General features: G+C 38.2%; 1 long non-coding RNA gene across 1 annotated transcript; it reads left to right on the forward strand.

Moving 5' to 3' along the window:
• The first annotated feature begins 11,852 nt into the window (after positions 1-11,852).
• On the forward strand, positions 11,853-23,916 carry LOC135783742 (uncharacterized). Its single transcript, XR_010545757.2, has 5 exons — positions 11,853-11,910; positions 15,004-15,047; positions 15,125-15,168; positions 15,264-15,315; positions 23,651-23,916. It is a non-coding gene; the product is annotated as an uncharacterized lncRNA (long non-coding RNA).
• Positions 23,917-72,089: the final 48,173 nt, after the last annotated feature.

Raw genomic sequence — 72,089 nt, forward strand, 5'->3', positions numbered from 1 at the left:
AGAATAACCTGGGCCGGTGGATGATTCGGGGTTCTTATAATCTTTTTCAACTTGCCTAAATAATCCTTGAATGGATGTACCAATATCTAGTGTGGCCCACGGGCAAAAAAACGAATTATAAAGGTAAAAACATTTTACCTGATGCCCTGACAGAATTGAACAAAAACCCCTAGTGATCCTGACTGAAGAGGTATGTGACAGATTTAGCAGCAGCAATACATGCTTTACTCCAATAAAGTCCCTAAATGGTAAATGATTTAAGTGTAGTACAATGGGGTGCCATTATTCATCACCAAACTGAGCAGGTATTCCCTGCCTTTCAACAAGAGCTCTACTCTCTCTGTCCAATTTAAAGCACGCAGCGTAGATATGGATCCCTTGGCAAATGGATTGTGGCTGTTCGGGATGTCAAACAACCTGTCAATCATCTAAAAAACAGTGGTTTCTTATTTTGGAGATCAAATTATAATCTAATTTTAATATATAAAACAAGTAAGTATTAAGGTTCAAAGCTCAGTATTGTCACTCGCCAATCGTTCGGTTGTCCCTAGTGGTTCGTGGGGGTAGGGGTCATTCATATGCACATTATAAGAATGCTTAGCATTAGAAAATCCAGGTTTTTTGTCATTAGGGAAATCATCTTAGTTTCAGTTACAAATTTGACTGATAAATTATAAAGAATGATTTGCCCTTTTGTATTTATTGCATTGCAACAGATTGACAGAATGATAAGATAAGCAGATACTATTTATGACAGGATGTAACTTTTTATAGTTTTCGTTAAAAATTTCTATCCTATTGACTCTGACCTATCAGTGCCACTTTAATGAAAAAAGTGTGTAGACCACTGTTCTACAGGTAAGTATAAGCAGAGTTGGATTTCATGCAGAATATGCAATCTTATATAACAATGTTTGCATGTTATATTACCTCAATGAATTCTTCTTTTGCTTCAGTTTTTAAACTGAATTACTAAGGTCCCTCAGTGTGCAAAATGCTACCACTACAAAGTGACTCAGTGACTGCAGCCAGGGAAACCTTCATCTTCTGGCCATCAAAGTGGATATGCTTGTTTGTTATCTTTTTGGCTGTATGCAGTCCATTTTTTGTTTGGACATTGTTGAGTTCAATAATGTATGACCAGCTGATTTCTCCAGTGGCGCTGGTTATCAGGCTGTAAGCCTGCAACATGTTGCATGCCAGGTTCAACATGTGACAAGCTTCCATCAACACAAAAACCCTGTCAGCGGTCGCAGAATGTTCAAAGAAGGGTTTAACGGCAATATGGGTTTCCCTTTAGCTGACACCGAAGCTGGTTGCATATGTTGACATTGGAGGCATCCCCATTCATTGTCATGCAGACCTTAAGCCACGTGCATGCAATTCCTCCAGAGCATGGACAACCATGATGTCACCAGGTGACTATGGGAGGGCGGGAACCAAAAGTGACGGAGAAAGGTTCCGCGAAGATGGTTTCCGCCCGGGCCCGATTTTTAACTGCACCAGTTTACTTCCTGGTCTCCCTGACGACGAAAATGATGAGGAAACGAGCAACAGGTGTGGTGACTCAGTGAAGCAGCACATGATTGGAGGAGAGAGTAAAGACAAGATATAAAAAGGTCCAAGAAGCACAAAGGCAGGTGAGCTGTTTTCGGGCGTGAGTCCCTTTATGCCTTGGGCAAACCGAACCACATGCCCCGTCCCTGGAGGAGCCACAGGGCGCCGTTGATCCGTGAGTCACCTATGGTGGAAGGAAAGAGTGCGGCCGCCAGAAGAGGCGAAAAGGACGGGGCTGTGACGAAATTAAAGGGACACCACACCGGGGGTGCTTGTGGTGTACTTTGTCTACGCTGTGTTGCTGCTTTGCAGACGGACCAGGCTGGTTGGATCGTGCTATTGGGGAAGAGAGAAGAAAGGGACAGTCAGTTGACGAAGGAACATTGAGGAGTTTCATCAGAGAAGGAGTGAACACAGAGCCATCAAGAGTGTAGCGAATAACAGTTGTTGACAACTAAGCGTGAGTGACAGATGCGGTACTTATCTGAGCAATACTTGTACGAAGAATTGTTTTGGTGTGTTCCTTTGTGTTTTAGAGGTCCCTGGCCCCACTGGAGAGGACAGCGTGGGTGAGCCGCGGGTTGACCGGAAGTACGGACGGAGCACTTGGTAGGAAGCACCGTTCGCCAATAGAACAGTGGCCCTGTGGGGAAACGGAAGTACAGGTGAGCCAGGGGAGAGAAATCAACACGCCGGGCCTGTGAATACCCACCTCTTACTCTCATTGGCGGTCCAGTTACTGCCCAACCATCCTCTCGAGGTCGTCGTGGCCAGGCGGCAAGGGCGATTTAAAAACCACGTGAAGTTTATAAGAGTGCTGTGGGTGAGTTTCACTGATTGATGGTGTTTACGCTTTACTTGCTGTGTGTATGCTGTGCTTATAGCGTTCAAACTGCCTAGCCTCCGACGAGTCGCGAGACGACGACATCCGTTGTGGCCTGGGTCCTAAGGAGAGCGAGAATATTTAGCCCTGTGCCCGGGGTGTGTCCACGAGAGCTTCGTTCATCCATAGAGCAGACAGTGGTGAAGCCCAGTGAGTATTACCAAGAGTGTACTGTGCGGACTGTGGGTTGTAGCAGTGGATGTATTGACCTTTCCACCAGAAGCTCGTGGTGAGCGGAGCCCCGACGAAAGTTCGCCCCAACTCGTGACCCCGGTTGGGGAAGAAGGAGGGGGAGTTCGGGAAGCGTTCGGCTCCGTGTCATCAGCCCCACTAGTCCCTACGACGCCCGGACAGTCTGAGTGGATGGGCGAAGGAATACGGTGTACCAGCACTGTAGCGAAAGCCCACTGTTTGCAAGAAAAGCTCTGTGTACGAAGATCCCCAGTACTGTGAGTAACGTGATCTGTAAAGTAAACCTGTTCTGTGCTTATAGCAAATATCTACCTGTACAAGTGAAGCTCTGTGTGTGTACGAAGATCCCCAGTGCTGTGAGTAACGTGACCTGTGAAGTAAACCTGTTCTGTGCTTATAGCAAATATCTACCTGTACAAGTGAAGCTCTGTGTGTGTACGAAGATCCCCAGTGCTGTGAGTAACGTGACCTGTGAAGTAAACCTGTTCTGTGCTTATAGTAAATACCTACCTGTACAAGTGAAGCTCTGTGTGTGTACGAAGATCCCCAGTGCTGTGAGTAACGTGACCTGTAAAGTAAACCTGTTCTGTGCTTATAGCAAATACCTACCTGTACAAGTGAAGCTCTGTGTGTGTACGAAGATCCCCAGTGCTCAAATACCTACCTGCACAAGTGAAGCTCTGTGTGTGTGAAGATCCCCCGTGCTGTGAGTAACGTGACCTGTGAAAATAACCTGTTCGGTGCTTAGAGCAATTACCTACCTGTACCTGTGATGTCCTGTGTACACGAAGATCCCCCAGCGCTGTGAGTAACATAACCTGCGAAGTAAAACTGTTCTGTGCTCCCAGCAGATACCTACCTGTACAAGTGAACCCCTGCGGGGAGGAAGGGTCTTCAGCACCGGGGATAACGTAACCTGTGGAGTAAACTTGACCTGTGTATAAACCCTTACTTACCTGTTCTGCCGAAGGTCCCGGGTGGACGAACAGCGTTTGACATCGAAGTACTTTACCTTGTCTGACTTTTGTTTGATTCTGCCTCCAGGAGAAGCGGAGCGCGCCACGGATTGTTGGGCCAGAGCCCCTACGGAGCCCCTGTCCCCAGTCTTTCCCTCAAGTGGCCCTGAAGGCGAAGAAGAGACACATTAGTTTTAAATTGCCCTTCCCCCTTTCCCCCCTTTCCTTTTAAATATTTAATAAAGTTTATTTTAATTATAGTATACTCGTCTGTCTGGTCATTGGGGTGGTCTTGGGAAACTCCTCGAGGTGGAAGAGTTGAGAGGGGTGTGACCCTTAGCATAGTTGGGTCCGCCCTCGGGGTGTGACAATGACCTTCTGTGCATCTGGTGACAGAGACTTTGTGAGGTAGTAGGCAACAGGAGCTTTCCAATGACCCTGTATGCCTACTACCATAAAAACAAGCACCTCCGTGGCTACATTAGTCTTGTCCATGCCATTCCACATATCCAGACATTTTCTGGGTATAGGGATTGTACTGAACAGGGGCGGTTCTAGGATTTTATTCTTAAGGGGGCTATACCCTCAATGAGAATGTAAAGAGAGCATCACAATGCCTTTTGGCAAACAGGGACTAGTATTATTATAATAATAACATTTATATACATATTTTACTCTCAAATACAGTTCCAAATCCTTATGACCTGTCATTTATATTCAGTCAAAACATTAAACAACAAAACAACTGCAGTAATGGTGGGAAATCTACAAAACATGACATGAAAGTTATTCATGTGACAAACTTTACTGTAAGAATACTAACAATTTGAATGAAAACAGACTTTACTTTTCATTATAAATTATATAAATAACATTATTACTTTCCAGTCATAACATAGCATGTATAGCCCAATTCATAAACTAGCACTAACCTGCACTAATTCTAAACATGACTGACATAAATCAAACATGACCCCTTTAGTCCCTTTAGTTATTTTTGAAAAATAAGGTAGAGTAAGTAATGGCATGGTGTTTAATTTGGGGTTAGTTACCTGTATAATGTCTATTGTCTTCTCTTAACCCTTCAGTCTTTCTAAGGGTGTTTTCACACATGTTGGTGCGCACCGTGGTGCGGCCTCGGAGCGCACAAAATGACATTGTAAATTTTCAGTTAGTGCGGTTCGTGTTCACCTATTTTATTAGGGATGTCCCGTTCCGATCACGTGATTGGAAATCGGGCCCGATCACGTGGTTTCAGACTCGATCGGAATCGGACATTACCTTCCAATTAGGACTCGTGTACATATGTACTATATATTCTCATTATTTTTTAACACATCTATAGTTATGCACAGGCACAGAGTTAGACCCTTTTGACTCCACACAGAAACAGCAACGCGTGCGGCATGACATAAGGAACATCCTGGATCTGTTTTTTGCTCTTCTTTATTCTTTTTTCATGTATTATAGAAGTATTGGACCGGGACTTGTATAGGTAGATACTCAAAATCCAATCGGACTCAAGGGCAAAAAAAAAATAGATTGGGACATCCCTAGTTTTTATCGTACTCGAAATGCCGCACCGTACACCATGTGACAACTGTCAGCCATGTCATTGGTCTATGTCAGCTCTCACCATCTCATGACCACCCCCCCCATATTTCCATGACAACCAGCCTGACAGAAAGAGCGAAGCTAGCAAGATATGGAGATAAACGAAGCACATCTTTGCAAAGTTTCTTTGCTTTATCATGAAATTGCGCAACTGTTATATTAAAAGCCCTTCTCACGGAGCATCAATATTTTTGTGTGTGGAGGACAGCTATGCATTTATAAAATCATCAGCTCAAATGTCCAGGAGACAGCGAATCTCTGCAACGGACCAAGATTGCCTTGTTTGTTGTTAATCCACGATATAACACCCGGGTCACATCACGATGGAAGCCCAGTTGCTCAAACATGTGAAGAATCTACAAAACAAAGCACCCTAACTCTTTCTCCACCTGTTTGCTCTCCATGTACTCTCCAGCATTTAAAATGTTTAATATCCATCTATAAAAAGCAAACATATAACTAAATGCTGCTTTCTTACACATTATCTGTTTCATATACCCTGTGTGTGTGTGTGTGTGTGTGTGTGTGTGTGCGCGCGCACGCACGCACGCACATTCAGACCATTCAGAAGCACTGGTTTGTATGCATCAGGAATCCATTAAGAGTCTGCTATTTGCAAGAAAACATGTTAGACAAAAAAGAGGGTTTCGCCATAGGCTTTATGCCCAGCTGCACTACTTCCTGAACTTCAGCCAGCTCCTTGTTTCCTGTCTGCCATTATTGTACAAACTGATTAATCCAGGTGTGTCTGATTATTGTTGTTGTGACTACTGAGGTCAGGCACACCTGGATTAATCAGTTTGTTTTTTGACTACTGAGGTCAGGCACACCTGGATAATCAGTTTGTCTAATAATGGCAGACAGAAAACAAGGAGCTGGCTGAAGTTCCAGAAGTAGTAAAGCTGGGCATAAGACCTATTAAGCTCCTTAAAGGAGCATTTCACCCATAGAAACATTAATCTTTATTGAAAGTGTGTCATGATTGTAGTCGAAATGTAACCTACATTAAGAATTTGGTGCCTATTTGACCGAGAAAAGGGGTGTTTGTAGTCTCACTCCCTCAACAAAGATATTGGACTTCCTTCTTTAAATGATGCAAAATGAAGGAAGTGCAACACTGAAATCTATATTTTTACTGTCTCAGCGGCAACTGAGAAAATGATGCATGACCATTCAAAAAAATTACTGGGGTTCTAACTTTACAAAGCTTTATGCAAATGAGTAAAGTGTCCCTTTAAACATATATAGCCTATGTATGTAAAGACCTACAGCAAACAGATGATGGTCCATGCATGTTAATATTACTACTGTTATTTACATAATTTTGTAACAACATAATAAAAACGGTTACCTCAGAATTCTTTTTCCACACATCCTGTTATCCGTTATGTCCATTAAACGTTGAAACCGCACAGTGGTAATTAAGACCTGAATTTTTTTACAGCATAAACAGAGCAAAATCAAACAAGAATAGCTTGGGTGAACTTGAATCATGGAGGCGCCTAAGTGACGTCATCACGTTAATTCAATGTCAAATATTATAAATACTGAGGCAGCACAAACAAAATTTTTACCTGCACAAAACAGTTACAAACATGGCATGGCACACAAACGTTTAAGACTATTTTGGGTGAATTTGAAGCATGTGGGGGGGCTGAGTGATTTCGGTATGACCTATAACCTTTAAATGTTATTTTAATATCTAAAAAACTAAAGCTGCACAAACAAATTTGTTTACAGCACAAACTGTACCTTTAATTCATGCCAACTTAATTTTCATTTCTGTGCATTCAACCCCCCCCCCACTGGTGAAAGTGTCAAAGTGGCCGGAAGTTATTGATTTTCAATAAAAGCCAGTGGCGAGCTCCGAGGAGTTTGAGCATCAAGGAGAGTTGAAATCAGCTCAACTTTATAGTAATGAGCTTTGATGTGATTTGCTTACAGGGACAAAACAATAAAATGATGTGTGGACCAAGGTGCGTGAGATTGTTGGTGTTCCTGGTGAGATGCTGATGTGTATTAACATAATATTTTCTGAAAATACGCAGGAATTTTATGCTAACTTTAGCGCCAGAGCATGTAAAACAATGTAGCTGCTGCAAAATATTTGTAACATAATGACACATTGTATTAAATGATTGAAATGAATAATTTTAAACCTACCCTTACAGAAAAAGCACATGCATTTCACATGTTTTTCACATGTTGTTCACATGTGGTCACATGTGACCACATGTTATCACATGTGGAAAACATGTGCTCACATGTGGACAATTTATGGTCACATGTGGACAATATGTGCTCACATGTGGACAATATGTGCTCACATGTGGACAATTTATGCTCACATGTGGAAAATATGTGCTCACATGTGGACAATATTACCACGTGTGAACAACATCTCACCACATGCTGCAACATAATAGCGCACATGTGGAACATGGTATAACATAAAGCACATGTAAGAAATGTCTTATATAATGCAATAGTTTCAACATGTGGATCACATGTTACCAAACCACAAGTAGGCTAATGTTTGCGTAAACATCAACTTTCGGCTTTACTGTGCATCAAAAGTGTGATAATGTGTACTTTGGTTCCAATGATAAATTATATAAATACATTTGAAATCTGCATAAAGGCAATATACACACAAATGTGGTGGCAGATTTTTTTAATCTTTATTTTGACAAAATGATCTATTTACAAAAATTGACAACATATTTTTAAACAGATATTTGGTTGCTGGCAGGTGGCAATGTTGTTATAGAATAAGACTTAATATTTGGAGAAGGGTTTGCAGACATTATTGTCAGTCCTAGTTGCAATAAAGGCAATGGAAGCTCCTTTGTGTCATCACCTTGTCATCATCAACCTGGAAAAAAGCCACCCTGTTAGTTACAGTGCATTATCATGAAAAAAATATGCATTAATTGCAATCTTGCATATCCAATGAACACAGAATTATTTAATGGCTCTGCTGTGCAAATAAGGGGTATATTGATCCGCATTTAACCAATCCCAGTGAGCATGCGCAAGCACACACGCACGCAGGCACACACGCGCACACACTCCTCTTTTTTCTAGGCGGTTCCAATCTGTTCTGTGTATTCATCTTTTTTTTACAGTCTGTCGTATTCATTCATCCAGATCATCCAGTCAAAAGGCTTTTTCGACTTCATACGGCGCCAAAAGAACTGACAGGCTGACGATGACGTCAAAGTATCGCGAAAGCGATTCGAGGAGTCTGCTTTCAAATCGCTCTCGCGGAACTTTGACGTTGTACGTCTGTCAGTTGATCTGGTTTAATGTGATTCGCGCTCTTTATCCGTTGCAACTTGCTGTCTGAGGTAAATAAGACGAGAAAGTTGAACCTTGCTCATTAAATGGATAAAAGAAAACCATGTAAGAGTTGGTTTGGATAAATATGCGAAGGACAATAAATGTTAAGTGACCCAAAGACGGTTGGTCTTGTGGACAACAAGGAACAAACCGCCTAAAGGCGGTTGGAAAGTGTTTCCAGCACAAATACTCAACGTGAACAGTAAGTGAATTTCATTTAATTCGTTTATTTAACTTTTATAGGTTTTAAGTCGCCTCATGGTAAACATGTTTATTTGATAAGTCATGTTTAACATGCTACGCAGACTGCTATTTTTAAATGTTGAGCTAACATAAATGGGAAATATAACAAAACGCGCCTCGCGCCTTATGCTGAGTTTACACCAAACGCGGTTTGGGCGTCAAAATCGCGTCTACGCGCGTGGTTTGCCGCTTGAACAATTTGGATGCATTCGCGCGTGTAGAGCGGAGTAGACGCGCAGAAAAAGCAAGCATTTGACGCGCGTCAGAGGCAAACTCCGCTTCTTGTGGGAGGGGCAAGTGCTATGCGGTTGTCTGTTTGCAAAATGACTGACGTTGATTGTGCATTTATCGAGAGAGTTACCAGTTTGTATTTGGTAACCTTACTATGGGGAAAATAAACGACACGGGTCGATAAACGTCACGTGACTCAAAAGTGAAGTGTGTATTACAATTACCAGGTTGCCCAATGTCCTCACTGACACTCTTCCAAGCGAGGTCCTTTTTATTCCTGTCTCCTCTATAGAAATAAGAACTTGTGTCATATAGCTCCGGGTGTCTGCTTATGGACAATATCAAGCCTTGGTTGAGTGAGTGACTCCGTGCGGGGCTGCCACCACAGCAGCAAGCAGGCTCCTGATTGGTTAACGCGGCGCGAAATTCCGCCAAAGTTCAAATTTTTTCAACTCGGGCGTCAGCCGCAAATTCGCGTGAACCGCTAGATGCACAAAAAGCACCATTCGCGCTTACCGCGCGTACCGCGCACAACGCTCAATTCGCGCCTTTCGCCCGAGCTTCACGCGCGAAAGAGGCGGAAACGCGTCTGCCGCGCCGAACGCCTCTTCCGCGCCGCGGGACCTCCTGACGCGCGACAACGCGTCTTCACATTGACTTAACATTGAAATCACTCGCGCTTCACGCCCTTACTGCGGTTGGTGTAAATGCAGCATTAAACTGAACTCAGACCAGCGCTTGCACAGCAGTCTGATAGGACCGATCTCCGAATTGATACACGTTATAAAACCACAATCTGTGAGTAAAGTTGTAAAAAAACACTGTTAAACTGAACTCAGACCAGCGCTTGCACAGCAGTCTGATAGGACCGATCTCCGAATTGATACACGTTATAAAACCACAATCTGTGAGTAAAGTTGTAAAAAAAACAATGTCGTTTGATAGCAAAAATATCTACAACAATGTATTTTTGAGGTGATTCCTTACTGACAGGAAAGTTCATCTGACAGAAATAGGTTTAAGTTAATCAGCTAACTTATTTTTAACAAATAAATTTCCTTTATTAAAAAGTAAAGTCTATAAATATTTTGATGCTTTCATTTATGTTATTATTTTATACTCTGCAAGATACTGTTGTATAATCACTTTTGCTTTACTTCAATACAGAGAGCCTTGGGTAAAAAAAGGCAGAGTACCAGTCAGTGGTTAAAGACACACAAAATGTGGACATCAAAACAAATGGTATGTTATGCTATAATTGAGAGATATTGTCCTTCAAATCAAATATTTAATACATTTCCTTTGTCATGCTCTCATTTTGTATCTTTTCTTATATCTTTTCATATATTACTCTCATGTGTCCTCTGTCCTTTTAAATGTGCTTTGGTGTTTTGTAAGGCTACATTTGCTCGTGAGGAAGATGATAACGAAGAGGATGAGACTCCTTCAAACCATAAGGTGAATATGCAACCCGGTATCACCCCAAATTAGGTACGTTTACATGCAAACATGCGAAAAACCAATACTATAGTGTAATATATGCAGATAGCATATATTACACTATAGTATTGGTTTTTCGCATATATGTACAACATTAATTATAAATATGTGACATGCATATTTGTTTTCCACATATCTATACATATATTTGACTTATCTGAGAACACAATATATGCCTGCAACATATATGAACATTTATATGTCCAAACATGTGAAAAAAATATTTGGTGTCATCAATATACCATATATCTGCATATATTACACTGTAGTATTGGTTTTTCGCATATATGGACAACATTAATTATAAATATGTGACATACATATTTGTTTTCCACATATGTATACATATATTTGACTTATCTGAGAACACAATATATGCCTGCAACATATATGAACATTTATATGTCCAAACATGTGAAAAAAATATTTGGTGTCATCAATATATGATACCATATATCTGCATATATTACAGTATAGTATTGGTTTCTCGCATATATGGACAACATTAATTATAAATATGTGACATACATATTTGTTTTCCACATATTTAATAAATGTATGTAAACATACATGCCTGTGATACTGATGCATTTTTAAAGCTGTGGCATATGGTTATGGTACTTTGTGGATGTATTTGTCAAAAATGACAAAGAAAATGCTGCATTATTGTATTAAAAATACTATATTATGAAGTCCTGTTAGTTTTGTGACCTAAAGACCCCCCCCCCAGGATCACCATCAGACAGGTTTTTGCTTTTACAGCAAGTAAAAATTATCTGGTCAGATCATCTTTAAATATGTAAGTGAGTGTTCAAGAAGATTTGAAATGTATGATCATTATGGGGAATCAACAGCTATTTTAATTACTTTTAACAAAAATTACTTCTTTAGTTTACCATCATCAGAAAACTGCCAACTAAGTCTGTGTATATTAACAAACAGAGATAAGTTGATACTGATTATTACTAATAATCACAAATCAATTACATTATTATTTTATTTTATTATTTTAGTTTAGTTTAGTTTTTTTATTTTATTTGTGCAGGGATTGTTAAAGTTAATAAATAAATAAATAAATAACCTAATATTATTTTTTGGTTGCTTTTATATCTTTTAGTATAGTGTTTGTTTAGCGAATTTACATATTATTATTATTAAACCGTGTTAAATGTATTGCTTAATTAATAATAAATAGTCAAAAGAACATAGCATATAATAAAAATTTCCTCCACTGCCTATTGAATGCGGTACACCCAGTCCAGTAGGAGGCGCTAATGACCCTTCAGTTGCCAACCGCCACGCACTCAGGCCAAAAGCGCAGAAGAACAAAATGACCGGGAAAAGCTGACAGGACTGAGAAGATGATGACAACAACACAGCGGGGTTTTAGAAGTAAGTTTTAAATATTTAATATATTTTGCATAAGTTTCTTGCTGTCTAGATTGTTACAGCCTAATTAGTCATTACTGTTAGGGGAGGTTTGCAAGTTTTTGTCGTAGTAATCGTGTAGCTTGCGGTTTACTATGGTTTGATGCTTAATTTTTCTTGGGTGTTTTTGTAAGTATGTCTTAATTTAATGTTTATTTAACCCATAGGCCCTATCCTATTCTCGTTATATATGTTACCTCTAGGAGACATTATCAGGAAACATAACATAAGTTTTCACTGCTATGCGGATGATACCCAGCTTTACATCTCGTCACATCCTAGCGAAACCCACCAGTTTGCTAAGCTAACAGACTGCATTAGTGATATTAGGGACTGGATGGCACATAACTTTCTTATGCTAAACTCCAATAAGACAGAGATACTTATTATTGAACCAAATCGCTCCAAACATAATATGTCAGATTACAAGTTGCCCATAGATGGCTGCACGGTGGTGCCATCTTCCACGGTTAAGAATTTAGGCGTAATGTTTGACAGCAATCTATCTTTCGATAGTCATATCTCCAACGTCTGCCGCACAGCATTTTTCCATCTTAGAAATATCTCAAAAATACGCCATATGCTGTCTGCATCAGATGCAGAAAAGCTTATCCATGCTTTTATGACCTCTAGATTAGACTATTGTAACTCGTTACTCGGGGGATGCCATGCAAATCAGGTAAACAAGCTACAGCTGGTTCAAAACGCCGCCGCAAGAGTGCTTACTCGATCTAAAAAGTATGACCACATTAGTCCAATTCTGGCATCTTTACACTGGCTACCAGTTAAATATCGCATACAATTTAAAATATTACTAATCACCTACAAAGCCTTAAATGGCCTAGCGCCCTCGTATATAAAAGAACTACTATCAGAATACAATCCACCACGTAAACTGCGATCACAAAATTCGGGTTACTTAATTATCCCTAGAATATCAAAAGTGTCTAAAGGTGGTAGATCCTTTTCCTATTTAGCCCCTAAGCTCTGGAATGATTTACCAAATAATGTTCGAGTATCAGACACAGTCGATCAATTTAAATCTAAACTTAAGACATTCTTCTTTAACAAAGCATTCACATAGAATGTCCAGTAAATGTACTTTTCCCGCAGTAGTTATTTTGTCTAGAACAAAGCACTCACATACCTCATACGGGTAATTTACTCTTGCCGCAATAGTTAGCCTGTCCGGAACCGAGCTGAATTAAACCACTATAATGTATGACACTTGCATTACATGCGAACGGCCCCTACGCTAATAGAATTCTGTTTTTGTCTCCCTGTCTCGTCCTCGACTCTGAGGACAATGAGACAAACAGACCCAGTTCCTGTTGCTGTGAAGGTCATCGCACCACTAATCAACTGGCTGTCCTTCAACGTGACGCCCAACCGATGCGCGACCAACGGCCACCGGCTGAACCAGTTTAATCCGCTTACACGCTTCCTATCCCTACCGTGTCTATATATTATAAATACTAATCTCTCCCTAGGGTTTTTTGTCCTTCTAGGATTTTTTCCCATTGGGTTTTCTCCTAGGGGGTTTTTTAGTCCCAGGGAGAGTCAGCCAACTTTGGCTTAACTTAGCACTTTACTGTATACGTTACATTATTAATATGCTCGCTTACACGGTTTTTTATCCTTAGCCGCTATATTCTACTTCTTATACTATGTATTGATTTTCAATGTTCTCCTCTACATCTACTCATGTAAAGCTGCTTTGCAACAATTAACAATTGTGAAAAGCGCTATATAAATAAAATTGAATTGAATTGAATTGAAATGTTATTGCACAATGCACAAAACTGTTCAGAATCTTTCAGTTTATTTTATTCTGGTTAACCTTATGAAGCATTTACTTAAAGGAACAGTGATTATTAAGGCACTTATTTATGCAGTTAATTCATAATTTACAAAATACGATTTGTTTAAAAAAGGCAATACATTTATGTTGCCTAACAGTCACTTGAGAGATAATTCTAGAAAAATAACGTGTACAGACATTTTCACAGACATTGTAATGTAACTGTTACATCTGCATGTAAATTATATAGGTAAAAGCAGCTTTCTGGCAACAGGTGGTGTGCTTTATTAATATATTTAAAATGTTCATATCTAATGCATTTTGACATCACTTATATTCAGTGTTGGGTGTAACTAGTTACAAAGTAACTAGTTACTGTAATAATATTACTTTTTTCAGTAACTAGTAGTGTAAGGCATTACCCGTCTGAAAATGGTAATATTATTACAGTTTTCCCGAGCTAGTTACTTTAGTTACATTCGCCAGTAGCACCTTCATCACACAAGGCACAAAACACAGAGAACAAAAGGGAAGGGGAGGAGGGCGTGAATGGAACAGTGATTGGTCTAAGTTTGGCACGAGGTATCATTTACCATCACCGATTGGTCGACACCCGGCAGCCAGCAGCACAGAGCGGCAGCGGCACACTCAAAGACAGATCGGGAAAATGGAAGCGTCAACAATGGCAAGCTCTTTTTCAGAGGAAGGTTCCCAGCAACAGAAAGCTACTTTCGACGGGTGGAGATTCAGTCATATTTTATTATGTTCAACAGAAGGAAAATAACTTGACGGTGAAGTGCACACTCTTTAATGTTTCTCCGAACGCTGTGCCCTGCGTCCGGTAGCGGGTAAGGAAGCCAGCATTTTCTTGGCCGTGGCTTGCCCAAATAAACATTCTTGTCCAGAAAAAAAATGTAACTAGTAATATAACTAGTAATATAACTAGTTACTTTCTCCAGGGAGTAATAAAGTAAAGTAAGGCATTACTATTTTTGAGAGTAATATGTAATACGTAATATATTACTTTTTTGAGTAACTAGCCCCAACACTGCTTATATTTATCTTTATGTAAGAGTTATACTTTTATTTTAGTGAGAGGGTTATGTTTGTGTTTAAGCAGACATTGCTAGCAGGCCAAGCACTTATAGCTTGACATGGCTGGAGTCAATACTACCTCACCAAAATTACAACTAATGTTTGGCTTAAACCTTGCCTAATCGCAGTGTTTTTCCCTTTTATTATTTCTCTTTTTGTAGGCCAATCAGAGTGATTTTCTGAGTTCTTTCACATATGCTGTATGGTAAGATTGAATTTCTGCTAGTTGATACCAGTGACATGTGTTAATTATTAAGTTTATCTTTGTATTTTTTATTAAAGGTCAGCGAATGGATGGATTATCCATTCACGGTACATAATGAAAGGTAAATGGCAAGTAATTAAGTAATGTACTAAATGTATAAGCTGTAGTGTATTCAGTAGCTACTAATCACACTACCTCTATCACTCTCTCTAAAAGAGTTGACTGAGTTAGAAGAAACTGAGCGACTCTTCAGAGTGAAGATGTTATGGTAATGTAAATCTTACGTTTTTATATTGTAGTTGTATATAATATATCAGAGACAGCACGTAATTTTAACCCTGGTTTTGCACCCTAAAGGCGCTTTTCCATTGCATAGTACCCAACAGGTAAGGTTGAGTCAGCTCACTTTACTTTGGCTTGGTTAGCTTTTCCATTGAGTTTAGCAACACTAAGAGTGGGAGGGATTATAGGGGTGTCAAATGTATATAGCACGACATTCGTTGCTCGACTTATCGAGGCTGTTTTCTAAGATGGCTCCTGTCTGTATGTACTGTCTTTATAAAGGATCTTCTTATTAGGGCTTTCACTTTTGAGAAAAAATCAAGCACACATATCCCGCGCTTGAGCGTGTTTCTGAAAAGTAATCGTCACTGAAAACAAGCACACATACATAGCCTATGTATTAGGGCTGGGTATCGATTCAGATTTTCCAGATCGATTCGATTTCGATTCACAAGCTATCAAATCGATTCGGTTTCGATTCTCGGTTCATTTTTCGATTCCGGTTCTTGGGCCGGTTTTTATACTCGATTCTCGATTTAACTCAATGAATACAGATTTAATAAAAATACTATATTAATAAAAAGAACAGTGAACTGCAGGTTACAAGTGGGTAATTAATAAAATCGATGAAGCACCTGAAACCGCCATTTTAAGCACTGAATGAATGAATGACAGGTTCGCCTCTCGCTCCTTGATAAAATCACGCAAGGCAAAAAAGAGGGTGACATCTACTGAAGAAGACTAGTAATTCGATTAACGTTAATCTTTCGTTCAATGTTTGCAGAAATAAATATGAAAGAAAAAAAAAATCGATTCTGCTTTTTGAGAATCGATTCTGAATCGACCAGGTTTTAAAAAACGATTAATCGGAAAATCGATTTTTTTTGCCCAGCCCTACTATGTATGTGCGCGTGCATATACATTATCCCTGCGAGTGCTGCTTGCTTGACTGTTTTTAATGATACAGAGCACAAACCATTGATATTTGAGAATAAAGTTCCCGGACCGGTTAATAACGTTCCATGTCAGCTGTGGGACATAAAAATAAGTAGGCTGATCATTAGGACATTAAACTTAAGAAAAATTATGTAGACTAATTAGTTAAGTCTCTATCTTGTCATCAAACATTAAAAAGGCTAAATTATGTAAGCGACATAACTGACATGCCTACATTTGTTGAGTGCACTTAAACACACGCGCACACACATAGACGGGGGACGAATTCGAAACGGCGCTTCGGGAAGAAGATGCTGCATAAACAGTCGCTCCACATAAAGTGAAAATGATGATGTTTTTCAGTGCTTTATTCGCCAAATTTATTTTATACATCAAGAGTTCTGGGCTGCGTTCTCTGAAACTACCTTAACGCTACGTCGTTCTAAAGTTGTACCTTAAGCTGTACCTTATCGCTAATACGTGTTTTCTGAAACGTTCTTAGTTACGTATCACTTCTGTAAGTCGTTCGTTCGGAAGGTTGGTCTGGAGCACTCTTAGCTATACCTTATCCCACATGACTCCACTAGGGGCTTCATAAAAGCTTACATTGCAGTCTATACAACTAAATATTTGTAAAAAAAAAAAAACACTCCGTGTTTAATTAGGCAAATATTTTTATATTTAAAGAATAAACCATTCACATAATTAGACATCATTACATTGATGGTTGTTAGATTTTTAATATGTTTTCCAAAGGTACATCAACTGCGCACTATTAAATGCTACAGGATTAAGAAACTATTTAAAAAATATATTTTGGGTGATGGAGTTGGTGAAACTGGCAGCTATACAGCGAATCCTATTTCATTTGTGCATTTCATATCCGTTAAATCTTAGTCTACCGGCAAGTATTTTAGCTGCATAAATAAATCGGGTAAAATAAAAAATAAGAAACTAATTAGGATTGTTCATGTTATTTTTAATGTTTTATAACTTTGATGCAACTGCATGCCATATTCTATATAAACATTCAAAACAAACTGCGCACTTGCTTATAGTCTCCTAAGGGCAACACAATTTCCACATTAAAACTAATCAAAGCTAAAATCTAAAGTAATCATAATATATATTTATTTATATATATTATATGTTATATTTGAGGTAGACAGACAGGCTCCAGAAATGCGTCCATTAAGCTTTATCCGCATTGTAACGAGGCTGCTTGCGCATCCAGTGTCCAAGCACAATAAATGCGTGAAGTAATGAACAACAACAGTTTGTTTTTATATATTTTAAGTGTAATGCACAACCAATTACTTGCACGACCCACTTTATTCCCCTGGGCAACGCACTTATTGGGAACCCCTAATATAATTTATCCTTTCAAGTGAAGGCATAGCGGATGAATTAGAGCAGTTTAAACATGATACGTTTGGAAATAAAGTTGCGGGTTTTGCACGGGTTTGATATAAATTATAAAAGGTTGAATTTAGTTGTTTTTCAATTTGAAATATTTTTAACAGATATTCCTAATAAATTTAACTTGAACTATTTCTAAAATGTTTCTTTAATAAAGAACACCGCTATCTCATAACGCAGCGAAACCTATTACGTAAAGTGAATAATTGATTGTCGAGCAATCGATATCAACCTATTCAGCACCTCCACCATGGACAGCACCCGCTAAGGTCGAACTTAAGAAGGTTTACCTTAAGCAACATCCTAAGGTATAGTTCGGAGAACACACGTAGGAAAGGTATACCTGTAGTTAAGGTGTACCTTTTGAGTCTTCGTAGCGCGCTAAGAGAGAACGTTATCGGAGAACGCACCCCTGATCTTTGAAGGGCATAGGGATAATCATGTTTGATTGGAGTTAGGGCTGTCACTTTTGAGAGAACTCAAATTCGAACGGATATCGAATATCATGCAATGTATCCGAATATATTCTAATATCTAGGTGCCCCCCGCGCGCATCAAAAAAAAAAAAACTATAATGGAGATTCAATCACAAATTTATTAACAGTGACAGTCATAAACAGGAATGTCTGAATTATTTTTTTACTTTTGAAACAGCAGGTTATAAACTTATGAATAACAACTTATATGAAAAAAAACCTATTCAGAACAGGTACAGACAATAACTTAAACTGCAGCAGGAAGCCCAAACGGAATTCGCACCGCAGATTTTGCCAGAAAACTTCGCGGACTTAATGCGCGTCATTGACAAGCAAACATATCCCGCGCTTGAGCGTGTTTGTGAGAAGTAATATCTTTGACAACAAGCACACATACATAGCCTATCCCACGCGTTTGTGAGCCGTCATTGACAAGTACATTAACCCTGTGCGTGCTGTTTGCTTGACCGGTTTTAATGATAGAGTGCACAAAGCCTTTGATATTTGAGAAAAAAATGTACTTACTGCTAAGTAAAGCAGATCTCACTTGACTCTGTTGTCTATGTGACGCGCGACAGTCAGCACATGATCATTTCAAATCCGTTTACAAGACAAATGCTGTTGTTGTTTAATATAAAGTTTACATTGCGTTGTAAAAATGATGAAATTATCTTCATACATGCTAATTTCATAATGTGAACGTATTAGCACAAGCTTTTTATTCTGCTATAATATTTAATATAAACAATAATATGTCATTTTATATACAAACTATAGTTCCATCTTGACATGCACATTAGGTTCATGTTGGTCCAATTTGATTCCCTCTCTTGCACACAGTTGCCGTCGTCGGTCTCACTCTCAGCCTCCTTCCTATCACGAGGTATTACTTTAAAAAATGCGCTACACATAGTATTTTAAAATCCGGATGGTTTATTTATAGTTCGAATACGGATATTTCACGTCATGTTCGAATGCATATTCGAATATCGAATAAAAAGTGACAGCCCTAATCGGAGTTGGGCCGGACACATTCAAATACATGTTCATCTGTGTGTACAGAATTTTTTTTATTTTAGCGCCTTTTGCGGTTAAATTGTTTAAAATCACTTAAGTGTTAACATTTGCAAGCCTTTGAAACACGTGCAACTTTCACCCTATTTAAATTAGCATATTATTCCACAAATCGCATGCGAGCCGAACTGTGGGTCGTGATCTGTACAGATCACTGACCAACTGCGATCCGTTACACCACTAATTAGTATAAAAAAAAAACATCTTGAGATACTTGGTAGCCTACAATATTTACTAGGGCTGGGTATTGTTTAAAATATTTCGATCCGGTGCCAATTTCGATACCTCCGTTTTGATACCGGTTCCTAACGACACTTTTCCCGATACCATATGATAAAAAATCCATTGAAACCTTAACAAAAATGCATTAAACATACAACTTTTATTAATTATTATTAATAAAACTGGTTGTGCGTTTTGGATATGGGGTACGCCAGCATACACACTTATCAGTTTTTTATGAAAATAAGGACAAAAATAAAGAATTTAAGAATATAATTAACACTGCTTTATTTTATGAAATGTAAAATGGTCTTTAGCGTGGACTAACAGTATTTAAATTAGTGGGTTCATTATATCTGCAACTTTGACAAAAAGTTACAATATTAAATGGGTGACTTGAGTTTTACTTGGAAGATTTGTATGCATGTGTGTTTTTTGTAAACAATACTCAACTTCATATATCAAAATATTAAATATTTGGGATTTTTAAAATGATTAGAAAATGCGTTCAATGTCATTTCATTCAAGTGAAATTAGCAAACCAGTTAAATTTAGTTTGTTTTAATCAACGAGCCAGGCTTTGTAAGCAGTGTTGGGCTGTGCGTGTGCATTAAGTTTAAACCATAGACTGTAAAACGCATTTTAAACGCTTTAAAGGTTTAAACGCATCGTCCGTTTTGGGAGATGAGGGCATGAAGGCTTTGCGATGCGGAGAGACAGGCGCGAGTATTTCATAAGTATTGAGAGACAGAAGCTGCGCGTGTGGGTCAAGTTTAAACACCTTGTCGAGAGACTGTTGTGGGAGACGCGCGCGAGCAGAGACACAGGCTGCGCACGTGCTTTAAGTTGAAACCCCTCTTCACTTTAGGAGAAGCGCCGTTTTGGTTGACGTGCCTTTCACAGAGACAACACGGCCATACTTGCGCTAACTCTAAGACAAATGTCACAAAGACTTTCTGTATATTTCTCATATTGCATCCTTTCTACACTTGTGTTGTTGAGTGACTGCGAGTATTTTCAGAAATCCTCCCTGTCACGTGGTGATGGACAGCCAATCACCAGCGCTTTAGGTCCTTACATGCAATTACAGGCTCACACAGACACAGCCGCTTGGCTTTTTGGAAGCGACGTTTGGCACAGAAAGATAAATAATTTTTCGATACTTCAAGTATCGGAGTCTTTCGTTCGATACCATAAAAGTATCGACGTTCGGTACCCAGCCCTAATATTTACCTCTTATGATTGAGCATTAGAGACTTGGGCTTGAGTAGGCTACCTGCTGATGGCAAGCTTCTCATTTCTCTGAGTCAACGATGACCGGAAGTGAACTTCACAGAGTCAAATTGCACAGAAATCTTGTCAAAGAACTGAAAAAATAACGTTATTAACTGGTTACCAGTTAAATAACTGGTTATTTTCAATTAATGGTTCTGTTCTGGAACAAATATTTTTGGAAAGTTTCTGGTTTCATTTCTGGTCCTTGCAAAACATCAAAAGTTTCTGGTTTTCGTTTTCGTTCCTTGAACCGGTTCAAAGCCTTGGTTTACATTGCGTTGTAAAAAAGATGATGAAATTCTTCATACATGCTAATTTCACAACAAAAATGTATTAAAGGGACATTCCACTTTTTTTTTTTGAAAATATGCTCATTTTCCAGCTCCCCTAGAGTTAAATATTTGATTCAATCCAATCCATTGAATCTGATCAGACCATTAGCATTGTGCTAAAAAATAACCAAAGAGTTTCAATATTTTTCCTATTTAAAACTTGACTCTTTTAATTAAATTGTGTACTAAGACCGACGGAAATTAAAAGTTGTTATTTTCTAGGCAGATATGGTTAGAACTATACTCTCATTCTGGCGTAATAATCAGTGACTTTGCTGATGTAACATGGCTGCAGCAGGCGCACTGCCCGAAAATAGTCCCCTGCCATTGAAAGTAACGAAGGGGACTATTTTCGGGCAGTGTGTAATATCACTACACCTGCTGCAGCCATGTTACATCAGCAAAGTCACTGATTATTACGCCAGTTTGAGAGTATATTTTCTCGGAAAGAATCAAATGTTTAACTCGGGGGAGCTGAAAAATTTGCATATTTTCAAAAAAAGTGGAATGTCCCTTTAACACAAGCTTTTTATTCTGCTATAACACTATAAACAATAATATATGTTATTTTATATACAAACTATAATTCTATCTATCTGGGCCGGGTTTCCCAAAAGCATCGTAAGGCTACGTAGAAAACGATCGTACGAATCATCTTAGAATTACGGGCCGTTTCCCAAAAGCTTCGTAACTTAATTAGCACTTGAAAATCATCGTAGTTCTACGAGTGGTCTGGAGTAATCATTCATTCATAAATGCAGCGTAAGACAAGGTCACCTGCAGGACAACCAGCAAATTGCACTCCTGCAATGACGATAATGTAATGTTTTGAATGTAAATTTATATATTGGGTTCTTCTTTGTTTATTTAATATTAAATATATAATATAATATATTTAAAATTCAAATGAGAAATCAAATTTAAATGACTAAACATAATTTAATAAAGAAGGAAAACGTATTTGGTACAAGTTGGTAAAACATTTTTTTTTTTTTTTTTGTAAAAGTTGGTACTAGCAAATTTATAAATGGCTACCAATTGATGCATCTAAATTTTTTTTTTTTTTTTTTCGGAAATTGCATCTAATTAAAGAAACCAAATAAATATTTACGGTACAATGCAATAATCCACAATAATAAATTAACATAGATAATAAAATAATAATAATAATCTAAACTAAAATATTAAATGCAGAGGGCATTTCGCAGTGGGACGAGTCCTAACTAAATACAGAAAATAATATTTCATTAGGCACAAATTATTAAAACATTTAAAAAGTCTTTGAACAATTATGAATAATAATATTAAAATATTAGTGCACATCGGCTGAAAATAATTAGCCTAAACAAGCTTCTGCTAAAAATTCGAGTCCTTCTATTGGTGACATCTCAGCACTTGACAAACGGATAGCGACTCGTAAGTAGCACTTAAAACCCAACTGCGAGCAATCGTTATACGTGCATCTTTGGGATACGCACGTAAGTGAACAACGAATGTTCGTAAAGTAGCTCGTAGAAAGCGCTCTTAAGTGCTAAGTTCAATCGTTATCGGGAAACCCAGCCCTGGTTCGTGTTGGTCCAATTTAATTCAGAGCACTTGTTTGGTTTGGTGTTTTCATTTTCATTGTAAGCCTTTAAAAAGTAATTATTTTAGATGCAATTTTGTAATATTTACGGCTTAAATTCTCTTATATATATACTAGTCAACATTTCAAGTGGATCAAAAAAGTTTATCAAAGTTGTCCTAAGACAAGAATGGGTATTAGGGATTGGTTTTTTGTAAACTTTTATTAAAGGTTTTGATCCACTTCGAATGTTGACTAGTGTATTTTTAAATATTTAAAATCATTCCGCAGAATTTTCCCAAAAATTTCAACAGAAAAAGCAAAAAAAAGTCTGCAGAAGCCGGAGCCACGTCTTCCCTCTCTTGCGCACAGTTGCCGTCGGTCTCCCTATTACGAGGTGTTAGACTGTAAAAAATGCGCTACACATGGCATTTTAAAAACCGGATGGTTTATTTATAGTGGATATTTCACGTCATGTTTGAATGCATATTCGAATATCGAATGAAAAGTGACAGCCCTACTTCTTATTATACTGTTTGTACACTTACAAAGTTCCACTTGGGGTTAAGTGCCTTGCTCAAGGGCACAACGGTGCTGACCAGGATTCAAATCACAAATTCTAGGCTAACATACTAGCCAGGTTCCTTAACTGCTGTGCTACCACCACCCCTTTTGGCTTAGTGCCTGCTTTCGAACCACACCCATGGAGATATCTGCCAACAAATGGACAATCATTCATGGGGCTAGAGATGCATTCAAGAATTTTCGATGAGAGGTGGTGGTGGGTGGTGTTTGGCACTATGACCCTATCTCGCCTGCAAATTAAATTGGTGCAAAACTGGCCTCCATGCTTGCACTAAGTGTGGCCTTACTTGCCTAGTCACGTACTTTGTCACTTAATTTTACTGACTTGCACTAGAAGAAACTGCAATAAAGTTTTTTTTTATCTTTGTGATAAGTTTATCCACCAGTGTTTTGTCTGCTTTATACCTAAAACTTTTTCTTTAAAATGTACCTTCTCAGATGCAGTTATGTCAAAGCACTCATTTCGGCTGGCCAGATTGGAACAGACCTGAATGGGAAGATGGCAGAGCTAAGACTGGCAATGTCCAAGAAAAATATTAACTAAAAATGAGTGTTTTTCACCAGTGAGTGAGTTTGGGAATGCTTTAAATGTGCCTAGAAGTTTGAAAATGTAATACTGAGGGAAAAAAGTGAGCGCTTTGAAAAGGCTTTAAAAAGAAAATAAAGTCTGATGTTGATGTTAAATGAAGTTAAAGTTTTTACTTGAAAAGTTTGTACTTGTTTGTACTGTCAAGTCTGTGCTGAAAAAAATGCAGTAAAGTTTGTATTTGAAAAGACTTGGAATTGTGTGTTCTGTAGAATGAGTACAAATATATGTGCAGGCTGTATAAAAAACATAGTTGTGCCACTAATATAAGTGAAAGTACATGGTGTCATCATATTAGAATCATATTTGTATCCCTAATATAAGTGAAAGTACATGGTGGCATCATATTAGAATCATATTTGTATCCCTAATATAAGTGAGAGTACATGGTGGCATCATATAAGAAGCATATTTGTATCCCTAATATAAGTGAAAGTACATGGTGGCATCATATAAGAAGCATATTTGTATCCCTAATATAAGTGAAAGTACATGGTGGCATCATATAAGAAGCATATTTGTATCCCTAATATAAGTGAAAGTATGTACTATGGAAATAATTACATATATGCATGTATACATATATGTGTCTTACATATATTTCACATGTATGTATATATGGGAAAATATATGACACTTACATGAAAACGGCCATTTTTGCTATATTTTGAAATATATTTTTCATATATGTCTATATATTTTACATATATGAATTTTGCATATACTTTCATATATGCGGCAGACATACATGGGCACTGATATATGTAATTTACATATATTGACATATATTACATTTCTGTATGGGTTGTGTTTTTGTAATCATTATAGTTGTAGCGAATCAGCGGGAGGAGGAGAACGGCGTTATTTAAAACACCATAAACCTCCAACCGAAACACTATGGGAATTTAAGGGAATTTGGGGAAATTCCCATATTTAGCTCAAATGGAATAATAAGTACAATTAACTAATTAATTATACAAATTATTAAGATTTTAAACTGATTTAGCAGAATAATAACAACAATTAATTAATGTATTTGTCCAGCAAATACTCATAATTGTTCATTTAAGAAGTTAATTCTGTGGCCTTTAGAAAATAACATTCTTACTGCTATAAAGTATTTTTAAGCATGTAGCTTTAAGATCTTAACGGCAGATTAAGTGACATTTATTTCATGAGCATTGAACACAGAAACAATTCAATTGTGAAATGCAAAACCGGTTTATTAAACTACGTTACACTACAAAAACACACAAGACTAACTATACATACAAACAACAAACAAGAAACATATATGAAAGAGAAAGAATGGAAAATTAAAAGAGAGAGAGAGAGTAAAAGAAGGGCAAGATCACTATAGACTTAACTTCTGCACAAATCATCAGAACTCTAAGAATCACCTTAATTAAAAGGGGCACTAACTTTTTACAGCGAATGAACAAGCGATACTTGCGTTTGGCTTTTGTGAGGCACGTGTGTACGTCCAGCTGTATGGGCGCGTATGCGAGGAAGAGAGTTCCTGAGTTTGTGGTCACGTGACGGAGTCCTTGGAGGTGTCCATAGGAGTTGTTCCTTTTTGGGTTAATCCGTCGGTCTGGTTAATCTGTGGCGATTAATTTGTCCAATTTGTTAAAGTTTGTCCAAGTGTCAGGGTGCCCGAAAATAGAAGGATAGGGGTCCCACAGCAGGAAGCTGAGCTGGGCCGTGAACGGCGTGTCGTCGAGAACTGTAGGCCAACTGTGTGCTGATGAGCTTGATGAATTGGGGTGCAGGCCTCTTAACCTGAGTTTAGACCAACCCCTTGAAGTTCAGATGACCAATCCAAAAGGGTGTTGATAGAGTAGGAAAACTTTGTCTATGTTTTACCAGACTCATTTGCATAGATGGACTATGCTAAAGATTTTGTTAAACAATAATTTTGATTAATATTTAACAAGTTTGATATCAGTTATGGTAAGATGATGCACATCATTGATCAGGAAAGGAAAAGAGGATTATTAAGAGTGTAAACAAGGTATGGTTTGAAACACACATCAAATAGTAATCTCATGAATGTGAATTCAGAGACATGCTAAGATGAACAAAGCATCCCTATAGTGTTACACGAAAGTGGTTCATTACAGATACAAACATGCAATACAAGGATATATAATATATACAATTTAAACCAATTTATTTTGGTCATAGCTGTGATCTTAGACAGACACATTTTTGTGTCATGGCTGCTTCGTCTCTGCTCACGGTTTGAAGTTTGCTTTGAGGTGTTAATTTGCTTAGATTGGCACAATAAAACAGCCAGAGAGAGAGTCGATAGGTCTGGAAATGTGTGTTATCAGGAGATTAGGATCTTCTGATGAAAGCGTCCGAGCAGACCTGTTGACAAAATTCAATCTAGGGTCACAGCATGAAATGGTTAACGACCCAGACTGAAGAGACCTCCAGTTGACGTCCAGCCAGATGTTACATAGTAGAAACACAACCAGGGACACGCGTGATAAACTTATCATGTTTGTTTACAGCTGCCGCCATTACCTCACGTGTTGATCATGAAAGCAGTGAATGTGTGCACATGCGAGTGATCCTGTGTTTAATAAACTTGCTGTGCGGAGATATGTAGAGCCGGAGCTTGAGCCGAAAGAGCCGAATCTATGGAAAGAGCCGGACTGCCCATCACTAACTGTTTGCAATCGCGTATTTTATAAGAATACCAAAAAGCGCGTCGAGTTTCCTGACTCGCGTGTTTGTGTATGTGCATTCCCGTCACGTCAACTGTTTGACGGAAGACAAAGAAAACACTCGCGTCTGGAGATACTAGCCGTTTCTCAAAACCAAGTACGCCGAACTCGGACTTGTGTCCTTCGTAGTTCGAACTTGCAAGTTCAGACTCGGAAGAACGAACTCCTGACGCGAAATGCATTCTGGGAAACTTCGCTGTCATAAGTCCACACAAGTCTCCTCTGATGCATCCTCGATAAAATGGGCGGATCAAGAACACATCCGGGGATTTTATGTGAACTTGGGCTTGATGCGAACTTTGAATTGGAACAGTACTTGGGCCGCGACTGATGACGTTTCACAAGTCCACAAGAACACAAGTACAGACAAGAACGCATATTGAGAAACGGCTACTGACACACATCCGCAAGTAAATAAGGATTTAGATGTCGGACATCAATCCCGTCACACTGACGAAGCACACACACTTGCGTCTGTCTGGAGATTTAGGCGCGAGTAAACAAGTATGTGATGTGTGCAATCGTATCTTTTATAATGATACCACAAAGCGCTTCAAATATGAGGCATTGTGTGTTTGTGTGTGCGTTTGGACGTCGATCGAGTCACACTCGCGTCTGGAGATAACTTTAGTTACAGTCACGAGTAAACAAGTAGATGTCATGTTTCCAGCACTCGGATTAAAACTCAACACAGCAGTGAATGGCTGCAGAGACGGAATGTCCATTGACTGTGGGGTTGACTAATGAATATGGATGATCTCTGCTCTTCTCTTCAATGGAGCGGGGCGTGGCTCATTATAGATAATGAAGCAACAGAAGAAAGACGGTACATCTCTCTCTTCTAATACAGTTAACAACGAATTACAATATTTGTTTTCGATTTCACTTATATCTTCCAAAAGCAGACATTCCAAGCATTATGTAGAGATTTATCTTTTGTTTCTATGACAAATATTCGTTAAGTTACAGTTAATTTTTCTGACGTGTTTCTGAAAGGACTTCACTGAGGGAGAGAGAACAAAGCGCGCATCATGTTTATTTTCTTAATTTTGCGAAAAGCACAACATGCTGTTTTTATTGGGAGTGGACAGAAAAAAACTAGACAATTTAACGTTTTAAATGATGCATAAATCATATCTGTATGTCCAAAATCTGCAGAGTTATCTAAGTCTCTTTGGGGAGTGATTGAAAAATAAAGAGTTTGCGGCGCCCGCGCCGCAGCCGACCCCAGTGTGTTAATATATAAGAACACTGATATATTTTTTACAACATTTTTAACTTTAAAACATGTCTTTTTTATACCACATTAATCTCTTTAAAATATTGATAATTTTAGAAAAACTGACATAATTATAAATATTATGAACAAACAATGAAACGGTGTCAAAATTCGACAACACAAATAATTAAGATATTCATTGTAAATAGAGTCGCGTTTATTAGGCTCACACTAAATTCTCTGTTTGCACTTAGTATAAATGGGCATTGCACGTACAGTCATCTTAATAGTTGTATGCTCTGTTATGCTGGCAAGAAGGGGTTGGCGTCACTTTGCAATGTTAAATATTCAGCAATGCCCTTATTAACTTCTGGAAACAACCGCAATGACAATGTTTTTTTATGCGCCGCCTGGTGGAAATTCTGTGAAACGAAACACATAAAGGGAAAAGGGAAAGTAGCCTCCCCCCGAAAGCACTTGCAGAACTCACACGCGCATGCACACACACTCAAGCGAACGTGCACACGCACACACACACAAACACACATTCTGATTTCCATGTTTTGTGGGGACATTCCATAGACGTAATGTTCTATTGCAGTGGTTTTCAAACTTTTTTAGGAGCGACCCTAATTTAAAAAAATAAAAATTATGCGAACCACACTCTACCCCCCCCCAGTAGCATGAAGCAGGGCGGGGCCGAAAGCCGTCAGAGTGGAGTGAGCCCAGTGAAACGTGCACTTGCGCATCTGTATGTTTATATAACTTACCTAATGAGCAGACCCGACGCCAGACACAAATTCACGGATGGGCATTTCATTTTTTCAGGGGGCACAAATGAGATCAACCTCACTGCAATTCATAATATTATTAATTATGAAAATGGGCAAAAAACGAGTAAGAACTGACATACGCAACACAACGAAGGAATCGTAAAGATTGGACCTAGCCTATACTGAAGCAGTCTAAAAACACGTCGCAGGGCTCGACATCAATGCTTGTCTGCTTATCAGGGACAAGTAACGTTAGATTAAAACGCAAATAACAATCACCAAAACACGATCATGATTCTGCATCCTTTAGCCTCAATGGCAACCGAAAGTGCATAATGTAATAACGCTAAGTTAAACAAATAAGTGCAGCAAACACAAAGTGAGCTAACAGTGTGTTGACAAAGTGGGTTAAACATACTGCGGTAAAAATGTGAAGTTTTTAATAACATGATACAGTTAACCAGCATCACATCACGGTTGAAAATGTGACAGATTTCATGACAGTTCACTAAACAAGTAATTAATATTAAGCCACTTACATTTTAGACGCAATGTTGACTGTTTTTGTGGTTTCAGCAGCGAAAATAGTTCAAAGATAACAGCAGAACCATAACATGTAAGTGTCATTGCAAAACTCAACCGTGTCTTTATGGTGGCGCTTTGCTTAGCAAACAACTAAACATTTCCGCGCTCACTTTCGACAAACAAATCAAATACATTTAAAATATTTTTTTTTCACATCAGACCAAACACATTTTTATTTTTATTTAGGAGTTTTTATTTCCCCTTGCATCATTAAAAAAATGGCTGTGACCCCGCGCGCAATTTAATCTGCTGTCTATGAATTTAATACAGTAAGCTGCGCACGCACATGGATCATGTGACACAGTGGTGGAGTATTTTTTTATTTCGTGTATTTAAAAGATATTTTTTACTGTGCTTTTATTCAAGTGTGTTGTAATTATTATAGTTTTTATAATAAAATTGAATAAATTATTTTAGTAAAAATTTCTTGAAATCTTTCTGGCGAGTGGCGACCCAGTTTTTAATTTCCGCGACCCACCAGAGGGTCGCGACCCAGGGTTTGAAAACCACTGTTCTATTGCCTACCCCTAACTCAAACCCCAACCATCACAGAAACCTTTCTGCTACTTCACATTTTCAATAAACATCATTCTGTTTGATTTATAAGCTTGTTTCCTGGTTTACTGTAATAGGCAAGGCAAGGCAAGGCAAGTTTATTTGTATAGCACGGAGGTCATTCAAAGTGCTTTACACAGAAATGAGAAAACAATATATAAAAAAAGAAAAAGAAAATGTAAAAATAAGATTTACACGATAAGATCACAATAAAGACAAAGATACATGAGAATTTAAAATAACAATTAAAGAAAATAAATGTGATTTTAATAAAACAGTTTAAAATGTTAAAAAGAATAAAACAGGAGTAAAAGTGACTTGAGTTAAAGGTGCAGTCAGTGTGAAGCAGCACAGTACTCATTCAGTAAATGCAGAGTTAAACAGATGTGTTTTTAATCTAGATTTAAAAGTGTTTACTGTTGAAGCACATCTGATCTCTTCTGGAAGTTGATTCCAGCTAGAGGTGGCATAAAAGCTAAATGCTGACGCACCTTGTTTTGAGTGAACCCTTGGTATTTCTAACTGACCTGATCCTAATGATCTGAGTAATCTGTTAGGTTTATATTCAGTTAGCATATCTGTCATGTATTTGGGTCCTAAGCCATGAAGTGATTGATAAACGAGTAACAATACTTTAAAGTCTATTCTAAATGTAACAGGAAGCCAGTGTAAGGACCTGAGGACTGGTGATGTGCTCAGATTTTTTGGTTCTGGTCAGAATTCTGGCAGCAGCGTTCTGTATGAGCTGCAGCTGTCTAATGGTCTTTTTGGGGATCCCAGTAAGGAGTCCATTGCAGTAATCCACCCTGCTGGTGATGAAAGCATGAACAAGTTTCTCTAAGTCCTGTCTTGAGACAAAACATCTAATTCTGGCAATATTTCTGAGATGGTAGTAAGCTGATTTGCTTATCACTTTCACGTGACTACTGAAATTAAGGTCAGACTCTAAAATTACACCAAGATTTCTGACTTTTTTTTCTGTCTTTAGACCCCTAGAGTCAAAGTATGTGTTAACTTTGAGAGTTTCATCTTTATTTCCAAATACAATGACTTCGGTTTTGTCTTTGTTTAACTGGAGGAAGTTTTGACGCATCCAACAGTTAATTTCATCAATGCATTTACATAGAGAGTCAATGGGGCTGTAGTCATTGGGTGACAGGGCTAAGTATATCTGGGTGTCATCTGCATAGCTGTGGTAAGCAATTTGGTTCTTTTTCATTATTTGACCAAGTGGGAGCATATACAAATTAAACAGAAGCGGTGCAAGAATTGAACCCTGTGGGACTCCACATGTCATGGATGTCCACTCAGATTTATGGTTACCTATGTTCACATAGTAACCTCTTCCTTGTAGGTATGTTTTAAACCATTTGAGAACCATCCCAGAGAGCCCTACCCAGTTTTCCAGTCTATGTAAGAGTATGGTGTGATCTACTGTGTCAAAGGCAGCACTAAGATCTAGTAGCACCAGCACTGATATTTTACCTGAATCAGAGTTTAACCTGTTAAGCCAGACAGCCGTTTTCAGGCCAAATCATGAAATTTACATGCCCACACTAAAACAGCTGTAGTTCCAAACCCCTTTGACCTACAGACACATTTTTGATATCTCTAAAAAGAAGACACTTGTGTCTTTACTTCTCAGTTATCAGAATTCAGATATGTAAAAAAAGCTAAATGTTATAGACACTGAAGTGTGGTGAAAATGTTTTATTAAAATTAAACGTGTTTTTATGTAATTAATAATGTCATATTAAATGTGCCATACCAACCCAAAAACAAAATAGACTTAAGACCACATGTCTGACTAATCTATGTTTTAAATTTGAAGATGATATGATAAAAAATAAGGTTACTGTAAGCTTTGATCTTCACCATGGTACATTTCAAAAAATGGCCACTGGGCTGCTCCAAATCATCACCTGCTATAATGATGTAGAATAAAGTAGAAAAAGCTTTATAAATTAATTATTTACATGTGGTTATTACCTAGAGTATGTCTCTACAAAACTTTATTTATTACATAAAAACATTGTATACACATTTGACAAAATGTGTTTTAACTTAAATATTGAAATAAACTAGTAACCGTTAACTACAGAGTAATTAGGAAGCTTTTAAAATAAAAATAAAACTATTTACATTGTGGACACCTCATGTTTTACAAACTAAAGCACTCACCAGTTGTTGTGAAGTGATAAAAGAAGCATTCATATTAATGGCGGTGACGTATCTCTATCGCGAGTAACGTTAAATTGCGTAACCATTCATTCACTGATGGGCGATAGAAAAGCACACAGACAGCGATCTGTTACTAATAATAAGCTTTTGTCCTAATAATAAGCTTTTGTCCTCACAATATACATTCAGAGTACTTGCATAATCTTAGGTACATCAACAATGTCTGCAAATAGCGAATGTGCATCAGAATGACAAAGCAGTCTAAGTTACTGCAGATAACAGGTGCACGAAAATAACACACAAAAACATCAATAAAACACTAAACTTATTAGCTGTATGTGAAATATTAATCATAATGTGTGTGTGTGGACTCATTTTAAACATAATACTCTGACTGACCTGATCGCGTATGCCTTTTCCATAGTAGAATCGCGCTGCGTGTGCAGTTGTTGAATAACAATATGGATTTAAGATTATTTGATGCAAAATCCCATGGAAACAACGAAGAAATATCAATATTTCTCATATGTAATACGTTTGTGGACTAAAACTGCGAATGGATGTTATATTGTGAAGGCTTAGCAATGAGATTTCAGCAGTGTGAGCTCGCCTAAAGTTATGAGGGAGGCGCAGTTTCATAATAAGAGCGTGAAGTCATTTTATGAATGAACAAATTTAAATATGACCTCGTTGCATAAAATGTATTATTAATTTTGCTAGAGCATTTATTTCGTGGAACAGCACTTAAAAATGAAATCTAAACCCTCCAACCTTTCTAATGATATATGGCATGACAAGTTTAATAACCTTCTTCATCAGTATAATGTATTGTAAACATAATAGTTTGTAAACAAAACGCGTCAGGACCACGCACGGGCCCGGTTCGCTTTAACAGGTTAAGCGAATATCATTTATTATCTTTATGAGCACTGTCTCTGTGCTGTGATGCTGACGGAAACCAGATTGAAAGTTGTCCAGATAGCCATTTGAGTTTAAGAATTTGTTCAGCTGATTGAAAACAACCTTTTCAACGATCTTGCTTATAAACGGATATTTGAGATAGGTCTGTAGTTGCTAAGTATGGTTTTGTCTAGGTTACTCTTTTTTAGGAGAGGCTTAACAACTGCTGTTTTTAATGACTCTGGAAAAGTGCCTGTGATCAGAGAGGTGTTTACTATTTTTAAGGGGTCAGTTTCTAAGCAGTTAAGCACCTTTTTGAGAAAAGATGTGGGGAGAGTGTCAAGGCTGCAAGTTGATGCTTTAAGATGTTGTACTGTTTCTTCCAAGGTTTTTATATCAATTATGTCAAATTCTGAGAGAATGGCTAATTTCTGAGGTTGTTGCAATGATATCTGACTGACCACAGTACAATTTGAGGTCGTATTGATTGCCATTCTGATATTACTGATCTTCTCAGAGAAAAACTTAGCAAACTCATTGCATTTGTTGTCAGAGAGCATTTCACTAGGAACTTGATTTGGGGGGTTTGTTAGTCTCTCTACAGTAGCATAAAGAGTGCGAGTGTGGTTTATGTTGTTATTTATAATATTGGAGAAGAAGGTCTGTCTAGCTGTGCCTAGTTCTACATTGAAAGCACGAAGACTGTCCTTATAGATGCTATAATGTACTTCAAGTTTTGTTTTCCGCCACATACGTTCAGCTTTTCTGCATGTTCTTTTCATGTGCTGTACTGCTGTTGTGTTTCTCCAGGGTGCTTTACGTCTGCCAGTGATCACCCTGACCTTTACTGGAGCTATATCATCAATAGCATCTTTAACTTTTATGTTAAAGTTTTCAAGGAGAACATCAACAGAGTCTGCGGATATGTTTGGCAACATTGACATAGCATTCATAAATACCTCACTGGTGTTCTCATTTATGAACCTTTTTTTGATATAGACAGATCTAGCATCAGTGGCAGGACAGATCAATAAATCAAAGTAAACACAGAAATGGTCAGATAGCGCTTCATCCTTGATTACAGTGGATGAAATGTTTAGACCCTTGCTAATGAGCAGATCAAGAGTGTGTCCCCGATTGTGTGTAGGACCTTGCACGTGCTGGGTCAGATCAAAAGTGTTTAAAACATTTAACAGTTCAATCGCAGTATTGTTTTCTGAATTGTCTATATGAATATTGAAATCTCCAGCAATAACAAAATAATCAAATTCAGAGGAAATTGTTGATAAAAGTTCTGTGAATTCATCAACAAATGCTGAGGTGTATTTGGGAGGTCTATAAATAATTGTAAACAGAATGCGTGGTGTACCTTTTAGAGCAATACACAAATATTCAAAAGACTGGTAATCACCAAGTAACACTTGCTTGCATTGAAAGGCATCTTTGAATAAAGCAGCTATTCCTCCACCCCTTCTAATAGCTCTACAGACATTTATAAAGGTAAAGTTGGGTGGGGCTGATTCATTGAGGACTGTAGCACTGCAGCTGTCATCTAACCAAGTTTCATTTAGAAACATAAAGTCCAGGTTGTTAGTGGTGATAAGATCATTAACTAAAAAGGATTTGTTCTTTAGTGAACGGATGTTCAGAAGTGCTAACTTAACAGTAACTGGTTTTGGAACTGTATCAATCTCAGAATGACGTATAATAGGCAGTAGATTAGATAGAAAGATGAAGGCCGTCTCCAGCCGCACAGCAATTCTATCACATGTCAGGACAGAGATAGGGAAAGCTAAAGGGACATCGGGCGCCCGCTTGTTCTTAAAATATTTATGATTGTTACTGCTGACGTAGCGGGAACCCAACACACATCAGTTACCAGTGCTGTTTGCAGATGAGGGCTGGTGTGATCCCTGACGTTGAGGCAGAGGTCGGAGTGCTCTCTGAGATGGAGGGGGAGGGCGGGCTGGGCCCGAAGGCTTTGGTGGTTGAGGAGCCCGCCGTTTCTTGGTTGATATTTGGGGACTCGCAGCAATAGAGTGGGAGAGCTTTGTTCCAGCAGATACCGGTTTCTCCATTTTCTCTGAAAAGCCCAGAAGTGGTGATGTTGGAGAGAGAGTGTGACGACATCAGCTGTGATTCTGGTGTTCCTGAAGGCTGGGAGGGAGTGTTATCATTCCTCTGGTCATTATCAACAGAAACGTCCTTGGGTGTTGATTCACAATCCAGCTGTAGCGAGGTCTGTGGGCAGGGCTCAGCCTGAGCTGTGTCTGTGAACAGTAGTTGTGACTGCAGAGTTTTATCCTTGACATCTGAATGTCCATCCAGGTGCTGGTGTAAAATCCTGTGGTCATTTCCGCTGTTCAGTAGTGGACTGGCACACTCAGCTGATGGATGATGCATGGAGAAAAAGATATTGTCTTTAAGCAACCTAGCACCTAGTTTGTTTGGGTGGATACCATCTGTGTTAAAAAGTTGCCTTTGACTCCAGAAGATATTGAAATTGTCAATGTAATTCAGTCCTCTCATGGTGCAGGTTTTTTGCAGCCATGAATTTAAGCTTAGTAGACGAGAAAACATATTTGTTCCTCGGGCTGGAAGAGGTCCACTGATGAAAAATTGAACTTTCAGTCTTGTAAGTGTTTCAAAAAGTTCATTGAAATCCCCCTTAAGGAGCTCAGACTGCTCTTTCCGAATATCATTCTTTCCCACATGTATGACAATCCGACTGACAGACTTATTATGTTTCATCAGAATGTTGCAAAGTTCCTTGTTAACATCAGAAACCGTTGCCCGAGGAAAACAGTATGTACGGGTAGCCTTGCTTTCAAAGTTTTTGATAATATTGTCACCCACTATCAGCGTGTTTGGCTCGGCTGCTGTCTGAGCGGAGCGCCGCTGCCTATATGATGTTGAGCGTCTGTTAGCTCTGTAAGCTACTGGCTGACGTGATCTGTGTCCATTAACATTTGGGGATTCTTCACCCAAACTCATTAGTGCTTCAAATCTATTTTCAAGCCGTACAGGGGGTGGTAGAATACCAATATTGGCTACTCGAGTTGTACCCATATCTGGGGTAGATGATGCTAATGCAGCAATTTGTGACACTCGTGACAGTCTAATGTCTTGAGCACTTTTGGGTCTCGCACCCTGTTTATGCCATCGGTTTGTGTCCTCAATTTCTTTAGGTTTCTCTGAGCTCACTATGACCTGTTTAAAAGCATTAGGTTCACAGGACTCACCAGCTTTATGTTGAGAAGGACCACGATGAAGCTCCGCTGTATGTTCTGGCAGGGTCGGCAGCGCCACAAGTAACTTTGTTTCGAGAACTGCAATCTTTTGTAAAAGTCTGTGGCAATTTGAGCAGCAGGTGGATTTAGATCCAGAAGAAGGCATTCTTTCTTCTTTTCTTCTGTTTGAGTGTGGGCAGCTGTGTTGTCCTGTTTTAGGATTGTCAGCTGCCGGCAATAGCAGACTGGTAGACCGCTTTGACAAATTCCCCAAGTTGTTGAATGTTCCAAATATCAATATAGTTCCAGGAATTTGTAGTTTTAGTGTGAGTGCCCAATTGTTTAGTTTGAGCACTGTGCTGAACTGCTGGTAGTTGAATCAAAAGATAAAAGCGAAAAAGCAAAAGCGCAAAGCACAGAGCGCAAGTAAAAGCGTCCGAACAGTAGCGAAGCAGGAAGTAAACCATCTTCAATGGATTTTGAAATAATAGCATTTATATTAATGTCTTTGGTCAAATAAAGCTGTAAAATAAATTGTTTATCCCTTTAAAAATGCAATGGATTTTGAAAGATATCTACAAAAAACGGGCAAAAAACTTTAAAGGTGTTTTTCTCAGGTTTTCAGTTGGAAAAAGAGGACAGACAACCTTAATTCAAATGTCTATATGTTTAAAACCATTCAAGGTATGACTTTGACTATATCATTTGAAAGCTTATGATCTCCCTTTTCCATTGATACCAAAATCTCAATTTTGAAATATGTATGCACAATTATACAATAGATAATAGTGTTGCTCGTACCACATGACCAGATGTGGTAACAATTCCGTTTTCTTCAAGCTGTCTCAGGTCTGACAAAATTCTAGAAAACACTGTGTCCTGACCAAAGTATTTGAAGTCTCTCTTTACACAACAGTACTAACTGCATATTGTCAATACTGGAACAATGCAATGGTTCAAAATCAAGAAGTGTGAAGTATACTCCAACCAGCTTATGATTTTTCTTGATGACCCAAGTCGGTTGACCACTTAAAAGCGTTCTGATACATCAGAGCCGATGGTGTAGTTGGCAGCACTCCGACATGCTTTCACACTTTCTGTGACCCGTGTTCAATTCCCGGCTCATGGTCATTTGCCGATCCCGTACCCCTGTTCTTTCCTGTCCTCTCCTAACCTCACTGTTTAATAAAGGCAAAAACTGGCAAAAAAAGCGTCCTGATACAAGACCAGTTTTAAGATTGTCACCTGTTTGCAAAAAAAAAAGACTGAGCCAACAGAAATGAGACGATTCTGAGTATGGCGTTTAATCAGACCCAAAAGTTGCGCGCACAAATAAGCTTGCGTGCAGAACACTATTCGCACGCGGACAAAGGTCATCGCGAGCGCCCAGAACAGTTTTCGCGTGCGGAAAAGCGTCCTCCAGACTTCAGCACGAGAGCACACTTCCGCTCAGCGCGCACAAATGCAATCACGCGAGCAATGGCTTGGATGAGCTCTCGCTCGACTCTCTCTATGCTCTCACAGCTGCACCACATGCGCTCGCTCGAACAAGATGACTTTTGGGACTTTGGGGGCGGGACATTGACTGATGTCTTCGTGCCTATGATTGGTTGGTTGATTTAATCAATCTAGGTAGAGAAGACACGTTTATATAACCATTATGTCGGCGCACGTAATTTTAAAACATTAGTCTTGTTTGATCCATGCAATAGGCTGCAAACCAAACAATAATGACAATTTTATTATATATTTTGTTTACTGTTTATATTCTTGCAATATATATTGTAGGCTACATATTGACATTGTCAGGTCACAGAGTTGGTTCAGACTTAGAATTAGCAAACTTTAGAATAGTCATGTACAAAACTTTATAAAAAAAAAAAGGTGATATTATCTAACAATTGTAATTTTAATTTACCTTATCAACTTTATCAACTCCTGCTTACTCAAATGTACCTTGAGTTGTGCAATAAGATCTCTCAGATCTATGCATTGCTTCTTACAATTTACATCATCACATACAAATTACATTTGTGTATCATCTAACTGTGAATCATGGCTGTTGTGGGAACGATAGACATGAGCTTTTAAAGCAGTGTACTTAAAACATTTTTGTTTGGAGTCCGAAAAGCAATGGAAAATTTATATTTGCTTCATGTCTCAAAAAATCTAAACATCTGATGATCAACATAACTTTTTTTTATACTTTTCAGGTACATACCACAGGAGTGGCATGTAAACTTTTGCATAACATATGCCACAGTAATCCACTCATAGCCTCAAGCTAAGTTTGCACATACTAAAGGCTGTGGTTGTTGTCGTCCCTGTCATCATCTAGGCACAATGTGTTCTGCTGGATGAGTAGTTAATATCTACCTGTAGCCAGTGAGGCAAAAAACACATGTAATTAGTCTGTATGCAAGTTGAAATGTAGCAACAAATAAGCACAACAATAAATGCCTTATCATTGTGTGAAAACCACTGATAAACCAAGTATTATACGTTTTAACCAAACTTCTAACGATGCACATAGCCAAAATGTAATGAATTATGAAACCACCGTCAAAAAACAGTTAAAGGAGCATGGGCAATCCAAATAAAGGCATGTCACTGATTTTCCAGTTCCAGATATATCCAAGTGTTGTGTTCTATAATGCTGTAGAAGATCCCCCTGGTTGTTGCGTTGTACCTACAGCTACAGATTTTACAGCGCCATACCATAACACTGCACCTTGGGAAAAATAAGTCCAACATTTTAGCTGTTATCTGTATATTGTTTTTTAAGATTATCTTTGGTGTGGGGTGGAAACCTCTTCTCCATTTCTCGTATTATTTTTATGAATTTTAACTATAGGCCACCCTACAGGTTTGTTTGTTGATTTTTGCAAATATTGAGAGAAAAAAGAGATTAAAAAGAGCTAGTTCATTTTGTGTTACGAGGCAGATTACTCGGAAGTACTGACTGGTGCTATGTACAGGTACAGTGTGTATAGAAATTTTATTTGATTTAAATAAATCAAATTTTGTTGATTTGTAGCCATGCACACAAACAGGGTTCTAAATTAACACCCGCCAACCCGTCAAATGCGGGTTAAAATTCATTTTGGCATGCATGATACATAAAGCTCTGTTCTCGGTCATTTATCCCTCTGGCAGTACTTCCTACATGAACACTGTGCCGTAATGGTACGTGATGATGTTTAATACGCCAATTGCCTGCGCGCAGTTTGCAGCGAAACCAGCGCGAGATACCATGGAAACAAACTGACCGCGTCCACCAGAAAACTAAAGGATGAAGGAGAACGAACGGGCAGAGCAGGGAGGATAGACTGAGACACAGGGGTGGGGCATGTGCTCCGGTGTAAATATTTCGTGCCCATGTGTAAATCTCAAGTTTAAATTTTAACAGTTAACTAGTGTATTCCTTTACAAAGATAATAGCGGCAAAACAGATCTATATGCAATGTAGTTACCCAATTTACGCTTGTAAAGCGACGAAGCAGTCGCACTGACGCGTGCACGCATGTATCCATGTCCACGCGCTTCTTTGTGTTCTTCCGCGCACGCAACTGCATCCAAAAGGGTACGCCACGCGAATGAGTATTTATGAAAACATGACGAGAAGTATGTTTCTTAATAATACTGATAATCTTATTTTGACTCGATCATTATTGGCTTCTGTAGATGTACATCAAAAATGTTTTGTGCAAAGCAGGGAAATGGAAGAAGAAAGGAGAGATGATGAGTTAAAGGGAGGTAAGACAAACAACATCCTCAGCCTGTCAGGTCTCAAACATTAGAGGAAAAATCTCAGGAAAACCTCTTGTCAAGTCTATAGAATTGACTGGTTTCTTAAAATATTCTTGTAAAAATAAGTTATCAATCATTGCTATCATTGTATAATGTAGAAAATATTTCTCTGCTGTCATTATTACCAAACATGTTATGCCATTTATGCCTCCAAACATGTTAATAATGTTAGGTATGTTGAAGATTACACTTAAATATTTTTAACTACATATTTATCTTTCGCAGTACCTGTTGCACTGTAGAATAGTGTGTTAAGCAAAGGACATTGTAAAGAAGTGTTGCCCCTTTCTTGCACACAGCAGGCTTTCAAAAAAGTCAGCAAAAAATGGGGGGCCTGTGCCCCAGTAAAGCTTTATGTCTATCAACAGAGAAATTAAGAAAGCTCACGTTTCATCACAAAAATGTTGTCATGTTTTGTCAGGATTGTTGCATGCATTTGAAAGAAAAAATAATCATTGTTGCATTCAGTGGCACTCTAAATTTCTTTTATTTTCACCTGGAAAAATTTGGCTAGTGGAAATACTGATTGGCTGGTAACTTTAAAAAGTTACCAGCCACTTTGGCTGGTGGTCAAAAAAGTTAATTTAGAACCCTGCACACAAAGTGTGTCACTGTACACCAAACAACTCAGAATAAAAAAAACACAGACTTAACATTACAATGGGATCCAGTGTTAAGAGTATGGATGTTAAGAATCGTTCTTCGATTAATTGTCGATACGAATTAAAATCGATAAACTTAACGATTGTCGAAAAAGCAAACACGTGTGTGTGGCACCTGCGCAAAGCATACAGCCGGTGAAATGAAACCAGTTAAACTAGCCATGATCACAATGATCCTCGATGCCAAACACACACCTGGGCTTTTTAACATCATCAATGAGTATAGAAGAACAAGGGGCGAAACTTTGATGCGTTTTTGGCAACAGCCACTAGGTGGCGCTTCGGTAGTGGCGCCGCCATTTTGGAATGAAAATTCTCACAGCCAATTCATTCTCAGCGAATCTCACAGACAAATCAGAAGCGCAATAGGAATTTTCTTAAACTGAGCCATCAGTAAATTTTATATTATATATATATATATATATATATATATATATATATATATATTAATAACGCGTTAACTCAAATTCATTTTAACGGCACTAACTCTCGTCTAGCGAATCCAATTCTCTAAATGGTCATTAAACATCAAAAATTATCTTTATCTGTAGGTTTCCAGAGAGGTGTACCGTGCCAAATCCATAATCTAAAGCAAAGATGCGTCTTCACTTGCTCATATTTTGGTTTTGTTTTCAAAGCATGCAGAAATGATAGAAAATAGACTGCAGGACTTGCTTGATGTTAAAATAATTATTAAGAGAGAGAACCCTCGGGACCTGATTGATGTTAAAAGAGTTATTAAGAGTGACAAGACTCTAAAGCGGTGACTTCTGAAGTGCATGCACACAAACGCGCGAGTGCGCGACCCCGATATATAGACATCTACACACAATTACAGTTTTAAATAATATCTGTTTTGACAAGGATTCACGCAGGTATGACCTATAATCTGTTATATCTGAACTGAATGTTTGGTTAACTGTTGAGGAAAAGTATATCGGTTGTGTATCATCATATTAAAATAGATTCCAACAAATCATGCATTGTTTTGAAGTTTTTTAATAGAGAATGTTAAAATATAAAGAACTAATTTTTTATAACTAATCTGACTGATGCAGCAGCAAACAGAAATGTTGAAAGAACAAGGTCTTCTAAAGGGAAAATCATATATAAAACTATGGCTGATGGTTCTGTTGAAAATGTAAACAGGCTGTTGTAAACATACATTTGCATATAGCATATATATATATATATATATATATATATATATATATATATATTTTTGTCCAAATCCATGTTGATTAGAGCAGATAAAAGAACAGATAAAAATCTGAGATTAATTTGCGATTAATTGTGAGTTAACTCATGAAATCATGCGATTAATTCATACGCGATTTAATGCAGCGTACGCAAGCACTGCATTTAATCAGTTGCATAATTCAAAAGTGACGTCTGCATGCGCATTTATAAGCCCCTCCCACCCGGTGATACCGGGATCACCGGGTTTGTGACGCATCGATTAACCGGTAGGAAAATTCTGTCACTGCGGCAACCCTAGGGTGGGGTGTACATGTCACGGAGTGACTTCGATGGGGCGGAACCAAAAGGAGGCGGAGAGAGGTTCCGCCCGGACCCATTAGTAGAAACACTGTCACTTCCGGGTTTCCCGGGGATCCCCGCAATCACTCAGAACAACATGCAGTTGACGTGGCGAACGGCGTTTGGGTGAGTCATGCTGGGTAGGGAGTATATAAGTGAGAGTTGAGAGGCACCAGGAAGTTTTTGTTTTGCGTGGAAGAAGATCGCTGGGAGCAGTCACGGGCCGAGTCGTTGTGTGGGGATATCGCAGTGGGCGAGTGTTGCAGACCTGTAAACAGGAAAACATTGTTAGAGAGGATAACGGGGTGAACATTACAATCAGTTAAGCTGTTTATGAACATTGGATTATCGCTACATGTGGACAACGTTGGGCGGACTACATCCTTTGTGTTGTCAACATTTGAAACCTCCTGGAGAAGAGAAGGACGGCGTTTGGCGACCCCGGAACCATGAGTAACCGCTTTTAAGTGTGCCGGACGGTTGTACGATTAAAGGGGTGTTTGTTTTACCCTCTAGCGGCCCCACTGAGTGTGAAGCGGGTGGGCGAGCCGGAAATCGCATGTGGTGATCTGGAACAACGGAAGTGTGAGTAACTCCAGATTTTGCATACGATAATTCATAATCTATTAAAGGAGTGTGTGTTGTATCATCCTTTAGCGGCCCCACTGAGTGTGAAGCGGGTGGGTGAGCCGAGAATCGCATGTGGTGATCTGGAACAACGGAAGTGTGAGTAACCCCAGATTTTGCATACGATAATTCGTAATCTATTAAAGGAGTGTGTGCTGTATCATTTTATCGGCCCCACCGAGTGTGAAGCGGGTGGGCGAGCCGGGAATTGCATGTGGTGATCTGGAACAACAGAAGTGTGAGTAACCTCAGATTTGTGTATACGAAAATCATAACATATTAAAGGAGTATGTGCTTTACTATCTTATCGGCCCCATCAAGTGTGAAGTAGGTGGGTGAGCCGGGAACGGAGCTTGTTTGGGACCTCGTCGGCCTAACTAGTAAGATCTTCCTCCCATTTCTCCAGCGCTGGTTTATGCCCACAGAAGAGTACAGACCTTATTTATTCACCAAGAGTGTGTGCTGTGTAGTGCCTGAGTGATCATCTGACGTGAGTACACTAAGTTTGCAGTGTGGTGTCGTGTCCTTGACGTCTGTATCCCTCTTAGGAAAAGACCAGTGTCTGTAGACTCTACTGGGAGCCGCTACGCCGTCGTAGGCTCCAACTTAATAGTCCAATTCGCCGCTGGCTTTGCTTTGTGTACACCACCACGATCCTGACTAAGGTATTGGGGGGGGGGGGGAGTAAGAGGTAATTTGGGCACCTGCTGGTGGGAAAACTGTAAGAGGGAAGCGGAGGGCCCGGCGCTGTGTGGGCATTGTGTGCGACCTGGATATATTCACGCCTGCTATTTCTGTCTAGATCTTCGCCTGCCCTAGGAGAATGGGAAGAGGACGTGTGGACCATTAGGTGGATTCACCGATAGCAAGGTGTCGTCGCGACCCCAGCGACTGGAGAGGCCCTGCCCCTGTGTTGCGCTGCGTTGCATAAGAGTGGTGACGTATGACCTCAGCTTTTACATCTCCTTGCCCCCCTGGTACCTAGCAGTATTACCTGTGACAGGATCCAAGCCATCACGTACCTAGCACCACTCGTAAAGCCCAGAAACCCCGAAAAGTAGAATATCCATTGTGATACGAGCTAAAAGCTATAACTCCCCTAACCGACTTGAAGCCCCAGAACCCTGAAACGTGAGATACTCCCTGTGATGAGAGCTAAGGCTACAGTCACTCTAGTGTGACCCCAAATCCCAGAGACCCTGTAAGGTAAGATACTCACCGTTGTACAAGTTAAACTTACCTCATCTAATGCCAAGCCGACAACCTGAAAGGGAAGATACTTACCGGTACGCAAGTTGAATTCACTTTAAGTGACCCCAATCCCAGAGACCCTGTAAAGTAAGATACTCCCCGTTGTACAAGATAAACTTACCTCTCCTAACACCAAGCCGACAACCTGAAAGGGAAGATACGTACCGGTACGCAAGTTGAATTCACTTTAAGTGACCCCAATCCCAGAGACCCTGTAAAGTAAGATACTCCCCGTTGTACAAGTTAAACTTACCTCGTCCGACGTCAAGCGGAAAACCTGAAAAGTAAGATACTCACCGTTACGCCAGTTGAACCTACCTGGTACGACCTTACGCCCAGCAAACCTGTAAAGCAAGATACGCACCATTGTACAAGTTGAACTTACCTCATTCGACGCCAAGTCGAGAACGGAAAAATAAGATACTCACCGTGATACGAACTGTAGCCCCTACTTACCCAGTCGGATCCACCATCGAGGAAGCATCCGAGGACGAGGAAAAAGAGAATTAATTAGGAAGTACGGAGCTGTTCGAAATTTTACGCAATACTTACGTCTGTTGCTTTACCATCAGGAGGAACCGAGGAGCCCCGGGAAGTCTTCCTTTGCAGGAGGTGGGCCGAGGTTGAAGGAGCTCCGCCCGGCCCTTGCCCTGTCCTCTCCCGGACCCCCTGGAAGCAGGCTCCTCTCCCTCCAACGCCCCCTGGCCCGTAGGTCCCCCTGAGGGAGAGAGAGATAAATTTTAGATCCCCTTTCCCATTCCCCCTTGCTATTTTAATTAAATTAAAACTCTAATAAAGATTATTTTTCTATTTTACTTATCTCTTGTTTGCTTGGTCATTGGGGTGCTTTGGGAACCTCATCGAGGTGGAACTTTTGTAGGAGCGTGATTCACGTAGTTTGTGGTCCGCTCAGGCCGTGACATACACGTCATGGTGAAAATGAAAATATTTGTATTAAAAACACTTAAATAAAACTTAATTTTGATGAAACTATGATAGAACAATAAACACATACTAGATTATTAATGAATTAAATGTTTTTAACAGAAACTATTACAGGAATAGCTGCGTGATGAAGTGAAACTAAAAGGTTAATAAACATAAAACAAAGCGCTTTCTATATGATGAACTCTACATAATATTAAGCCGTTATACAACATAAATGTACAACATGCATCTATCTGCGTAAAATGCAAGACTTTAACTAAGTTTTCAACTAAGTTATGTACAGAAAGTTTAACTCCCTTTGTGGATGTGCACCATAAACAGCACGCTTTTAAACACGTCCAGTCAAAGCACAAGCTTCATAGCATTAAGCAGCTGCTTTTGCTATAATTTTAGCGATTTGCTGTGTCGTGCTCTCACCTGTTGTCAGTCAAGATGTATTGTTCGTATGGCTCTCTGATATCTCTTGACATTTGATGTTTAAATAGGAGATGATAACCCATTGAACTTTGACGGCGTTGTACATTTTGCAACTGACTGACTGTATTTCTTGTATCATGGCATCCTTTTGAACCAGTGGTTCTTAATGTTATTCCTGGAGGCCCACTGCTCTGCACATTTTGTATGTCTCTTTTATCTGACAGACTCAGTTCAGTTCATGGAGATCTCTTCTAATGAGCTGATTATTTGAGTCAGGTGTGTTAAATAAGGGATGTGCAGGGCAGTGGGCCTCCAGAAATAACATTAAGAACCACTGTTTTAAACCATAGTGCCTCAGTGATGTGAGGTGTGGCCGGCATCACAGGATCGGTGGGCTGCCGTGCATTGTGCGGATTGGCAGGTTGCTGTGCCGCGAAATTATCTTTGTTTGTTTTTGAATCATGCATGGTAATGTTACTGATGACATACGCTGGTCTGAGAAGCTCAACACGACATCAAACACGCATCTCCAGACGCAGTCATTACTATCACATGCGCTTGTAACGCTAACCAGACATCCAAATGCAGCCATAACCACAATAAATAAACCCACATGATCATTGTTTTCGTGATCGATCATCGATGCCGCAATCGAGTATTCGTGCACATCCCTAAAATTTAAATAAGGAAAGTTTAGCATTTGTACGTGTTTCAAAGGCTTGCAAATGTTAACATTCAAGTGATTTTAAACAATTTAACCGCAAAAAGGCGCTAAAGTGAGCAATGTACTTTAAGCACAAGCGCACGTGTGGTTAAATGTGTCCAGTCTAGCTCCAGTCAGATGTGATCATCCTTCAATGATCAGCAGATTCAGAACTCTTGATGTGTAAACTTTAGAGAGTTGTGTCACTGTATCTCATACTGTAGTGTATTAAAATACATTTGGCTAATAGAGCAATGAAAAACAACGTTTTTACACGGGATGTTTATGCTGGACCGTTTGTAATTCGCCCTCTGTCTGTGTGCCGCACGTGCGTAAGGGCACTCACTCAATACTGCACATACAGAGAGACGCGTTTTAAAAAGCAAGCGAACATAAAATCTTTCTATTCTTTACAGGGCACATACAAACAAAATTATCTCCACAGGATTATTTTTCTAATAAAAACATTTGTTTATGTCTAACGTGTGTATAGATTAGAAGCAGAAACCAGTCTGTGCCTATTTGGTCTTAAAGAGACAGTAACCTCAATTCACCAACTTAAGTCTGCATCATTAATGTTAATTTAACAACCCAAGACCAAGATAATTAATTATTAAATTAATACAACAAATACAGTGTTATTTTATTGATTTGATTTCTGTACCTAATGAGTATTTTAGATCTTACTTAATGTGCAGCTTTGTTCTATTTTTTATAAATGTTTGTAATTTCTTGTTTTTCCCATACTTTATTTTGCTGATCCGAAAAATGATCCGATCTGTGCCTCAAAAAACATAATGGTAACATTAAGAAATGGCTATTCTGTCTATTGAGTTACGACATTCAAGTCAAAAGGGTTACTTGTCATTCTGGCTGCCAAACTTTCTCGAAAGAAAGTAGTTCCCCAACAAAGAGGCATTTTAAATAACTCCGTTGTTGTTTTCTAGTTTTCTTTTTTCAAAGGTGTGTCGTCGAACTGTTGTATAGTCATGTGATATAGCTATCTCTCTCATCACGGCTGAGATTACACATGTGATTCATTCCTTAGGATCTAAACAGGGATGAATTTAGAAGCTTGCTGCACTTCGACCTCTGGTGCAGTAACATCATGACTCCTGGGTGATCGGTCTGTGTGTGTGGGTATGTGTTTGTTTATTTACCTGTGGTTGACGGTTCCTCATGTGTTCACTAGCCCCGCCCGCTCGTTTGGTAATTGTTCACCGGTGGTGTCTCGTTATGTTTCTCTTTAAATAGCACGCAGTCCTGTCTCTCGTCGTGCGCTCATTGTTTTCGGTCACAGTCTTGCTGCCTTGCCTTGTCCTGTCAGATGTTTCTGTGTTCTCTCTCTCTCTCTCTCTCTCTCTCTCTCTCTCTCTCTCTCATCCGACTCCAGGTTTGGTTCTCGGCGTCCGGAGGCTCGTCTTTGCCCGGAGTTTACACGCCTGTGGATTATATGAACTTGACCTCATTTGAACTCTGACTGTTTCCCGGTACAGCTGGTTCGCTTCGTTATTAGGCGGTACACCAGTTGTTTTCGGGTTTCATCGGCTACTACTATCCTCCGTGAGTGGATTTTCTCCGGTCCATGAAATGTGTGGATTTTACATCTTCCATCTCCGCCTTTCACCCACCTTCAGTCGAGTGTGCATCATACCCTCTGTCGTGGGAGGTGATTGTGCTGGTTATCATCGGCGGTGTGCGTGGGTGGCTCTCCAATCAAGGTCAGAGTGGATTATTCATCTTCAGTTCCGGCTCACTCTCTCCTGCAGTCACGTGTGCATCATACCGTCTGCAGTGACACCATCTAGAGTGAGTCAAAGGTGGTCTTTGTGTGTGGTCTCTAGAGAACTGACTTTTGCTCTGCCCTCTCTCTATCTATTTTTCTAAATAAACTTTGTGAACTTGCTATTGAATCCGAGACTTTGTGTGACACCCCTGTCGCTCAAACTCAGTGAGAGGGGGAGTTTGATGTTACTGCGTGCCGAGGGCGAAGTGTTGCAAACTAAGTGCTCTTCCCCCATACAATATAGTTTTATCTGCTTAAAAAAAAAATCGCCACTCTTTATTTTGTGCCACCATTCTTACCCATGTAACTACTCATGTAATGGCGCTTTTCCATTGCATAGTACCCCACGGTTTAGTTTAGTTTGGGTCGGGTCAGCTCACCTCACTTTGGCGTGGTTAGCTTTTCCATCGATTTTAGTATCACTTCGCAGTGGGAGGGATAATAGGCGTGTCGTTATATTTGCGCTCCCTACTGCTGTGACATCATGCAAGTAAGAGCGTCATTGTACATTCCCATACATTTATTTATTTCACAGTTCGCATTCATGATGCACTGTGCAAAGATCAAGTGCACGCATTGAAAAAAGATAGGTATGTATAAATTTGTTTAAGTTGAGGTAAGAACATAGTAAAATATTGAAAAACAGTGGCGTTTTCCTTTAATGTAGAATGAAGAGCAGGAAGGCTAACTATGGTTGTATTTCTTCATAAAAAAACATGTCAAACTAGATAAAGAAGATATTCATATGCAGACTGTTCAGTCTGTGATAGTATATGTTTTATCGTTCACCCTGGTTTCTCACTTGGTGTTTCGAGTTTGTTTAGATACATGGAAATCCTGCTTTCTAAAGCAAATGAGCGATTGTAGGAGGATGGCTTCAAACAGCGTGAAACTAGATATTTGTGCAATGTGTGCATGTCAAATGATCAAATCTGATGTGCCATATATAAACTTGTGCAATATAAACCTGCACATCCATCTAATCACATTATTTAGTGTTCAAGTAAATGCTACAATAGGATTTATCAACTAAAACGAATTCATTCCGACTGAGGGAAAAATGTGTCCATGTAAACGTAGTAAAAAGTGACATTAAAATAACAGTGTACAAACTGTTAAGTGTTGCATTTGGGATGATACTACTTTTCTAAAAGTGATAGACTAGACAATGAAGTACGTGGTGCATAGTTTAAGTGCATAGTATGTCATTTAGGACACAGCTTTGGTAAAACCTGAGAGACCTGATATATAAAACAATCTTCCTTACCTTTTAATGTGGAACTATATGAATAAAGATCCCTCTCAGCAGTGCTTAATGTCGTCTTCGGGCTGCAGGAACTCAGTACAAGCCTTCATAAGCACACAATTTAGTCAAATAATCATATAACGTTAAGTTAGAAAGCTTAAGTTAAACATTTTTAAAGGATACAAATGTAATAATTTTCCTCACCTTTTGATGTGAAATTAAATTAATAAAGCTCAGTAGTGTTTTATGTTGTCTTCGGGCTACAGGAAACCCCAGTAACAGTTAACAGTTACAGGCCTTCATAAGTCAAAAAAACACATTTATAATTGTGTTACATCAAAACCTGCAGGCCTTTTTTTGAGCACATAGTTCAGTCAATAAGTCACAAATATTTTATAACACGTCGATTTTACATCATGTTAGACAACTTAAACATTTAAAAGTTATATATTAAATAATTTTCCTTGCCTTTTGTCGTGGATTGATTAGTAAAGATTCCCCTCAGCAATGCTGTTACCCGCTGAAAAATCCAACACATGACTTCATGAGCAAACAATTAATTTACAGTGGACAATATTGTACACTACCAGTTTAATCGATGTCTTTATAGATATATTTACTATATCTACAAAACTTGACAAACCGAAAAAGACCGCAGTAAGGGCACATTTATCTCCAAGTCCTCAGAAAAACTCCAAAAAGCAGAACCCGTATTCAGTCAGCGTAACGCTCAAAATCAGTCAGAACCGGTCTCCCTTGAAACCGTAAATGGCTTTCAATTTCAATATGGCAAATTTAAATTACGTTAAATTTATTCAATATTCGCAATACATATAGCTTAATTCTTCACAAAAAATAAGTTTTTATTACATTTACATTGTTATACAAAATTAAATAAATTAACGTAAATAAATTTTGTCAAAAAAAAGTTTACATAAGTTAATGTAATCCTTATTGTTAATTTACATTTAAACAAAGTTAATATAAGGCACTGGTTGTAGACTTATGCGACCAAAAGATTGCCCGTCAGATTTACCGGAAATGAATTGTATCCAGTTTAACCACTACATTGAGATCACAGCCAGCTGTGATTTTCAGTAGGTCTTGCCGAGATGAGTCTCCGTTGATCTGGGTACATGAGCGCTGAGCGCCCGATTGTCTGGAGCTCGTCTCTGAAAACCTTTGAGTAGATTTTAAAATAGAAGATATCTGTATTAACTAACCGCAGATTTTAACTTTAAACACGTAATTTCGACTGAAAAGCATGTATGTACATGTTTGTATTTTTAAGAGAAAAATGTTTATGCATAGTTTTTGAAAAAGCTATTTTTTTAAGTCACTGATATTAGTCCACAAAACTCATTCTAAACATGTTTTCCCAAGACTTTTAAAAACAGGATCTAGTAGTCTAGAGTTTTTTCTTATAATATATTGATTTACAATTTCTAAGACACTTTTGCTTGGGAAAGGCCGTATGCGTGGAGGCGGGAAAGCTCCTGAATAATCTGTGATTGACAGCTGGAGAACAAAAGAGTTTCATAATGAGCCACATAATGAGCCATGTAGGAATGTTCAACAATGTAACTTTCTCTGTAGTAAAACCATAAGGTTTACTTGGGAATTTATAACAAAAAATTTAAATAGAATGTAAACACACACACATTAAATATATATATATATATATATATATATATATATATATATATATATATATATAGAAATGTTTTCTATTAATTTCAAAGTATACCTTTAACACTCTGGGGTCGACGGTGGCGCGGGCGCCGCAAACTCTTTATTTTTCAATCACTCCGCAAAGAGGCTTAAATTACTCTGCTGATTTTTGACATACAGATATGATTTATACATCATTTAAAACGTTAAAGTGTCTAGTTTTTTTTCTGTCCACTCCCAATAAAAACAGAATGTTGTGCTTTTCGCAAAATTAAGAAAATAAACATTATGCACGTTCTGTTCTCTCTCCCTCAGTGAAGTCCTTTCAGAAACGCGTCAGAAAAATAAACTGTTACTTAACGAATACTTGTCGTAGAAACAAAAGATAAATGTCTACATAATGCTTGGAATGTCTCCTTTTAAATGATGTAAGTGATATTGAAAACAGATATTGTCATTCGGTGTAAACTGTATGAGAAGGAGGAGAAGTACCGTATTTCGCCAGTTACCTCATTATCTGTAATGAGATCGGATCGCCACACTCCCGCGCCATTGAAGTGAATGAGCAGAAACATCCATATGCATGACTCGTGCCTCCTGCAGTCAATGGATATGCAATCCGCAATCCAGTCTCTCCATTCCTTGTTGTTCCATCAGATTGCACCAAACATGACATCTAAATCTTTATTTCCTTGCGTATGTGTGTCAGTATCTCCAGACGCGAGTGTTTTCTTTGTTCTTCCGTCAAACAGTTCACGCGATTGGAACGCACATACACAAACACGCGAGTCAGGAAACTCGACGCGCTTTTTGGTATTCTTATAAAATACGCGATTGCAAACAGTGCAATCCTTATTTAGTTGCGTCTAAGCGCATATCTCCGCACAGCAAGTTTATTAAACACAGTATCACTCGCGTGTGCACACGTTCACTGCATTCATGATCAACACGTGAGGTAATGGCGGCGGCTGTAAACAAACATTGATAAGTTTACCACGCGTGTCCCTTGTTGTGTTTCTACTATAATGATTACAAAAACACAAATAAGAGTCCAGACAACGATAGGCAGTTGTTCTTTTGAGCTTTTTACTGCACAAAAGTAAACCTCTCGCTGGCCAACCAAACACTAACCCTGTGTTGAAGTGTGTTCATTTTACGATGGCCAAACAGTATCTTTACCAGGATTAGGCTACCATGGATTTTAAAAGGTAACTTATACTTGTAAAATGAATAGAAAATATTTCAATAGAAATATATATATATATATAATGTGTGTGTGTGTGTATTTACATTATATTGAAAAGTAAACCTTATCATGGTTTTACTACAGAGGTAGTTACATTCCTGTTGAACATCCCCACAAGGCTCATTATTCAATTCTTTTGTCTCTCAGCTGTCAATCACTGATTATTCAGGAGCTTTCCCGCCTCCACGCATACAGCCTCTCTCAAGCAAAAGTGTCTTAGAAATTGTAAATCAATATCTTGCTTTATGTGATTGAGTAGGCCACATGATTTTCACATCATTTTGAAGAAAAAACTCTAGACTACTAGATCCAGTTTGGAAAGTCTTGGGAAAACATGTTTAGAATGAGTTTTGTGGAGTTATATCAGTGACTTAAAAATTTTGCTTTTTCAAAAACCACGCATAAACATTTTTCTCTCAAAAATACAAACATGTACATACATGTTGATTATATGATATTGTAGCCCAGTTTGTGATGAACACAGTGTTATGAGACTTTTGCCATTAATATGTTTTTAAGCAACTGAAAAAAGCACAAATGTCAGTGCATGTCAAAACTTCCCCAGGGCCCTAAAAACCCCTTAGACCCCAGAGGGTTAAAAACCATGGTAAGCATGGTAAAGGGAACTGTTTGGCCACGGTAATGAACACAGGGTTAGTGTTTGGTTGGCCAGCGAGAGGTTTACTTTTGTGCAGAAAAAAGCTCAAAAGAAGAAGAGCGTATCGTTGTCTGGACTCTTGTTTGTGTTTTTGTAATCATTGTAGTGGAAACACAACAAGGGACACGCGTGATAAACTTCATCAATGTTTGTTTACAGCCGCCGCCATTACCTCACGTGTTGATCATGAAAGCAGTGAATGTGTGCACACGCGAGTGATCCTGTGTTTAATAAACTTGCGCTTAGACGCAACTAAATAAGGATTGTACTGTTTGCAATCGCGTTTATTATAAGAATACCAAAAAGCGGGTCGAGTTTCCTGACTCGTGTGTTTGTGTATGTGCATTCGGGTTGCGTGAAATGTTTGACGGAAAGACAAAGAAAACACTCGCGTCTGGAGATACTGACACACATACGCAAGTAAATAAGGATTTAGATGTCATGTTTGATGCACTCGGATGAAACAACTCAGCATAAGGAATAGAGAGATTGGATTGTGGATTGCTTATCCATTGATTGCAGGAGGCACGAGTTTTGCATATGGATGTTTCTGCTCGTTCAATTCAATGGCGCGGGGGTGTGGCGATCCAATATCTGTTTTCGATCTCACATCATTTAAAAGTAGACATTCCAAGCATTATGTAGATATGTATCTTTTGTTTCTATGACAAGTATTCGTTAAGCTACAGTTAATTTTTCTGACGCGTTTCTGAAAGGACTTCACTGAGGGAGAGAGAACAAAACGCGCATCATGTTTATTTTCTTAATTTTGCGAAAAGCATAACATTCTGTTTTTATTGGGAGTGGACAGAAAAAAACTAGACTAGACACTTTAACGTTTTAAATGATGTATAAATCATATCTGTATGTCCAAAATCAGCAGAGCAATCTAAGTCTCTTTGCGGAGTGATTGAAAAATAAAGAGTTTGCGGCGCCCGCGCCACAGTTGACCCCAAAGTGTTAAGGTACTTAATGACTGAGGGAATCAGGCTTCTTCCAAAGCGGGCCCTCCTGCACCTCAGAGTCCTGTACCTGCGCCCTGAGGGCAGTGCGGCTAGATACTCATTAAGTGGATGTTTAGAGTCCCGTTCAATTGAAATGGCAATGTGTCCAATAGCTGTGTTATTGAGTTCTGTAAGGTTAGGTGTTGGAAGACCTATAATTTTTGCAACAATATTGGACACCTTTGTGAGTTTGACCAAATTTTTAACAGAAAGCATGCCGAAAAAACAAGTTGAACAATACAATAAAATTGACTGAATAATGCTTTGGTAAAGTAACAGTAATAATCGAGGGGCAACATTGAGTCCTTTGAGTTTCCAGATGACCGACAGTCTTTGATGACTTCTTTTCTGAATGTCCATAATGTGCTGAGCAAAGGTGAGTGTGTTATCCAGTGTTACTCCCAGATATATGAAACTATCCACTATTTCAATCGTTTGATTTTGGATAACAAGAGGTTGTTGAGATGAAGAGGGACTGACTATCAGCTCTTTTGTCTTGCTCACATAAAGGTTTAGGTGGTTACCCTCACACCACTGAGTGAAGTGCATAACAGTGGTGTGATAATCCATGACACAGTTGTTGTCTCTAAGCAGGGCAAGAATGGCTGTGTCATCAGAATATTTTAGATATTTTATGCTAGACGAAGTGCTGATATTGTCATTTGAGTATAGTGTGTACAAAAATGGGCTTAACACACAGCCCTGTGGTGCTCCGGTATTAATAGTAAAAGCAGAAGATGTAATTGAGCCCATCCGTACTACTTGATGCCTGTTACTAAGGAAGTTGTGCATAAGTTGAATCAGCCGAGAGGGGATGTTGAGGTGATACAGCTTCTGAATCATCACATGTCTTTGGATGCAATTAAAAGCGGAGCTAAAATCCATAAAAAGTATCTGAGCAAAATTGTCAGGGGAATCCAGGTGCTGAAGGAGGAGATGCAGCAGACAGGCTACAGCGTCCTCTGTGCCTTTTTTAGCCTTATAGGCAAATTGGAGAGGGTCCAGTTGTGGATTGACAGCTGGCAAGATAGATTTCAGCAACAGTTTCTCCAGGCATTTCACAATTATAGATGTAAGGGCAACAGGTCGGTAGTGGTTGAGCTCAGAGGGCAGAGGTTTCTTAGGAACAGGGATTATGATGGACATCTTCCATATGGAAGGTATGATGGCAGTGAAATAAACCTCACTGAAAAGTAAGTAAAAGACATATGAAAGTTCTTGAGCACAGTTCTTCAACACTCGTGCTGAAATGCCACCAGGACCCGGGGCTTTGCCCAGCTTACATCTCCTGAACTGGTGCCTCACATCTTCCACGGTAAAGGGGGGTGATTCATCAGGGTCTGGTGGAGGAAGGGCTTTCAAGAAGTTATCACATTCAGCTGAAAAGTCCTGCTTGTCAAAACGAGCGTAGAATGCATTCAGTTTTTCTACAAATAGTGCTGGATCTGTTACAGAATTTGCACATGAAGTTGTTCTGGGTTCATATTCTGTTAGTGTCCGTACTGTCTGGAATGCCTGTTTTGTATTCATATTGGAAAAATAATTTTCCAGTCTGTCCTTGTATTTCAGTTTTGCCTTAAATACAGCGTTCTTAATATTGCGGTTTGCTGATTTCAGGTTAACCCAGTTCTTCTCTCTGAAGGCTTTATGTTTTTCTTTAAGACACTGTTTTATTTGGAAAGTAATCCATGGCTTAGAGTTTGGATATTTCCTTACTGTTTTAACAGGAATGCACGTGCTGATACAAAAGTTTATATAATCAATAATAACAGAAACCTTCTCATTTAGATTCCCATCAAAAATTTTCCGATCAGTGCATGCCAAGGAGCCCTGTAAGCGTGCGATGGCGTCCTCTAACCACTGTGGGGCACTATAGCATTGAGGACTCTGTTTTTTCAGTTGTTGTTTATACAGTGGAAGAAGTGAGATGATGTAATGATCAGCAGCTCCTAGCGGTGGATAAGAACAGGTAATGCATTGGCAATATTGCCATAACACATATCCAAGATGTTTGCCCACCTTGTGGGAATATCAACATACTGCTGGAATGATGGCAACACACAGTCCAACTTGCAGTTGTTAAAGTCCCCAAGAATGAACAGCGGTGCACCGGGATACCTAGCTAACTTGTCGTTAGCATCCCCGACAATAAGCTCAGCTGCTTTATTGATATTAGCGCTGGGGGCAACATAAACACAGCTGACCACAACAATAGGGAATTCCCGAGGCAGATAGTAGGGATGAAGGGACACAGTTAATATCTCCAAATCGGCTGTACATGACTTGTGCTGCACTTTGATGTTATTAAACCACCTGTTGTTTATGTACAAGCACACCCCACCACCGCGCATCTTCCCCGATTGCTCAGTTCTGTCTGCTCTAATTATTGTAAAATTGTCCAGACTGACTTCAGCATCCAGGACCGACTGGTCTAGCCATGTTTCTGACAGGGCGATAATACAAATGTTCCTGAAGGCCCTTTCCAGTAGACACCTGGCATGTAGCAGATCCATTTTATTGCGAAGTGAGCGTACATTTGACAAAAATGATGGAGGGGAGAGGAGGTTTAAATGGTTGTCTTCTGATTCTGCTGCGAATACCCCCGCGTTTTCCTCTTTTCCTCGGCCAAAGCTCCGATAGTAGAAGCATATCAGGCTTGATGTTACACAGCAGCGAGGAGCGGTGTAGTAAAACCGCATCACGGCTATAGGTGAGTAACCTGTTGCCGTTATCTATCGGGTGTGCCTGGTTCCTGCCGAACAGCCATGCCGTTAGGATTATTATGATAGTAATCACCTTGTAGCGATGAATCATTGTTTATCCAGCCAAATGTAACTTAACATAGAACCAGTTTAAAACACAGAAAATGTACACGTAACACTTATAAACGGGTTGAACTAGGACAAAACTGGGTCAAACAAATTACAGGTTGTGCTGTCGCAGCAGAGCATGCGCCACTAAGATGCTTCATCTGGATGAGCAAAAAAAAGGTTGAGTTATCCCCTAACTCAAAATATTTTTTGTCTTACCCCTTAACAGTTGATCCCATACCTGTGCAAATAATATAGTATTATATTCATACTTTAATTTAAGAATAGTCTGTAAAGTAGAAGGACTAGAGGAAATTCTATAAGAGGGGTCCAATTTAGATAATTCCTCTTCTATTTCTAAAAGGCGTCTACGTTTTTCTCGTCTAGCCGAAGATTCAAAAGAGATAACATGACCCCTAATTACAGCCTTAAAGGATTCCCATAAAGTGGAGTTTGTAACTTCACAATTATCATTAAGATCTAAGAATTCTGTTATCTTTTGAGATATAAATTGACAAAATGATAAATCAGAAAGTAGAGAAGGGTGAAAACAGCAACAATATGGTTTGGACTTATGACCGAAATCAAGACCCATTGAGGAAATGGCTGATGGCACTCGCCCAGTCTGATCTATGGATAATCTGGGACTGCATTTACGTATGTATTTGGGTCAATGACGTGACGTTAATTATTCTGTGTTTGTATGGTTCAATTAAATGTAAAAGGGTTACATTTAATAACAGAATCATCAAAGTTTGTTCCATACACATTAAGTAGTGTAACATGAAGTAACCAGTTACTAAAATATATCGACCATTTGGATCACTCAGTGTGGAGACATGTCTAAATGGAACTGTCTTTCGAATTAGAATTGCAACCCCTCTAGCTTTGCTGGAGAATGTGTACTGAAAAATATGACTAACCCAGCTGCATTTAAGCGTTTTCTCTTTCTTTGGCCTAATGTGCGTCTCTTGCAAGTACATAACATCAGCAGATAGAGATTTCAAATGAGAAAACACTTTAGCTCGCTTGATCACATGACCTATACCACGCACGTTCCAGCTGGTGAAAGTGATGCCGCTGCTGCCTTTAGAGGATGAACTAGGATTCATATAAGAGTTGAAAATAAACTATGTACATGCATACCGCCCTTTCAGAACACGTAATAGTGTAAAAACATTACCCCCAACCCCCCATCCCACTTTCCCAAACAAAGTGAGAACATGCCTCCCAAAGACTCACTGAGGGGTAGCTGGACCATTGGAACAGCAAAACTGTAGCTAAAAGCCTTACAGCTCCCTCTCCAACAAAATTGAAAACTTTATGAACAAAACACGGTCATATAGGCGTCCAAGTCTAAGTAGCTTTTAAATAAAAGTCACACACTAGAGCAAGTTATGTCGGGATATTTGAATAATACTCAGGAAAGTGTACAGACAAAAACCTCTGTCACTTCAGGTGAGGAGAACACCTTGTCAGTGATGCCTTGAGTGACGCGCAGTTTTGCGGGGGTTAATAAAGCCGCTTCTTACGCCAGCTTCACGAAGGCGCTTCCTGACATTATTAAATGCCTGACACTGCTTCATTATTTCAGTTGGAAGGTCAGGAAAGATGTGTATCGGTCTGCCCTCATAGCGCAAAGGAAACTGCTGTCAAGCCAGCTGCAGTATTTTTTCTTTTACTTGGAAATGATGAATCCGGGCTATCATCACACGCGGCCGCGCGTCTTGTCCAGAGGGTTGCCTCCCCAGACGATGAGCTCGATCAAATCGGTCAGTCATCGTTTTACTCATACTCTGTATTGCCAATAGAATATTAGATTCGGCGTCAGTCTCCCCACTTGACCCCGAAGACGCCGCGGCCTGTCTCCGATGGCGATTGAACAGGGGATTCATTCAGTGCTTTATCGAGCTTCTTTCCCTTTTCAGCTTTAGGCTTGGTCATTATGCAACTTTCAGAAAAAATTGAAATCAAAAATTGTTTTAACAAAGACCAATAAACTTAAAATACGGAGAGGAGCTCAGCAGAACACGTCTACTCCATTCGGAAGTCAATAGCGCCCCCCTCTCATGACTATGTATTTTTCAGTATCTTGCTATAAATATGTGTACATCATTGTTAACAGGGCTCTCATTTTTACTTCTGCTTACAGAGGGTGAGGGACTATTCTGCAAAATATAATAGATTCAGACAAAGAAAATTCTGTTAACAGTGTGTTTGTGTGATCCTTGACTTTCACTCTTTAATAGTGTTATTTAATGCAACTAAAATTCCATGACAACCAGAATAACACGTGTTTCAGATTAAACTAATTTAACATAACATTCTTTACTATTCTATATAAAGATTTCTTCAGTAGACAGTACTTTGTATTTTAAAGATTTTTAAAACTTATTTAATTCATAGGAGTCATACAGTTTGTTAGCCTGGTTAGCCAGACCTACATCAAGATGTAAGGTCTGGCAACTCTTCACACAAACGGCTCAATGCAAGGGGCGGGATATAAGGTTGTCCCTCAAAATGCCTCTGCACGCAATAGGATAGCGCTATGACCAATCAGAGCAACGAAGAAGGTTAAACTTTTACCGTAACCAGTCGTCAAAACTCCAAGCACATCTTCCTTGCTTAAAAAGGACTTCAGTAGGCTTATTTGCTCTTCTCTCAAAGAAAAACATAAGTCTAAGTCCTCCAGAGTCGGGGCCAAAGCCGCTTCAAAAGAAAGCTGTTCGCCAGCAGCAGCAGCCATTCTTTGTTTTCAAGTAGGAACCGTCGTAGCTCTGTCGTCATCATGTTAAGCCCGCCCCACAGACGCTACACACAATGTGATTGGCCTGACCAAATTTTGGTTTTTGGAGCTGTTAAGTGTATTGTGAGTGCCTAGACTAAACCCTAGCAGCAAATATATTTTGCGGCCGGTAGGGTTCGTCTAGATTTCTAGGCTAACAGTTTGTCTGTATTGTTTGCCCTTTGTTGTACCTTTCTTAGTAAAAAAACCCTCATGTTTGTTTTGTTTTTTTTGCAGAAATTATGTACAACACTATCAGCTTTAGAAGCGGATGTCATAACTGCAGTCTATGTGAAGAATGATGTGAGTAAAATTTATTTTATTTAACCAACCAAACAGGTTAAACAGTAAACAAATCTGTGTATTTGACTTTGATAGATATTGTTACCTCTTGGAAAACAACAGACCAAACCAGTCAGAGACCGCGATGTGAGGACATCACCAGATTAAAGATTATGAATATTATGTTTATTATTTATCTTTTTGCAATTTGATTTGAATTACATTATTGCATGCATCCAATTTGGTAAGTCTTGTTAATAGTGTCATTTGGTTAATATCAGTATTAGATACAAAAGCATTTGGTGTGTTGTGACTTAAAAGTGACCGCATGTTTTTAAAATGAACTCTGAAATTTACAAACACATTTTTTTCACATGTCTTGAACTGAATGTTAAAAGTCTCTGTTCTTGGACTGGTGGTGTTTTGTACTACAGATGTGGCCTTTAAAAACGCGCGTTTTCTCCCGCGGCATTCGCCAAATCGTCTCGCGGAGTCACGCAGAATTCTGCAAGTGTTTTCGGGGGGGCTACTTTCCCTTTTCCCTTAATGTGTTTCGCTTCACAGAAAATCCACCAGGTGGCGCATAAAAAACTACATTTTTATATGCGTTGTCATTGCGGTTGTTTCCAGAAGTTAATAAGGGCATTGCTGAATATTTAATATTTCTATTAAAACAGCAAAGTGACGTCAACCCCTTCTTGCCAGCATAACAGCGCATACATATATTAAGATGACTGTACGTGCAATGGGCATTTATACTAAGTGCAACAAAGAATTTAGTGTGAGCCTAATACCCTTAACTCTATTTACAATGAATATCTTAATTATTTGTGTTGTCGAATTTTGACACCGTTTCATTGTTTGTTTATAATATTAATAATTATGTCCGTTTTTCTAAAAGTATTAATATTTTAAAGAGATTCATGTGGTATAAAAATACATGTTTTAAAGTTAAAAATGTTGTAAAAATATATTAGTATTATTGTTCTTAATATATTAAGAACAATAATATGACACATGTATATTGCGCTAAAATGCTATACATATGGAAAGAGGAATTCTTCTCAACCACCACCAATAAAGTTAAAAAAATATTCTTTAGAAAAATAGCGTTTAAACCCACGCAGAGCGAACAAGAAAACATGGGCCTATGCTTACATACTGTACAGTGGGCATATGATATCTTTATTTAGTTTTACATATTTAAAACTTTAATAATACCTTTCTTGCGCATATAGGCAGTCAGTGTTATGATTTTTTTTAATCCTTTCAGCCGTTATTCATAACAATAAACAGATTTCCTTATTGAAAGGAAAACGTAGAAAATGTTATTATGGGTATAGTTGATGCAAATAAAGTGTGCAGTATACAAAAAATGCAAACAAATTATTTCTAAAAGTGGCAAGATTTTAAAAAGATAAAGGTGGTATAAAGAAAGACATGAGAAAAGTAGAGGTATGCAAAAGAGCACAGTTTAGTTATTGTTAATTAAAGCGGTTTTATACACCTTTGTTTGAATTGACAAGCATTTTATTCGCCACTTTCAACACATTTTGTGATTCATTTACTGATTTATTACAGAAAATTGTTGTCAGAAGCAAAGCTATTGTACAAAGCATCTTTATATGTATGTTTTAAAGTTAAAAATGTTGTAAAAAATATATTAGTATTCTTTAATTTAAGAATAACAATATGATACATTTATATTGCGCTAAAATGCAATATACATTATTCTGCAAGCAATATAAATTATTCTCAACCACCACCAATAAAGTGTAAACATTATTCTTTAGAAAAAAAACAGCGTTTAAACCCGTGTTGCGTGGAGCGAACAAGAAAACATATGCTTACATGCTTATTCGGCATATGATATCTTTTTTATTTAGTTTTACAGTTTTAAAAGTGGCAAAAAAGTTCTTAAAATCTAATGAATACTGGTTTTGTAAAATGTATATAACTGCAGATGCGTGCGTGGGATCCGGGCAGGTATCATTTTCCTCCAGACCTTGACGCATGGTCGCGGGAAGGCGAGAAATATATTTTTTTTAGGTTAAAATATTTTGCACAATTGATATATTACTTATGAATATTTTAGGAAATTATTTTTGACACACGTAGGTTATTACGTGTATTTTGGATTTTAATTTCATTACTGTGCCTATCCGTGGCCTCATCCGAGCGCACTTTCTCCGCCTTGCATCTTTTGAAGACATTGGTATGCAGCACCATGACCCAGAAAAGACTCACACACCTTTCCCTGATGCATGCCCACACAGAAATACTGAACTCCCTGGATATTAGTCCTCTAGCTCATGAGAGACTTTGGAATCTCTATTATACAACCGGCGCAATTCGCGACGCGAGTTTTTTCTGTTCGAGTAAAGAGCGCGTTGATAATATGCGTATTAACGGAATGACAACGCGGGTTTGTTTATTACATGGATGCGCAGCAGCACAAAAACGCTTTTTAATATGAAAAATTAAAGGATTAAAATGTAACAGATTATTATTGAGTCTCTTGGACATAAATGATGACCAATTATGAGACGTTAGAAGGCGCAAAGAGCTGCTTCATCTGTAGCTAAGTAAATAAATGCTTTGCTTTAAACAAATGCATCTACTTTTAAATGTTTTTTTTTAAATGCTACCCAACGGATTTATTGTATATAATGACTCTGCACCTGTAGATATGGTGAGATGAGAAAACATTTTAAGTAATGCTTTTAAAAAAAACATTTCGCTGTCCAAGTGCTGAAATGGCTCTCCACACGTTTGTAAATTCTTTATCTTTTGTTTGTAACAAATAAAGTATTTTTACAGTACAAACCTTATATAAAGCCTATATTCTAAAAATGTAATTATACACCATGTTTTTCTTTATAAAAGTATACAATATCAGAACTAAACCCATTATTATTTTTGTTCAAATTATGAATTATTTATATGTTTAAAAAAGACAGTAATAGTACTATTTAGTAAAAAAAGATCTATATAAAAATATACTAGGTATGTTAATGTGAGAATATTTTACATCTGTTAATCGACGTGTGATCTTAACTTAAAAACGAAAGTAAAATATGTTCGTCCGCATGGACATTGAAAACTGTGAAGTTTAATTAATATTATATGTTGTTATAATATTATATGTTGTATGTAAATTGTAACGAAAGTAATTCCCCCTGGGATAAGTATTTTTGCTTCTGATTAATAGCGCATATTCATCTGAGAACTGATGATGTCTGTGTTTCAGACCCTGGCTGTGTGCCCTGAAGTGTATATGACAATAAAGTAGTAAATCTCAATGTATTTATTTTTAAAATGTATTTTAAATAGGCCTATAGGCTCATAGTTTTTTTGGTTAAAAAAATTCACAGCACCCCCTGTTCAAAATGACTTCCAGCGGCCCTGCCTTGACGCTTTGTGTGTTCGACTTTAAATGGTGCGGCGCTGACTGGTCGGCGTATGACATCAGAGTACCGCGAGAGCAAAGGTAAAGTCGGACCATTTGTAACATTTCGACTTGCTCTCGCGGTACTTTGATGTCTTAGTTGCCGAACTGTCTGCGCAGCGCCACATAGAAACGCCCTTTGACTCTTTAAGGCAAAGTACCAGCAACATGAGAAGTGGTGGCACGCAAAAGAAAGTGAAGGTACGCAGTACGCTAAAATATAAAGTGTCTGTACTGCGAGCACTGGTTTAGTTATTTACATCGTGTGTTGCTCTTTCACCATTGTGCACCCGCGCACTCGCTCTGTAGTTTGTAGCTCGCGCTCCGGCTTCGATAAACAATGCCCGTTTCTCAATACCAAGTAGGGGAGAGTGGGGCAAAGTGAGCCAGTGGGTAAGTTGACCCACCCCCTTTATCTAGGCAACCATACAGATTTGTAGCCGTGTGACCACAAATACAGGTAGCAACCATAATTTATATTTGGCAATGTTAAAGAGAAGGACAAATTAAAGAGTTATGATTAAAGTATGATTTAAAAAAAAAAAAACAGTTTTTATCCTATCAAAGTAAAATGTATACATACCAGGTATAATGGCTGTTATGTCAAAGTAGATTTATCCAGGTCTAAATATTTATACAATACATATTGCAATACATATTGGTGATAGGCTAATGTATAAAACCATGTGAATGATTTAGCTAAAGATTAGCCTGAATTACTAAGCTAGGCAGTTTTCCAAAACGGTGGCTGTGGGGCAAAGTGAACCAGATGGGGTAAACTGAACCAGGGGTTCAACCCCACCATGAGGCACTGTAACCATTGAACATGTTTCATAACAAAAAGAGCCTAGGTTATATCAACATATGTCAAATTAAGTTACCTGATATCCACTTAATTTTATAAGTTATAAACATTCATTTAAAATAACATACAGCGTATGTATTAGGCCTATTTGCTTAAATTGCATTTTAACAAAGAAACTGCAAGGGTTGAAATTAAAACCCAACGCGATGGTGAAAACTGGATAAACCGGTTTTCTTTTGATTCCCTGATGATGAGGTGATCGATTAGCATTGGGGGTTGGCAAAGAATTGGCAGACCTAGGGGTGGTTTTTAATTTCTTGACTCTGTGTCACTGGTAGCTGCTAAAACAAGCAGCTAAACCATGTACAATTAATTACATTTTGGAATTAACTTCCTTCATGTCTTTTTATTTATACACTGTAAAAAATATTTTCTGAATTTTTAAGTAGTTAGCATTAAATATGTTTACAAACAATTGGTTTACAAACTCTGGGATGTTTGTGATTATCATCATTCAGAAAAGTGGTGCTTGTGTTTAGACTTGTGTTTTACGTGATTAAATCATGAAGATTACATTAGTTTCTTTTCAGTGTAGAACAGTTTGTAATCAAAATGCAAAAATATAGTATATTTATAAACATCGCTGAAACAAAGAGTGAATTAAAATTAAAAAAGTAATAAAGTTAAAGCTGCTGATAATTTTGTTTATATTTACTAGCCTTTTCTGAGTGAAAAATGTTTAGATTTTGTTAAGTAGCCTAAATCCTACTCCAATTTATTTCAGTGTGGGTTTCTCATTTTTATCAGCTTTCTTTTGCTTTTCAAAGGGCCGTCTACCTTTGCTACCGCCAGTGCTTTAATGTGGGCCGGTAGGCGCCAGTACTCAGTACCGCCACTTCCAAATATAGCTCTTGCGTACCACCACCTCTCCCTGCGCCCAGAACGTACTTCTAGCGTACCAGAACGCTCATTTGCACATCTGTTTAAATCAGAGGCTTAATTTAATCCTTTGGCTGCGCTGCCGCTTTTCAAAGCGCCCTTCACAATGAATAGATGAATATTCTTCTTTAGAGATGGGCAATTTTCAGCAATAGCACATTATATTCAACATTTTGAGCTCATAAAAAAGATTTTTCGCTTATTTAAATGATTTTTTTATGTTTTTATGCACGTTTAGTTTTGGTGCAATTTCATCAAAAGCTTATAATTAGGAAATACACACAACACGCTTAACGTATATTTTCTATATGTTAAAAATGTTGTAAAAATTGCGTATTCTTATATAATAAGAATAACAATATGATACATTTATATTGCGCTCAAAATGATTTAGAAATGGAAAAAGGAATTCTTCTCAACTGAGTGCATGCAGAATATATAGGCTATATTTGAGAATGCTTGTCAGTACTTTTTTGTTTCTTCAACTTTAAAGATGAATATTCTCCTTTAGAGATGGGCAATTTTCAGCAATAGCACATTATATTCAACATTTTGAGCTCATAAAAAAGATTTTTCGCTTATTTAAATTACTTTTTTATGTTTTTATGCACGTTTAGTTTTGGTGCAATTTCATCAAAAGCTTGTAATTAGGAAATTCACACAACATGCTTAACGTATATTTTCCATATGTTAAAAATGTTGTAAAAATTGCGTATTCTTATATAATAAGAATAAAAATATGATATATTTATATTGCGCTCAAAATGATTTAGAAATGGAAAAAGGAATTCTTCTCAACTACCACCAATAAAGTTTTAAAATTCTTCTTTAGAAAAACGGCATTTAAACCCACGTGCACCGAACAAGAAAACGTATGCTAACATACAGTCCGTGTATGATATATTTTTTATTTAGTTTTACATATTTTTATTTATATGCATTTAATAATAGTCTACCGTAAGGTCATAATGTACACACTGTTAAAAATGATTCAGTGGCTTTGTAAATATCTCTAAAATAAATGATTAAAGTAACTTAATAAAATCTCTTAGTGCAGTTATGCGATTTTTTTAGTTGGAAAATAAATTACTTAAAATAGAACAGATATTTTGTGTAAAATGTACATATATTATTTGATGTATACGCCTTAATAATATAAGTATTACATTTACAGATTATTTTAGTCAATATATTTAAAAAGGTCAGAGTAATATATTTAAGTTTTTTAAACTGTAATAATTGCATATTTCAAATTATTATTATTTCTATTTGACATCAAAAATGTGTAAGTTTTACGCCTAACTTGAAGTATGAATTACTTATATTTTCACATTGATATTATTTGAGTAAATGTAGGCAAAAAATAAATTAATAATAAGTAGAAAAAATGTCAATTTTAAACAATCACATAGCCAACGGTTTTTAATCAGCAACAAAGAAACTGCACATTTTGCCGATGACAAACACCTCAGAAACTCCTCCAATTTATGAATATTTACACTCACAATATGATTTTATTTCCTTAGTACAAAAGTATAACATATTATACAAATTCTCAGTGAAATGTATTAAACACCATTGCATACTTTTTATCGTGTTTCATACCATGTAAATGGAAACATGATAATATAAAAAGTAGCCTACTGTTCAGTAATGCAGAAAAGTGCAACACAACCATGTTAAAGCTATTAAAACGTTCAGATGCAAAAATGAACTAAATGTAAAATTAGATAAACTAGTTAATGATATTGCGTAAATGCGCTCGGTCTCTTCAAAGGTCTTCGCGAATTATTTTGTTATAAGACTCGATTATCATACATCACGTCTCTTCTACTGTAAGTACACGGAAAAAATAAGACAAATGATGCGCGTTAGAGTCGGATTTTTATGAAGAATATGTGACTGTTTATGTAACTGGCAAAAGAAAACTTCGCCAACAAAATGTTTGCCAAAAAGCATGCGTTTGTATGACATCAAAGTCTATCGCCTAAACATTGATAATCCGTGTCATGTTACTTCAATATCATACAGTATACGCTAAGCATGAAGTCGAGCACACACATTGTCGTCAGTATGGCCTACATGAAACACGCCTGCCCTCTACAGGTTTTTATATTTCCTGCGTCCCCCACCGAACTCCCCTTCTGCGGGATCTCGCAGAATTTCGGAAGTCTCCGCGGCATTCTGCTCTCAGAAACGCGCATTTTTAAAGGCCACATCTGTATGTGCCTTATGTCCTCACTTTTGCATTTTATGTTAATGCATTTTCTAACTGTATTTGTTTGCTACTATTCTAGATGCTGTAAGAAGTCCTTCATGTTCACAGAGATGGAGGTTGAAAGTTACTAAAACGCGATGTGAGTCATAGAGCATGCAAGCGACGTCACTGCGACGTCATCGCGCAATGTACTGTGAGGAGTATCCGCCATTTTGTGAGGCCACACAAACACAAGCCGGTAACAGATTGTATGAATTAGATATGAACATTTATATATGGATATGCTTAAAAATAGTTTAAAACAAGGTGGATTGTACAGAGACAAACTCCTACCTGACGCCAAGAGACGCTATGTTAAAAAAATCAACTTTATTGGAAATGTCGATCCTTATGAAGTCCCAAAAGACCAGTGGATCTGCGACTCTGACTCCTTACCTCCAATCACTTTTCCTGATATTTTTACTTATTTTGTTTGTGGTGTCAGTGCCTATACTGCTGAACAATTTTGCAATTATAAGTCTCTGGAAGCCCACGTTCAGTTTACGAATGGTTGGGTACATGACCTGGAGAGTTTTAAACCTGTCAACGGTGAAAAGTTAATTTAACAGTTTTCTTTCTTTTAGCATTTTTCTGTAACCGATAAATATGTATTAAATACAATATATAAATAAATCAACAATTGAAACACTGTTGTTCGAACAAAAAGTAACTTTACCGGCTTTCGTTCTAAATATAGCCTTAAAGGGACACTTCACCCAAAAATAAAAATTCTGTCATCATTTACTCACTCTCATGTTGGCCCGCATAAAAGTCTTCGTTCTGATGAACCCAAATGAAGATATTTTGAGAAATGTTTGTAACCAAACTGTTCATGGATCCCATTCACTTCCATGGTAGGAAAAAATAATACTATGGACGTAAATGGGATCCACAAACAGTTTGGTTACAAACATTTCTCAAAATATCTTCCTTTGTGTTTATCAGAACAAACACATTTATGCGGGTTTGTAACAACATGAGAATGTTAATGATGACAGAATTTTTAATTTTGGGTGAACTACACTTTGTCTGTTGTTTAAAGGAATAACGTTGAAAACACATAAACATTAAAATATTAACTTTTTTGTCTTTGTTAAGGTCATGCACTCTCAGCGACTGAACGAACCGCCTTTAAAGCCATGGGTGACCGTCAGCAGCAGTGGAAAGGTGGAGTGTGCACACTGCACATGTATGGCAGGGGTAGCGGAAACGTACCCATGTACCCATGGGAATTTAGCTTATTCACCGTATCCCCCAGAGTTACAAAAGTCCATACATACCTTTCTCATCTCCGTGCGTGCTGTAACTCTGTCTGACCCAGCCCCCCCCCAGCTTAGCTTAGCACAAAGACTGGAAGTGAATGGCTCCAGCTAGCAAACTGCTCCCAATAAGTGACAAAATAACATGAACATTTTCCTATTTATGTGTTGTGATTTGTATAGTAACACCGTGTACAAATAACAAGGTCATATGAGACACAGCCATCTTTTTACAGTATACAGGAAACTATATTCTCAGAAGGCCAAGCACTGCTATTGGGAGGAGTGATTTGCTCGCAGCACCCGAGAAGCCCCCTGGTGAGGAGCAGAGAGTTCAGTCAGAGTTGCGCTAATCACTCCGCCCAGTAGCAGTGCTTCGTCTTCTGAGAAAATAGTTCCCAGTATGTATACTGCTAAAAGATGGCTGCGTCTCATATGACCTTGTTATTTGTACACGGTGTGACTATACAAATCACAACACATAATATGCTTTTTTTGTCTTATTGGGAGCAGTTTGCTAGCTGGAGCCATTCACTTCCAGTCTTTGTGCTGAGCTAAGCTAGCGGGGGCTGCGTCAGACAGAGTTACAGCACGCACGGAGATGAGAAAGGTATGTGTATGGACTTATCTAACTCTGGGGGATATTGTGAATAAGCTAAATTCCCAAAATGTTGGTGTGTTCCTTTAAAATGAGGCTACTTTTCGGATTCGTGGGAATAAAACTGTCACTGATGTACCAGGATATTGGGTTTTGCCCAGCAATTTGAGCAAGATCACAGCTGAAGTGGGCTACAAGATTGACTACACCTCATCTGCTAGGCAAAAAAAATTGCTTGATCAGCGCATAACTGCACCCTCCACTGCGCCAGGCATAAGGAGTTGTCTGAAAAAAAGGAAAATTCCCCTAGCAAAACTTTACGAGTTGTCACCTGTGCTTGACACACTGCTGCAGCATAGCAAGACTGTTTGTTTGTCAGGGATGAATGACTATTACACACTGTACACAGACACAGTACAGCCTGAGTCCCTTGCAACATCTCTATATGATAAAAGTATAGATTTCCATTACCTTTCAGCTATCCAGCTACACCGTGAGAAATACAGAGATGCTGCAAATGGGTAACACTTTACAATAAGGTTGTATTAGTTAACATTAGTTAATTCATTAGTTAACATTAACTAACCATGAACAACATCTCTGTTCACCATTAGTTAATCTTTGTTAACGTTAACTCACACATATATAAATGCATCTATTAACATTAACAACATAATTAGTTAACATTAGTTAATGCATTAGATAACATGAACTAACCATGAACAACATCTCTGTTCACCATTAGTTAATCTTTAACGTTAACTCACACATATTTAAATGCATCTATTAACATTAACAACATAATTAGTTAACATGTGTTAATACATTAGTTAACATGAACTAACCATGAACATCACATCTGTTCACCATTAGTTAATTTTTGTTAACGTTAACTTACACATATATTAATGCATCTGTTCACGTTAACCTCACAATTAGTTAACATTAGTTAAAGCATTAGTTCGCATAAACTCACCATGAACAACACCTCTGTTCAGCATTAGTTAACCTTTGTTAACGTTAACTCACACATATATTAATGCATCTATTCACGTTAACCTCAGAATTAGTTAACATGAATGCATTAGTTAACCTGAACTTATGCCTGTAAATAGCCTTAATGTTTTAGGGTTAACTTACTGTACATATTTACATTAGTTTACTTAGCAGTTGACACACTAAGGGGGTAAATATTTCTAATATATATATTTGGTATTAACTGATGTAATACTAGCATTTGTAGACCCTTTATTGACATGACTTACCATTAACAAAACATTTATTAATGGAAATTGTGAACCTTATTGTAAAGTGTAATCTATTTAACATTAACTGATGTGATACTAGCATTTGTAGACTCTTTATTGACATGACTTGCCATTAACAAAGCATTTATTAATGGAAATTGTGAACCTTATTGTAAAGTGTAATCTATTTAACATTAAAGCAACACTATGTAGTTTTTTTTACTTTTAAATAATGTCTCTAAAATTATTTCAGTGATAGAACAACTTTTAACTGGACAAATTGTACTGTTGCTGCAACCTGAGCAGCCTCCTAGCTGCTACAAGCACACTCTGAAAGTGGTGGTGGAGGGTAGGAAACACAGCCCTGCCCCTCCCCCTGACTGCAGAAGAGTGTCTGATACCAGGCACTGTTGCGCTTTTCAACCACATGGGGGAGCTGTAAGTCATTTTTACATGGAAACTACATAGTGTTGCTTTAACTGATGTGATACTAGCATTTGTAGACCCTTTATTGACATGACTTACCATTAACAAAGCATTTATTAATCGAATTTGTGAACCTTATTGTAAAGTGTAATCTATTTAACATTAACTGATGTGATACTAGCATTTGTAGACCCTTTATTGACATGACTTATCATTAACAAAGCATTTATTAAGGAAATTTGTAAACTTTATTGTAAAGTGTAATAAAAGAGGGTAAGAACCTTTATTACCTTACATAACTGGTCAACATTAGCAATCTTTGCCAGCACAAAAAATAAAAAATAATTAAATTTCTGCAGTTGTTAGCTTTGTAGTGACCACATTAAGAAGCCATTAATGTGTCCAGGAGTATTTAATTGTAAACAACACAACACATAAACAAAGTTTCACATTGTGTGATATAAAACAAATATTAAATTATTTGAATTTGTACAACCTACCCCTTTGGTAGAATTTACTCATCTGCTTGTTTTATTCTGTTTTTTTTACTCTTTTCTTTACTTTCTTTGCCTTCTTCTTTCTTTTCTTCTTCTCCCTTGAAGAGTCTGAGCTACATGACTCTGAGTCAGAAGTGTCAGAAGATTCAGAATCAGGTGGGTCACTTTCTAAATACTCTTGAGAGATTTTAATTTTTTTGCTATGTCTGCAGGCTTATCTTTATTTTTGTCAGGCATGTTGTCCATTTTGATGGCTTTAATTGGGGGGCGGGGGAGAGAGAGAGAGAACTGTTAATAATCATATACTGCATGCCTGCATTTGAAACTTTAGTAAGTTAAACAGGTTAACTTCACTCCAAAAAAACATAAAAAAAGTCTTTATACATTTTAAAAACAACACAAAACTTTCACAACAACTACCTTCTGACAGTTGTTGTCTAAGGAAACTCGTCTTTTGTCAAATCTTCTATTTTCTCCTGCAGATGTTGACATTTCACCCTTAAGGTGTCAGTCTCTGCCTTGGCTTTTGCCAAAGCTATTGAAACAGTTGGTGCTGCTCCAGGTGGTTTATCTAGAAAATAGAAGGATATAGTTTTTCTTAGTTAAAAATGTAACATTCGTTTTCTCAGTTATTGCTAACATTCAAACCAGGATCAACAATTTCTCAATAGTTTTGTGCTTAAACGTTCTAACCATATCTGATTAATGTAAGCTGATAAACATGTGTCATTAACCGGGTGAACGTGATTTCACCAAGTAAGATGTGATCCTGGATCAACACCATTGTTGGTCCTGGATCAACATTTTCATTAACCAATCAGATTGCAGGATAAATATTAGTGTGCATGTTAGATTTAGGATTGGGTTAGGGACTTTTAAGAAATACTCCTCAAACTATTATTTCACACTAATTTGAGGCTTTAAAATGGTTAGGGTTTGAGTTAAGGGTAGGTTGGGGTATCTTTGATTAAAACGTTAATCCAGAATAAACAAAAAATGTTAATCCAGGATCACATTTTACACGGTGAAATCATGGCGACCTCATCAACCGCGGTAAAGATAGTTTGCAGGTTGATATTGAGATTTCTTTTGTCTATAAATACGCAGTGCGCTGTCATAGACATGCAAATAATACCGTGAGGATACTGCAGGTGGTCCGTGTAAAGGCAAAATAAAATATGAAATAATATAT

This window comes from Paramisgurnus dabryanus, chromosome 2, assembly GCF_030506205.2.
Source record: "Paramisgurnus dabryanus chromosome 2, PD_genome_1.1, whole genome shotgun sequence".
NCBI lineage: Eukaryota > Metazoa > Chordata > Actinopteri > Cypriniformes > Cobitidae > Paramisgurnus > Paramisgurnus dabryanus.